Source organism: Varroa jacobsoni, unplaced genomic scaffold, assembly GCF_002532875.2.
Source record: "Varroa jacobsoni isolate VJ856 unplaced genomic scaffold, vjacob_1.0 contig00552, whole genome shotgun sequence".
In the NCBI taxonomy this organism is placed as follows: domain Eukaryota; kingdom Metazoa; phylum Arthropoda; class Arachnida; order Mesostigmata; family Varroidae; genus Varroa; species Varroa jacobsoni.
In genome coordinates, this window is record NW_019214485.1 from 51,370 (window position 1) to 123,458 (window position 72,089).

General features: G+C 38.4%; 3 protein-coding genes and 1 long non-coding RNA gene across 7 annotated transcripts; 3 read left to right on the plus strand and 1 right to left on the minus strand.

Moving 5' to 3' along the window:
- The first annotated feature begins 2,274 nt into the window (after positions 1–2,274).
- Positions 2,275–2,940, plus strand: LOC111271354 (uncharacterized). The gene is made up of 2 exons (XM_022852089.2): positions 2,275–2,384; positions 2,657–2,940. The coding sequence occupies exons 1-2, from the start codon at positions 2,328–2,330 to the stop codon at positions 2,867–2,869; spliced, it is 270 nt and encodes an 89-aa protein (XP_022707824.1). The 5' UTR covers positions 2,275–2,327; the 3' UTR covers positions 2,870–2,940.
- Positions 2,941–16,781: 13,841 nt separating this feature from the next.
- Positions 16,782–24,595, minus strand: LOC111271353 (uncharacterized). 2 transcript variants are annotated; one of them, XR_002686814.2, is made up of 4 exons: positions 24,342–24,595; positions 19,850–19,933; positions 18,157–18,333; positions 16,782–17,126 (listed from the first exon to the last, which is right to left on the minus strand). It is a non-coding gene; the product is annotated as an uncharacterized LOC111271353 (long non-coding RNA). The 2 variants fall into 2 exon arrangements; XR_015315297.1 differs by having other exon boundaries at positions 19,543–19,933.
- pyd3 (beta-ureidopropionase pyd3) lies at positions 20,549–30,091 on the plus strand. Of its 3 annotated transcripts, none has more exons than XM_022852087.2 (10): positions 20,549–20,690; positions 24,602–24,798; positions 25,070–25,162; positions 25,808–25,974; positions 26,899–27,004; positions 27,405–27,549; positions 28,258–28,509; positions 28,775–28,885; positions 29,081–29,167; positions 29,467–30,091. In XM_022852087.2, the coding sequence occupies exons 2-10, from the start codon at positions 24,692–24,694 to the stop codon at positions 29,575–29,577; spliced, it is 1,179 nt and encodes a 392-aa protein (XP_022707822.1). In that variant the 5' UTR covers positions 20,549–20,690; positions 24,602–24,691; the 3' UTR covers positions 29,578–30,091. The 3 variants fall into 3 exon arrangements, with proteins under 3 accessions (XP_022707822.1, XP_022707823.1, XP_022707821.1); XM_022852088.2 differs by having other exon boundaries at positions 24,689–24,798; XM_022852086.2 differs by having other exon boundaries at positions 20,550–20,690; positions 24,624–24,798.
- A 25,331-nt stretch (positions 30,092–55,422) lies between these two features.
- LOC111271345 (serpin B12) lies at positions 55,423–61,382 on the plus strand. Its single transcript, XM_086972889.1, has 7 exons — positions 55,423–55,561; positions 55,816–55,947; positions 59,422–59,644; positions 59,782–59,895; positions 60,139–60,212; positions 60,403–60,596; positions 61,033–61,382. Exons 1-7 carry the CDS (start codon positions 55,423–55,425, stop codon positions 61,234–61,236), a joined length of 1,080 nt encoding a protein of 359 aa, XP_086829015.1. The 3' UTR covers positions 61,237–61,382.
- The last annotated feature ends 10,707 nt before the right edge of the window (positions 61,383–72,089 follow it).

The following is a 72,089-nucleotide window of genomic DNA, read 5'->3' on the forward strand; positions in this document are numbered from 1 at the left end:
AAATAAAAAATAAAACGCCTTTCTACTTAGTTTTCTGACCTAGAACATTCTTGTAGGTTTTCTAACCTTCCTTAGAGTTCCTGGAGAACTCATAAAATCATTTTGTAAAGGAGCAGACCTAGTCTTTTCAACCAGGTGACATATTCTTCCAGTACGGAGACGAGTACCGCATTGCAATAAACCGGGTACTCTAATTTTCCTTTTTTGTAGGTTCTACCACGGTAACATGGGTTAGCCTAGAGGATAAGCCAATTAAGCTTTACCCAACTGCACCTATGTACATAAAATGCTCGCTTTAAATCCGGATTTTTCTTACGAGCTATTCTTAAGGCTGTATTTTACAAAAACTAATATTTCAAAGAAACTGGTTGCATATACTAAAAGTGTAATTTTTGGCGCTCATGTTTATTTAACATCAACTGCGATTATTCTAATTAAATTGTAAATTAAACAATTAAAATTAATTACTCACTTCTTATTTTCAAAATATTATTTCTTTGATTCGCAAATGATTATTATGGGAACCAGGTGTCAAATGATTGATAAGTGTCTACTCATTAGCATTGCTCAAATACGCGCCAATAGAGGAAGTCACAATTTTAGGTACGAACGAAAATCCCAAAGATACAATAATTAACTTGAGCGAAACTGTGTAAAGTCTCTTAAAAAAAACCAACGACTAAAGTTTATTTACACGATTTTGTTGACCATAGATACCCTCCTCGTCAAAAATTAAATTCTTCCTTTTAAATTTTATTCCTTTTAAATCAGAATTCCATTGAAGCGTTCCACTTTGCCATATAGAACGCTGCCTCAGATTTTTCGGAAGCCCCGCAAAAATTGGAAATAAAGTAGATCATCGATCTTAGGCAAAACAACAAGAAACATAATTCTTCGTGAAATTTCCTAGCGCCATGAAGAGGTTGGATAGCGACTGATCATTGCTATAATTCCAGTTACGACGCACCGTTTTTCCCTATTACTCCAAACCTGTTTACAGTTTCCTTAAAAATAAGCTTTTCTCTAAGTTTAGTAGGAAGGCGTTGGTGACACCGCTGGCAACGAATGAGTTTTTACTTCTTATTTGAATCCAGCACCTAGTAATAGTGGAGTCCGCGTTTCTTTATTTATTTTGAAGTAACCCATGTTCCAGCCAGTATACTTAATCTAGCACGTTTGCATAGGTTGCGAAAATATATGTTCTTATCTATTGATTTTAGTTTAATAGAAGCCAATTGCCGTATTAGTGGGAAGCAGGACTTTCCCTAGTGCTTCTCAAATTGTCATTAGATAATGATATGATACTTATCATATCAAGATAATGAGGTACGTATCAGGAACGTGTCTGAATATCCCGTTAAGTATTGTTCCGATCATGATGGATATACCAGTGTTATCCTCTTGCACGAATGGTCCGCAACGTCCAACGAAGTCAGCAGTGCAACGTCTATTTTTTAAAAAACGAAATTACACAATATAATTAATCCTGCTCAGTTTTCTTAGCGTTGTTATTCTCGTCTAGCTCTACAATCAATGAAAGGGAAGGTTACTGGCACATAGGTGTCTCTCACAGCGAGGCGACTTAAGTCGAAATATAGATTCATCAAAATAGAGATTTGCTCTTGCTGTTTCAAAAAAAAACACCTTAATAATATCAGTTACTTGTATGTTTCAAATGTAAGGAAAGACACATTTTCAATAATTTCAATTTCATGGACGATCGTGCGAATTTTACCTCAGACTTAGACCGAGACCGAAATTAGCTGTTACTAGCATCATCAGTCGTCAAGCGCTCAACAAGCGGCACAGGAATCGTTTAAGGGCTCAGACCTACATTATATGGAGTGTAGTAGTAGTATACATTATATAAGGTTCGGTACCAATTTGTGTTAAACTCCGTGATAACAACCGACTAACACATTTAAAACCATTTCACTATAGTTTGCGTAACATTGATGTACGAAGCTACTGAATAGATACAGAACGCTGTTGCTGTCCGATGGTGGTGAGGTCCAGAAACTGATCCTCACGTTTGTCAGCTAATACGAGCTACTGCCTGCGTCTTCACCGATTTTACATCAAACAAGCGTCGGCCACGCGTTCCTCATGGTCGAAGCAGACAAACGACTCCACTTTTCATCTCTTGATCCGAGGGCAGTGCCAGTGGTAAACTGGCAAATGGAGAGAGAGAGACTGACGTCGACGTGAAAGTGCTAGCCCACTGAGAGGACACTATTAACGGGTTCCGTACGAACAGGGCCAGCGGCTTCAAGAAAGCCAAACGTTTTCAAGGCTTGGCCCAGTATAAAAGGCCACGAAACGCGATCATGAGCACAGTTCTCGCCCGCAAGAACCTCAACCTGCACTTGACAATGAAGGCCGTCGTAAGTAACCTCAGTGGCTTTTTAACTGCAGCAGAATTTTTGTGTCTGAAGTCAGTTACAACGTGATCTCAGATTTTTGAAATAGATATGTTCTATGCCATATCCTTATTAATCATACAAGATTCTGCTTAAAATGCAGCGCCGTCTGAATTTCAGTTATGTACACTCTATCAGTCGTATCTATAATCTCGGATCGCTTACCTTTAGAGTCTACAAATTCACACGATCACGAGTAGATATCTTAACAATTTATTTTTGTCGCTCATTTTTAGCTTGTTCTCGTTGCCCTCGTGGCTTGCATCGCCTCCGCCTACGCTGGTGTTGTTTACACCGGCTACGCCGCCCCTCTTGCCTATGGCCACTATGCCGCTCCCGCCTACGGATATTCCTACAGTGCCTACGCCCCCGTTTATGGCTACGGCTACGGTGGCCCTTACGCAGCCCCCATTTACGGCGGACTCTACAATGGACTCATCCGCAAGTAGATTTGTCCCAGCTCATCCGTTCCAAGACTGTGTATTGATGCAATAAAATAAAAACGCACTGTGTACTTTAAGCACTCTCGTAATACTATTTTTACTATACCTTAGATAGATCAAAGCCGTTGGTTCACTCGGTTGCGTCGCGAATAATGGTTTAATGGGAAACGTGTTTTCCAGCTAACTTTAGAAACACATTGTGGCCTAGGTGCGAGGTCAACAATAAACACGGTTCGTTTTGTGACGGGAGCTAGCTGTTTGATGAGATGCTTAGCAATGATACCGGGCATAAAACTTGAAACATAAAACTTCCTTTGTGTATAAATATAATAGGGCAGGAGGTACATGCACGTGCTGTGGATTGTTATCCTAACCGCTGTAGAGTTTGCACGCGTCTAATAACTTGCCAAAAAATGTACCAAGGAAAAATTGTTATCTATTATTTGTTAAGGTCGCTAGTTAGATAGAATGATTTCCTAAACGTTTAACGTGATAGGATGAAAATATGTATTTTTTCATATTTTATTATCCCAATTATCAGCGTTCACTACAATGATGCACTGACAACGTCTTTGCCTAGAAACCTTCTGGGCATGCAGGTTAGCTTAGCTCGAATAATGTGGAAACGCTCTTTAATTAAAGTATTAATGAACAATGAGAAAGACAATGGATAAATCGTTTTATCTTCTTTTGTACAGCTCCTTCATGTTGCCGTCCAACAGGGTCATACTTTTGCTTTATAAACGAAACCGACGATTCTTATAGAAGGGTCAGCTGAGCGGCAACTATAGCCAAAGTTCGGTATTATCATAGAGGGTCATGTAGGCAAATATGGCAATAATAACAATCTGTGTTGTTACTTTTCTATTTCTAAGCAACTACAATGTCTCAAGCTAGTATGTTTAGCCACGAAGAGTTCATCTCACCAAATTTCGATGATACAGTGGGCTGTCGTTGTGGGTCATGTTTATGTTTACGTAACCACTATGCTCCACACAATTAAATCATATTAGTAGCGCAATAGCATTTGGCATTTCGAACAGTTGATATCGCATAGCTGAACTTGAATTTTAGTACTTACAGAATGATTATATCGTAGTACTTTTACATTTTTTCCAAACGGAAAGCAGATATTTGCTGCACTCAAATGGTCGGAGTTTTTTTTTTTACGAAATCATCAATGAGTCCTAAATCAACTCGTTCAGAGCCTTATTTTCAAACGGGTTTCGAGTCTATCTCACACTTTGCTGTCCGGATGCCTAGATCAAAACGCGGTAGATTTTTCATGATTTGCAATTAGCGTTTCACACTCCAGTCATATGGAGAAGAGGAAGCCATAGACGCTGGACCAGCATCGTTATGTAGTACGATGCCTGAGCCTACCCTTCTGCTTGCAATGTGTTTCCAGTGTGCTTTATTTACTAAAATTTTGTGTGTCATTGACAGGTCCTGAAGCACGGACCCTGGCCCGTCTAGTGAAAGGTTTGATCATCTAGGCCACTACTAATCTAGGTGTGATATTTGAAGCCTTACTAGACTTATATAAATATCGTAAAGGACAGGTGCCATTTTACGATGCATAATCGAATGGAACTATCGTTTAACCTATAACAGATGCGTTTCTGTTTTGGTGACTCGGTAATGTAATTTTGTACGCTCAAAGAAGAAACAATCTTGCGCTCCGAGCAGTTCTAAATGTCTAGGCCTCGAGAGTTCCTTAATTAAAGTGACCCACTAAGTAGATGAACCTTCTCGAATATATTCGTGATCATGTAACTCGCACAGTCAAAGTCTCACGCGACAGATCGATAATTTTTACAATGTTTACGCAAAATGACGTGCGTACATGAGAGAAAACCGCTATTCAGTCCTCAGGCGCCATTAGGCTAACGTTGGTGTTCTTTTGTACAATTTTAAAATTGTTCTTTACCTTATTGTGAATGCAATTACATGATATTCTGTCGCAGCTGCGATGCACTCAGGAACAGTCACGCGCCATGTTGTACGGGGTGTGAACATGGCTATAGAGTATTTACGAAAGAAATAGTTCGACCTGGTCAAAGTTGATGACGCGCAAACAGTAATCGTTATGTAGAAGCAATTGCCAAATACAATAGTGGGTAAAAGCTTCAAGTTTTACGTACGCGTGTGTTCGTGCCGGCATTCGCTAGCACGAAGTGGTTTTGGTTCAAATCCGAGCGTGGACACTTTTTGTTCCGTGCTGGAAACCAGCCGTTCGATGTCTAGTGGCAATATCGCACGTAAAACTCCCAACACTTAGTACAACTGAAGCTGCAGAATCTGGAGTCAGCCTTCAAGTAGCGAGAAAGAGGGTGCAAAGAGAATAGTCTCAGCCATAGCAGCTCGGAACCAGTTATACCACAAGTTGTATAAGCAGGGTACCGCTTATTTTTATTAACAGTGTACTTTTCGACTCAAAGAATCGAGAACGAATCGTAATCATGCCATATTCAAGGCTTACGTTAACAACAGTCTTAGAGGTTGCTAGAAGTGTTTCCAGCCTCTAATCAGGTACTATTTTAACTGACTGAACAAACGAATCGTACCTTAATGGCATCAAGAAATGCGCGGCTCTGATTCAAAAGGAAGCATATATATAGCATTAACATCGTGTACTAGTAGACAGCGCTCCGAGTATCCGAACTTCTGAAATGATGCAAACTGCTTTGCATAGTTTACTCTCGTCGCCCTTTTGACCCGCATTGCCTCCGCCTACGCTGACCACGGCTACGCTGTTACCTCCTCGCCTACCGACGTTATGCTGCACCCGGTTTTCAAGGCTGTGGGTTAGGCCATTGCCGCTTCTGTCTACGGTGGACCTTACGCTGAATTCCTCTGCAGGTAGATTTGCTGCTATCAATAAACAAATCCGGAAAAAAGACGTGTGGTCTCTGACTATTAATACATGCCATTTTTCTTGACTTACGATAGACAGAATTAACAAGATTTTTTTATTAATAATCTGTCTATACGTATAATTAAATTTTATGCTAGGTTTTCGAGAGTACAAGGGGAGGTGAGTGTCCCAATATTGTTCGCACACAAGTTTTCCCGATCCAGCTTGAGTTGTGATGAATATAGCGATTTAGAGAATAGTACAATGATTTTATAACGGCTAAAATCTAATATAAATAAAAGACTGACTGAATATTTACAAAGATATCATTCTACTAATGCAAATATGAAATTTGTAACAATGTAAGGGTAGCGCATATTGCACAAATGGATAAATCAGAGTACTGATGTGACTGATAAAGAAAACGCTTCTAGGAGCACGTCATGCGTCAATACTTCAGAAAATTGTCTAACTGCCTTCAGTGCTGCAAATATTACGAATAGGTTTTCTTCTCTCGAAAAGCCCATGACCCAAGTGTTTCTGATGCCAATAGAAAAAGCTTGAAAATATTCGTTTGAACACCTTACTAATTTCGCGAAATCAAAGCGTGATGCAACCATTGAGTGAACCTCTTTATTCACCCATGTGGTAACTGGGCTGAGACAATTCTAAGTTAAGTTGTTAGCGTAGGGATACTGACATTGCAATAAAAAACGATCTCTATTTTTACTGCGTGAATAATTAGTGTTATTTGAAATGAAAATATTTTAAATTGTAGGACTAGCAATAATCAAACTATGAAAATATCAAACAAAGAAAAAGCAGTTCGTGCTGGAAAGTTAGTGTTTGATTTAAGACTTTAACATTTGATTTTAAGTTGTCAGGTGCAAATGTTTTTTATTTTTTCATTTTGAAGTTTTTTACTAAGGCTTGCACTATGTTGGCTAGCGTGACATAGTTAATATTGCTTCGCTTCAAAATATCCAATGCTTCTGACATTGACCGAGTCGATCGTGCTACGAAAGCTAGACCCTAATTTATACAGTGATTTAAGGGACTAATTTAGTTCGGCTGCACCTTTCAATGGGAATCTGTGCTATATTTTTCTACGATTCACTTTGCCGCAAGCGTTCTCAGTGTCGATGATTGTCGCCTAAAGATATTATTTCCTTTCAATAGTATGTTCAATATCAAATATAAAATCGATAAGGTAGTCATATACGGTGTGCAAAGCCCTACCCGCTAATGTTCGGTTTGTAAGGGTTTTTCGGTCACCTCTAAACCGTGTCTTTGTTTTTGTAAATTTTCGCTTTTGTTATTATTATTATTATTATGACATTTTTTCAAAAGTGATACAACACAGTGAGATTTCATTGCTGGACCTACGGGCTGTATTTGCTACAGCTTTGTAGTTAAACTTCCACTAAACATACAATTAATAAATCTATCACTGCATAAAGGCCTCGTCCGTGTTCGTCAGCAGCGTCATTTCCTTTACGTTTTAAAGGTTTGCATTGCTTTTTGAAAAAAACAGCCCAGCTACGTTCCATAATAGGGATTTTTAGTATTAAATATACCCAGCGACGAATCTGCATTAGATTGCAGATATCGTTGACTCGTTCGAGTAGACTGCCGTCGGAAGATGGAAACAGAAGATGTGAAGACGAATAGTTACTGCGTGAAAATCGTAAACGCCAGTTCGACAGAAAATGCCAAAAAAACACGAAGCTCTAATCACTGAGAGCGTGCATTGCCCCGAACCAGTACTATAACAGGTAGTGAATTCATGTCCAGCAGTACAATGTACTACAATATATGTCTACGTATATATATTACAATTGTCCAACAACAGTATAATTCTCAACTGCAGCTAGAAGAATCAAGCACAAATCATCACTAGAAAGGCTGTCGACCATTCATTTTCCTAGTTCATTTTTCTGGGAAATTTTTATGAAGCTTATCAAACAGTAGTACGTAATCCCCAGCAATACCTTCTGGCGAGAAACTGACCTTAATGAGCATCTAGCGTTCGATTATAAGAACGCCTGCCAGTAATCGTCGTACAAAAATAGTGTAGTTTAGCTCTCGTTGCATCGCTTCCGCCTACGCCAGTATTCCGTGAGTTGGAGTGCCCCTCTCGCCGATTATGCCCCTCTCGGATCCAACCAGGCTGTCAACTACGCTGCTGCCGCCCCGGTCTATGGAAGGCTTTCCGGCAAGTAGATTCAATCTGCCGCTGCTACAAGACCAGTCAGGAAATACATCATTCTGTGCTCCCAGACCACAAATATACAGTGTTTTTTTGGCTCAAGCTAGATACGATTAATGGTGCCGCTTTTTTTTTCTTACTAGGTTTGCATGTCTGGTACGTCTTTAATATTGTATATTTTACTGTATAATTTGATTAGATAATGCTACTGAATGACAATAGTAGCGGACGAACGGGTTACTAAGTTTATGTGTTAATATGGACAATACATATGTTAATTTTATGCATATATCAAATGTAGATAAAATATACTCACGTGTATCTTTCTCGAAAGTAGTTCGACCTGTTACTTGAAATATTCATATTCTGCTTCAACTTTTGCTACTTCGTCATGGTATAGCTTGTTACAGACTAGGAGAATCACCGATAAAATATATGGATCTAATTATTTAAGGTTTGTTGATACTGCTTCCATCTGAAATGGTGAACCCTACCTAGTATACATCTTGTAAATTTAGCGCTAGGAATTATTCGGTAAACCATCAAGATTAGTTCTCTCAGCTTCGAAGTAGACCCCATTTTAAAGAAAACACTTTTTTCGAAGAACGATCTAAAACATCAAAACACGCTCGTGTAGGCGCACTCATGTCCAACCTCTAATTTGCCTGAAAATAGTTCGTTTACAGCAGATTTACATTAAAAGTAGTTAGTAGCTAGGTTTAATTTACAGAGTAAGCATTCTCGCGTATCCATCGTACAAGTCGCTATTTCGGTCAACATTGATGTTTTATTAATTTTTTTTTTACTCATTCAGCAAAACATATCCGGGTGACGACACAACGCTAAGGCTTCGTCTGACGTGAACACCGGATGCAAAATCCGAAAAATTTATTTAGATGATGACAAAAAACCAGTGTACTTGTTAGTTTTTATCTTTCCCAAAAAAGAAGTTCGTCAGTTCGATTAATGGAATCGATTATCCTGGATAGAATAGTGTACAGATCTAGCTCCAACGGGCACATTGCACCTAACCTAACAGCTAACCTAACAGCTAAGCTAAGCTAACCTAACCTAACCTAACCTAACAGCTAACCTAACCTAACCTAATATTTGTTTATGTACATAGAAAATGTACACTGAATCTTTTACCCCAACTTTTCAAGTGAACATGTGCAGATACTTAATTGGCAAAGTGCCGAAAATTTAAACTCTTTAGGCAGACAAATCTTGAAAAAAGCAGGTGCTTAGTTATAAAAGGAGGAAAAATGCTTGTGGATCGATATCGTCGGTATAAAAGTAACTGTTGGCTGCGATTTTCCTTCTCAAACTGAAGTCATACATAGGACAGCTAACGCATACCGTTAAGATCCACAGAAAAAGAAGATTATAATAACTATGGATGCTGATACATGAGGTACCAGGTGGAGACAGGCCAAAGGTTGGTTTGTACAAGAATGGTCTGCTGCAAAAAGGTCGATTGCATAAACACGACGTATTCGAAAAGCAAATTGTGTGAGTTCCAAAATTCAAAATGAAAAGAAATGAAAAAAGTTGCACAATCTTTTCCGCCCGTCTGATATTTACAATAATAATATGATGGAACGAAGTAATTTCTTGGACGATTTGTCACAAAAATTCTTGCTTTTATCGGATTGTTCGATCTCGGTCGATGAACTCGTTTAGGCTGCGAAGGAAATGATCATCTCAAACAACAAAGAAGTTCGCTGTGGTATTATAGCATTTGACTAAATACACCCTCATGTTAGCGTTTACTATATATATGTAATTTTTTCCTAGTTTTTCGTTTAATAGCGTATTCTAAGGGCAGACATTTAATAAGCCTGCGCTGGGCATGTGCAGCAGTCCAAGTCCACCTCCAACAATGCCTCCAATGTTTAGTGTTACTAAATTTTTCTATGGGTTTGCATGAAGTTCGATACTTATCCCTATAAAAAGGTGAAAAGTTACGTTGCGAACGTTTCTTGTTGAAATACTCGCCTTATTTAAAATTTATGTATACTGTTTTGGGGTCCTGTCGGTACAGTTTATTTATCTAAATTTAACTGTAATTATTGTCATATCATATTTAGATAAGTTATTAACTTCGCTTTTCGATTGTGTCCGACTACTTACACAATTTAACTGCACTTACATATAAACTATTTTTCACTATTTGAAATAACACTAAGAGTGATAAAACTAAAAAAAAAAAAAAACATGCAGAATAAAATAGGTAAAAACAAACCAGGATACTTTGGGACTGTTATCTATTCGATTGCAAAAGTATCTTCCTTGTTTACCCTATTTATGTATGACCAGCAAATGATTCACAAAAATTCAATATAAGTGTCATCAAATATTATCTATTTTTTTATGTGAACCAAATTTTTGTGATGCAAAATTGATCCGATAGCATAATAATAATAATAATTTTTGCGCTTGGACTCTACATGTTTCTCCCGTTCTCTATTAAAACACTATCGAAAAGCCTCTATGTACAACTCTTTTATAAAGGGGAACGAGGTCTTTCATTTTCTGCGTAAAAAAATCTTCTTTTCACTCTCGGAAAATCGGAATCATCCGGTGCTTCTCGAACGTTGCTGAAGATGGTTTTTATGTCAGTTTTTAACGCAGGGATAATCTTTAGGATGTTCGCAAATAGTTTTTATTGATCATGAGAGGTAAGTGAATTTAGGGTGCCATGCTTATGTGTCTCGTATACGTAATGCAAATAGCTACTTGATTAATTTATTAGTTAGATATCTGTGGTAACTTGCAGCCCAGTGGCATGTGCTCTTGTCTGTTTATATGAGAATAGGCGAAATCTTGTTACATGTATTTCCTTCGAGTATGGCTGTAGAGTTTAACTTATTTTCTCATTTCACCAGCCTCATTTTCAAGATGTTTTGATATTTTAGAAGCTTTTAGTAACAACAGTATGGCTGGAAAAGTAGACAACGACATTTTGTTTTACCACACATCTAACCTCTTTAATAAACGACTTGATCTATAGGAAGTGATCACTTATCCTTACATTTTTCTGCCACACATATCTTACTTGTCGACGCTGGAGTTTTACCACCGAAATGGAGGGTTGCTACTTGTAGTGTCGATTACGTTGAGTGCTTTAAGGGGTTGCTATAGGACCATACTTCATCGCAGGATGATGCCGTATAAACTACTTACGCCGGAGGAGAAACTCCAATAAAGGGTGTAGATTTGGAGAACAAAGAAAGCATACGCTAAACAGAAGCGTTAATGTTCAGTGCACCTTCAACAATTGGGCATATATTATCATGAAGTGCCGACTACTTCTGAGAACAAAGCAAAAATAAAGATCAACTATACGCGCTTTTGAGCAGTCCTTATAAGCTCATCAAAGTACTTTTAAAAATAGAAATACCGAAAGAAAGTGATGTACATATGAGAATTTCCCAAATAATTTAACGCTGGGTATTTCTTTTTGTCGCCCATGTAGGTCGCATCGCCTCAGCCTATGCACTCATGGGCTACGATAGCATTGTCCTGTGCGTCTATGAGTCATTGTCAGATGTTCCTATGCACTCTGACGCTTTCAGAGAAGAGTCAGCAATCAGATTTACCGATCACGTATTTCGAAGCTCACACAAGAGCAATTTTCAAATCGAAGTCAATAACGTGCAGTGGCGATCATACGTAATTTTGTTCCTAAATAAGATCGTATCTGGAGCTTACCAAGTACATTCAAGTTGTTGATGTTCGTGTCTATTTATATAAATGGAATGAATCTTTATAGATGAATAAATTATTTCACTAGAACCATTCTTCTGTAGATTATTGAAGGTACTGAATTTATTGAAGGTAAGAAATTCTAGAGAAATATCATCCGAACTATCCGAATCATTCAAAAATACTATGGATTACATTAAATAATTTCGGTTCGCATAATCGCAAAATTGTTTCCTATACAAAACACTAAAAACAACAAGCATCGTAAAGATACAATGGGTTAGTTTATTTTACTAAGTGATAAAAAATTTTACTATTATTTTGTTTTGCATTTTTCAGATGACTGTCAAAACAATCAGTACCGAACCCATTTGATTCAATCTCTAGTCTTTATATGGGTGGGTAGACACTATCCACCCTACCTAAATATTTAATTTATTTCTAGGGATGAAAGTGCAGGCCGACCCCAGGGTAAATAAGTTTACGTAAGAATTAGACTGAAACAAGTTCTGTAGACATCTCGGGATTGCTATTTGAAATCGAACGTAGGTTGATATTAGAAATATGCAGTAGTATCACCGTGGCTGTTTGTTGCTGAGAAAGTAGGTGGGAGGTAAAAATGAGAATGTAAAGTATCACAAGTAGACTAAGGCTGAACAGTTGGCGAATTTATACCCAGTCGAAGAACAAGCATCTTGAACTGAAGACGGATGGAGACTATTCCTTAAGTGTAACGTATTTCAATGGCTAAAATAAAATGGCTTTCAATAATAGAAAAACGAATAAATAGATAGAAGCCTTCTCATTCTCTCTGTATTCAGTTCTATATTATGTTGGCGTTTCTCTTTAATTGTAGAACCCTTGAGTGTACTGCACGGTAAAGAATTTAGAGGTCATTCGTACATATTTGTTTGTGTACATATAACGCTTGGCATGAACAAATGACGGGACAAGAATTCTAATTTGTTTTTCTTACAGTTTTACGATGGCTTTGCTAAAGTGCTAGCCATTGTGTTCCCCATCGCTATACATCGTTGAACTAAAAAAAAGTACGAGTGTTCCGCGAAAGGCGTCGCATGACATGAAGATGACGCAACAGTGGATAATAAGACCTGCTACATACTCCAATAATATTTTTTACTTACGTTTTTTTCGAAAATCGTTACCCTATCTGCCACTGTACGCACCTTATTTCTAACTTCCGTCTTTTATGCATTACAATTTATTTGCGCGGTGACGTGGTGCTACTCATATATTTAAGATGAATAGGAATTTATCTGCCGAAAAGGTCCTACGCAAAAAATGCCGACAGATTTTGTCTTCCAGTTTGTTATGGCAGGCTGTAGTCAATATTGTGGCTAGTATTCTTGGCCTTTTTTGCTAAAGCCATAGGCTTCTGTGGGCTTCCGCGTATCTGGATCATCTTCCTGACACTAAGCTCAATTCAAGATCTATAATCTGTTCGCGTCAGCTGGTTCATTGCAGGGTGAACGAGTAAAGGCTCGCATAACAGAACACGGATTTCAAATATAACAGCTTTTAATATATGCAAATTAGTTAACTTTATTGAATATTTTATCCAGCATCTGTCGAGTCGTTGGATCATAAACCGTTAATTCTCAACATGACAATCAGTCAAACAGGTTCACATTGTACACATAAAGCAAAGCGAAGCGACCTCCTGCTGTATAGTCATAAACATAACATGGTTTATGAGAGCGTCATACTCATATGGGGTTTGAGTCCAGTAGGCAATCGAGGTTTAGTTACACGATTCTAAAAAAATCGACACAAATTAATCAAGGGCCCAAAATGGTCTATAGCCTCAGAATGAATGTAGTTCGTTTCGGGAAAAACCACGGCGCTGAATTGGGTTTCAACATTTCGCTGGTCCAGTGAATCTCCCGTGAAAATGACCTCGCATTTTCCTAAGTTGCAATCCACGTAGATTTTAAAATCTAACCAACGACGGGGCGCTTCAATTGACGATCTAGCGTTGAAATGCAATGAAAACCTTTTGGTGAACTGAGCGAATGACGGTGTCAACCAAGTAGAGAGCTATGTGTGGCGAAACACCTCTTGCAGCTGGTGCCGTGGACACATACACACTCAGTGGGTCAAAGCACTAATCCGAAGCCTAAGAAAGTGATATAATAGACATAGGAGAGATGTCATACTCATCTGTGTTCTATTTGGAGACGGGCAATACCAAACGTACATGATGGAAACATTTAGTTAACATCTGTGTTTTATATAGCTCATAACAGCTGAAGGAGGCTCAAGGGAACGCAGATAACGTTCTGCAGCATATTGACGAACAAAGAATCCGTGAGGTTTATATAGGAGCCGCACTGAGTAGTGCTTGAGGAGAATCTCACTATTTTTGTAAAATAACTTCGAACAGATGAAGTCTCAATAAACGAGCACTGAAACAATGCTGATGCGGTTAGCAGCATGTAGGCCTTTGAAGGGTCGGAAGGTACATTTCATCAGGTTAGGATTATAAAATTCGATGAGTATTAGCGTACTGAAGCTCCGTGCAACGTACGTTAATGTATTATGCTATACCCCTTAAAGAAAAGCATTGGATAGCTGCAGTACGATCATCTGCAGCCACGACATCGGCTAGGTCATTGGCACATGTCCGGAAATCGGAAATATTCTGTTAAGGGAACCAAATAAGTCGAATGTCTCTTGTTATTTTATTTCGGGTAAAATCTAACCTTTGAGTTTTGTGACTCCGACTTTTGGCAAAAATAATCCTTAAGCGTACTGTCGTTTGAATAGAATTTAGAATCAAATAAAACATTAAACAATCTAAAAATAGAATTATTTCTTCTATGTAAAACCGAAGTACAAACCACACGGCATTGTCACCACGTTTTCGTATATCCTGCAATTAAAGTACATAATTTTTACACTTCAAAATATATATGGCTCATAATGCCGCACACTAAAGGCTTATGCAATTGTTTTTTTCAGTTAAGCCATTCAGTTAAATTTTTAAACATTTAAAATGGTAGTACTTGACATAGATTAAAGCTGAAATTATTTTTATTTTTCTTTTCCTTAATGATAATTAAATAGACTTTGCTGTCCTACACCCATAATACTGAAAGTTCTTAAAATAGTTATTGTACTCTACTAGTTTGTGATGCTAAAAATTTGAGTTACATGACGTAACACGTGTATTAGTAGATGTCCTTTAGGCAGAGCAGGTTGTAATGCCTGCTCAGTTCCAGGCCTCAGGGTATTAAGAGAAGCCATGCTTATCATCTGTAAAAGCCAGTGGCTGCACTGGATCACTAATTAGAATTATCAAGGTTATCAATGAAGTGCAGTAGGAAGTATAACGAATTTTTCTATGCATTCTACAAGTTTTTACTTCAATTTTAACAAGAAATGGTTATTCTCTGCCCGAGGAAAAATGTGGACTGAAATCTTCTATTCGTTTTATATAGTCTGATCTATAGTAAGCCGATTAAATATCTGTACTAGTTTCTATGGCTTTTGAACCAACTCGACAGAAGTTTAAAGGTGAAGAATGGTCAGTAGCTTTCAAATGAAGTAAGTATACTTGGCAGGATAACGTGTACAGGTAAGTTTTAAATTCGGGCTGCGAACCATTATTTCTAAACCAAATGCGCCTTTAAATAATGAAGCGTTGTGCTATTTGAAATACCAAATATTTGGTCCGAGTAAAGCATACTTTAAAAAGGACTCAGGTTGCGGGTGCCTGAAAATTCTTATCGCCTATTTAGGTAGACAAAGGTGTCGAAGCAAATAAAATATATAATAAATACAAATAAAACACAGGTCACTATTCCTTAAAACCTGAATACCAGCTTTGCGCCAGCAAGCTGAGTATGCAGAGATCGAGGTCTTACCTCAAATGCAACTCTCTTATAATGCCAGCATTATAAATTTCTGTCTCTGGCTTTATGTGTAAATAAGCAGCCAGATGAATATGTTGTTCTTATAAGATCTACTGTTGACTGAATAACACAAAAAATACTTTAAAAAAATTGTTTGCAAGAAAACACAGTAGTGTATTTCGTGATTATAAAACGTGAGTATTATAAAACCCGTTTCTCGGCCTAGCATACGGTAACTCGGAACGGGGCTGGACATGCTAAAGATATTTGAGTTGGTAAATTTGTTAAACATGTACGACTGCTTTATTGTTGTTATATATATATATGTATACGAGTAGTATTATTGACTGTTACCTAAGGAATACGTAGATGCTTGCAAGTCGTGCTTCTCTGCGTTCTATAACTACTTTTCGCCGCGTTGAAAATTCTGTATCTTTAGATGTATTGTTTACTTACTATCCATTATTATAATACATATTTTTTTGAGATTATTTACCGAGCTAAATAGCGACGATTTCGCTTTTTTTTTTGAGCCACAGATTCATTCTCGGCTAAACGCGAGTCAAAGTTTGCTTCATTATGTCTTGAAACCTTTGTAGACTCCTTGAAACGGATTGAAAAGGTGGCCAAATCGATCCGGCATATGATTTCGATAAGATCTTATCTAAATGAAACCCAGGATATAGACCTCCTCTTCAAAATATACAAACGCATCGTTTTCAGGCGATGGTGTATACTTGTTTGATTTTTACTAAACGTCCAAACCGCAAGTAATCGCGACACTGGCTTTGAATCTTCAAGCATTTATCGAACATGAGAAAATTGGTATTTGGCTATTTGAAATGATTCTATCTACGCTCACTTAACAAGAGATGTATGGCCGACCCATCAAGAACTCAGTTTTGTACTAAATCTATCACTAATCGAGTTTATCAACATTGGCACATCTGAATGACTAGAGAACGGGGCAAGGTAAAGAAAAATAGCTGGTAAATTTTGACTCTGCAATATCTGTGTATACAGACGAAACTCGTATCTCAGCCTGGGTTACTTGCAATTGATGATCGGCAACAAGTTGCGTTACGTAACCCACCGACCCGTATAATCTATATAGATATAGTCTAACTAGTAAATTTACTGATAGCATTTTCGGTGTAGAAATATTATAATGATTATATGTTTTGGTTTTTCCAATGTTCAAATGGGTTTGTAGCAATATTGAGCACTTTGCCAAAACGTTCCGTGATTTTGTTACCTGAGAGCCGTAACATGCGTTCAGATAACGTCTAATAATAATATAAGACGACAATAAATATATATTAATATTTTAGTTGTAGGAAAGATCTGCTATTGACTGACTGTACGTATACCTTCTTTGAGTTTTACAATTTTAAAATTTGTTTTGATTCTTGTCGTTGCAATATTTTAAAAAGCCACCCGTGATTACGCATTTTCTTAATATCGAGGGCGAGATGGTCTCGGATGGTCAAACTTCCGGTTGAAAACAAGCAGTCTCCGATTCGGCCCCTTCGCCCGCATATACACCTAGAATCGACCTTAAATTTACGTAGACGAGGACGTCATCCGTTGGAGCTGAATGTTAGGATCAGAGTCCTGCAATAATGTTTTCGTTGATAAGAAACTACCACACCAGGAAGCTTTTTAGTCCGTGTAAGTTTACACTATGGGTGATACATTTTTAGCCACGCGAGACAGCACATCGCTCAACGTTGCACAGAGGTTTTCTTTAATGTATAAAGTCTGTTTATGTTGATTGCGCTATCATCGCAAGCAATCATTAATCAGGACGCCCTGACGATTACCGCTCGTACGAATTTTGTTACTTCGGTGCACGGTAATCGAAATTACTCGACTTTAGGCAAGCCATTTATTCAGTGAAAAAACTTTTAGCAGGACCTTTGCGAATACGTCATTTGTATTTTCTAGCACGTAGTGTATATTGACAATGTAGCAGTTACCGTGCGTATACGCTCAGCAAGGGAGGCGTTGGGTGAGATAGACGGAAGGGATCGATCCGACATTAATGCCAACTGAAGGTCAAATGGCCTCGCTCATAACTCACAAATGAAAATAAAATCGAAGGGAGCTACGATCACATCAGACAGCTGGATACCTTCGGACGTAACAGGATTAAACCATGCATGAAACCTCATACGTCAAGATTGCAGTGGCACAGTGAATGAGCTGATGCTTAACATCAGCGACTCGGTAGGTCACTAACATCAATCGCTAATCTGAACCAGTATTAATATGGCTTTGCCACGCACCAGTCCGAGCATCGATAATCGCTTCAGAGAGGCAAACGAGCGAGTTGCTCAGGAAAGCCCAGATAATTGTTGCATTCAGAGTAATACACAGAACCGTCATCAAGTTAAGGGCATTCATGCCAGTAGCGGATACAATCTAATGGCGGTAAAACAAAAGACAACAAGTTTCGCTGGTCTAATCCCAACGAAATTTGGGGCGCCACTATAGCGACGTGGTGTGCCATTTCTACAAGCAACTCTAAAGCGGCTCTGCGTTATATAATAGCAAACATTAAGCAGTAGATAGATAGATAGATAGATAGAAAGAACCCCACCGATTCTCTTACCGGGCTTCCCATGAGCATTTTCAGACACACCTGAGAAAAATACGAAAGGATCCATGAGCGTACTGCTCATCCTGTAAAGCAGGGCTCGAAGATGATGCCAAAGACGCTGGCGTTCTGCGCGACTCTCGAAGCAATTAGGAGAGGACACGGCGACGTAAAACAGGGGTCGCGTTTCGTAGGATACAGAGTCACGGGAGCAAAGGGAGGCTGGAAAGAGAATGAACAAAGATACTTTTGTGGAAAGAATTACCTCGAAAATAAACGATTTGGTGCACTAACTACGAAACGCGGACGATCGGATTCACAGACTACAAAAAGAATCTTCCTATTTGTGTGGTGAATAAATCTTATAAGACAGGTCTAAGTAACTTAAAGACCGTGGTGTTTGCTACATTGCTTGCACATCTCTATAATAAACTATATTGATACTGGTCCGAGCATACAATGCAGCGACGTCCAAACATTGAATGCTAGTATTTGATCTATAAGTGACACGCTCGTATTCGAGGCTGGTTTTCACAACAATAAATTAAATTCGCGCGGGGTAAGTCTTATTGGCCAAATAACACCTTTTCGGTTTCAGTTCGAGAAAAGGCGTAATAGAGTTTAGAGGGAATATATTCAGTTCTACCGGGTTCAAACCTAATCATGTCCGTGAACTAGAAATAGCGTTCCGTGTATCGTATGTTAGAGGTCTAACTGCCGCCAATTTATTCTGTCACTATCGTTTGAAAGTCTAGTTGATTTTGACTAAGCAGCGGCCTATGGCATGATATGTACTATAGATATTGTTGTAAATTAGGGCCTTGTTATAAGAGAAGAGATTCGAAATATCAGCGGTCAGTTATTCATAGCTCTGCATCGAATGATGCAGCGAAATAGAAATATTGGAAAGTAACTTGTGCAAAAACCACTCACAAGTGGTTGGGGAGTCTGCAATAATTTCGGGTCTAAAAGACATCAGTGATCACTTTTAAAACAAATACGTAAAACCCGTAGAATTAAAGTTCGCTTAATAATACGCAAAGCAGACTTCATTTCAGAATGGTAGACTAGAGAACGGTTGGTTAAATTAGAAACTTTCATTGACAACGAAAGGGGCAGAACTGTAACCTAAGTTCTCAACATAGTATAAGATCTTTGGCGGGGAAGCTCTTTTTACGCAGTTCTGTCTCAGTTTTTTGTTTTAGCGAATATTAAGCTATTGACTAGCTAGATCAATTTTTTCAAGTGATCCTCATAGTGACAAATAAAAATCAACAAAGATGTTACAAGCACGCGAGCGAGGTTAACTGTCTAACTAGGAAATATCAAGCGTAGCTAATCATCTGTGTATATAACATAATTATTAGAGAACATAACACATGGTGGTTGTTTCTAACGTGATAATAATATAGAAGTTTCTCTTTTTCTTACCACGTTCGTGGTGTACATGTAAAGCAACGTGTAGCTTTTCGATAGCATTCGATGAATGGAGATGGGTCGAAAAGAATTATGGTAAATACTCAGAAAAATTATAGGCAAGCAATTTGTTTCATCTTTATCAAGCTTTTAAACGGCATCCTTCTCTAGGATATGCGAACTATTTGAAGCAAGTTTTAGATCTGCTCTTAGTTTCAACATTTGTAGGAACGCTATGAGAATTTACGCTGCACCGAACCCCTCCCGCGTTGTGCTGTGTCGTCTGAACGCAGAAGAAAAAAGTTCGGATCAATACACTAACCCTGACCCTTGATCCCCTGGGGCGCAGGCGGTTAGCAATTGGTAAGTGGCTCGCCATTTTGGCGGACGCGTTCAAGACGGTTATCTGAAAAAACGACACAGATGCAAATGATCGCTGGGTCAGTTTGTTATGTGTTGGCAGTTTGCCGCCTTTACATTGCTAAAGCCGTATAGATACGGCCAAGGTTCGCTGGCCTATGCTCCATGTAATTAGACTATAGCGACAAACGCAATGCAGATATGAGCGCTTATAACTTTTAAAAATATTATCTATACAAAAAAAATGATAGTAGTTTTATTCTAATGATCGCTTGTCTTGAAATTGAAAATCTCTGCAACATTAGTCAACAGCATCATTAAACATCGAGCAGTGGCAAAAACAATAGAATATGTTTTGTTTATCGTCAGTCATGGACACTTCTAGTGAAAGATCTACCTTCGCATGTTTTAATTTTCTTTGACTTCTGAAACTTGTGAAACCTATGCCTGTCAAGCATCTATTGTCAGGAGCAGTACTGAATGTCGCTCGGTGGAGCGTCGTCGTAGCTCTGGCACTTGCGTGCTTTTGGCCGACGGTAATACGGACGCTCCGCGTAGCGCCATCCCGTCTGTTCGACAATGGGAGAGTCGTAGCGGTCACACATCCACATCAAAGCATACGCACACGGAGGAGAGATAAAGCGGGCAAGTCGACAGTAAAACGATAGATTAAACAGCCCCACACCAGTCAAAGAACGTGCCACTTTGCAGATTTCTGGAAAAGGCATCATTCGACGCCGGTGCGTCTCTCGTGTAACGTGTTTCAGTGCAGCGTTACGTCCACCCAACACAGTACGAAGCAGGTTAGCAACATCAGTTAATTAGCTGGTGAATCGTAGTTATAACCTCTTGAATGCCGAAACAATGTATCGTGATGACTGCAGTGCTTAGAATTAATGCTCCTTTACGGACGTTTGCATAGACAGTTTCTTTAATAACATAAAAATTTACATTAAGTAACTGGAATCCTTCAAAGCTTTCATTTTACTTCACCTATTCCATTGAATGTACATGAGGCATAAAGTTATCCTTCGAATACTGTGATAGCACGTTCTGGAAAGCTTTTTTCGTTTGTCGGAGGATGTCTCTGAGTATAAGATCCTGCTTTGTATCAAGTGCATTTCGGAATGTATGTTAGAGTCTGAAAAAAAACCTAAGTAAATATTGTCTGACTAGATTCGATAGTAATATCCTATATAGCTGCATGGGATATGATATTGTTTCGGAGGACTTTGGTCTGGAAGGACAGCATCAGCAGCAGTTAAAAATGCTTGCGTCTTTCTTGCCAATAACGTAATTCTCACTTTTTTTTACTGTTATCATGAATACAACTGTGATATTATTTAATAAGTTAACACGAATTAGTTGGTCAACTGGATGTGAGTGATAGAAGGTAGCATATTGTCTTTTATTAACATGGCGATGTGCTAAATGATCCTTATTTTTTTATACAAAACCCTCATGAAGTTATGATAAGTTAGATAGCTCTTGAATCGTCCGGTTATAGCTGCATAGTTATGCAATTGCTTGCCGATATGTTGGGTGACCGACCATGTGGCCAAGTGTAACAGAGCGAGAAATCATCGGCTTGCAACATCCACTGTTTGTACCATGCAGCCTTACCACGCACTTTGATCCGCAGCGGGTTACCTCGGTACGCTACAAAAGTCTGTATTTCAATTGTAGAACGTAGGTGCTTCAAGTCAGGGTAAAAATGGTCGAATACATTTTTATCGGGCTGTTTAACTGGCGAAGGACGCGAGCGATGTCGGTTTCTTTTACATGTAACGTCCTATCGGATCTTGACGACCACGATGATTTGACATCTCAATATGACTAAAGTGTAAACAAGTTAAGGGATACGGGTACTGTTATATGTAACGAGTCAATCCTAATGCGATCATTATATATTATGACAATGTTAACCGGTGGTTCTTCGTATATGAGATTGTATATTCCTGGGAAGTGAAGGTGCTAAAGTAAGCAATTTCAGTTAGCACTTGGAAGAAGGTTGGAAACGCTAAGGTTCAATGAACGGCGTTACAAAATAGAGAGTGATCGCTAATGTTGTATCGAGCTATCATGACACCAACAAACCCAACGTTGTCACGGTCAACACCTGCAATGTGCGACGGGAATGGAGCCGCTAAATTCTTGCGGGGCGTTTGGGGTCTAGCGATGCTGGAATAACAAATGTGATCATCAACGGAGAAGGAATACCAATTTCCTGTCGACTAAAGAACCTAACGCGAGAAAAGCATCGCCAGCATCACATAGAGTTTAGTTGTCTTCGTCTTAATTTTGTTGTAAGCTTGCTGCCTCCCTTTCCTTTGTTTAGTAATTTTCAATTAGCCTAGTGTGGTAAGCGGTAAGGTCCGCGGCAGTTTTTACCATCATCCATAGCTCACGGTTATAGATTCTAGGAAACACTGCGGTGTCGCTTGTACAACCCACAAATTGATGCTACAGATTTTCATTTATTAGAATTACTACCACTTCTCGAGTTCAATCGAGAGCTTTGCCGATCGGGTTGAAAAGGTTGGCGAAACCTGATATAGAACGACAAGTAAATAAAAGTATGGAATTAATTATGCTGTTTTTATGAGACAATGGTGACGCTTTTCTATGACGCGATGTCACGCTTCGGCACATGTGAAGTGATCTAGAGTGGCACCGACACAATTCGTTCCCTGCTAGGAACCGGCCGTCAGAAGCTATGCTTAATGGTCGTAGCAGACGTAGGAGTCGAAACATCTATTCTAACTGAGTTCAAAGTGGTTTCGTTACCCTGCAACCTATTCGACTGCTATTCTAATAGATTTCTAAACTCGTGAGTAATTGGACGGCATGGCCAACTAGTGAATATATCAAAGACAACTGCTTCTGATCTTAGCAGACCAACTTATCATATAGTTGAATAGGCTACCTTAACGGCTGTATATGGCACTTTTAAAATACTGATATCATTTAATTAAAAAAAGAGTCGATTCCTTTACGCCTGTAGTCACCGGGTCAGTAAAGCGTTCTATTCACTCCGCTATAGGTAACCTAGAATAAACATGCACTTCAATGCACAACTAAATACGCGCGACCGTAAACAAACAACGAGCTATCGTGCTAAAACAAATGTCAGTATTAAGAGCATGAAACAATGATCGAAAATTGCCAAAATTTGCAAAAGACGGGACGGTTCATCGGTTTCACGATGTAGACCTCAATACTGCAGCATTCATCAGTGCGTTCTACGGTATATTTCTGGCCCATTGTTATACCATTTGTACTCGTCTACATGAAATCAAAAAAAAAAAAAGAAGAAAAACTCCAGAAAAATTCGTATTGACGAACGTTTATCTGTTTCTAATTGACAGAGCTCCGTACAGAAGCTTGCAAACAGTATTCAGCTAGGGTAGTCCATGTAGAACTGAACGAAGCATATAGCAAGCCATTGTCCAAAATACACCCACTATGAGAGTAAAACATGCTCGTGATGACAATTTCATGAGCGTACTTAAAAAAGATCTTAACATACGAATTACCAGACCTGTCCTAAGTCAAAAACGTATAACGATGCAGTTAACTAGGTACGTCTCTATTACGTAACAGCAAAATATTTTTATTAGAAAATTGTGTAGAAATTCCAGAATGCGCTAAGAGTCACAGGCGCCATACTTCAGCAGGAAATTGAGCGTTCACTGAAGTATTAACGAAGCAAGCTTATTACCGAGGGAAGTTGCCTAAGGGCAGGAGGGCTTAACTTGTACCCGACAGATCGCGAGCCCCCAGCTTCATACTGATCCGCGCATGCTCCAGTACACTGGGCCAAGGGCAGGCGCATGTTTAGGTACACGCCCGGACAGAAACATGATATTTGTTGTAAGAACAAAAAAACTTGTTCTTTTATCTATTGAGGGTTTCGCGTCATACCAATATTGAAGATAAGGTCGCGCAGTTCATACTTTTGGTATGCCGACCGACATTTTATCCTCGATACCGAAGCTACTGACAATATCATTGCAGCGTCATATTAATTTTTTAACCGGTTTAAACATACACGGTGTTTACTTTGTCTAACTAATAACGAGATCACGTATAGTTGTCGTTCCCTTAACTCAATGAGAACTATACTCGAACAATTTGCACCGCAGATCTTTTGCCAAATTTGTTACACTGAAAATCCTTCTGGAACAAACTATTTCTACGCGCTTACGAGCCTCCATGCCCATATCGATAGCTAGGAACATGCTTATTATATGATATCATTATATGACGGATTCGTTTTAATAATTTAGTTGCGCTAAACACTCGGATTTACAATGAGCCCGTCGACATTAGTGTTCTTTCGTTCGAAGGCGACGTGGAGCCGCGTTCAAGCTCCTCGGACACTGGGTGTAGTCATACAAGTAACAAGTACGAAACAGAAATGCCTGAACTCAGATTGGAAAAATATTACTTACAGCGCCAAACTGAAAGAAGAACCATGTTGTTCTGTAGGCTTTTGAGGAGTCCTGCCTGCAGGACTTCTACGCAGCAGCAGTTCTAAGCAGTTGTCTGAGTGCCTGCTAATCTTTAGAGAATACAGTACCTTGTTCATAGTTTAGTTACAGTAACAACGAAGGTAATTACGATTTCCGTTTTCTAGATTTGTTCTTGATTTCGTTGTTAGAGTGTATTCACAAGCGTACTGGTCACTCAAAGCCCTAACACGATATCACAGATTTTGGCCCCATAATTTACAGGGTATTAGCACCCATTGGGTTGGTTATCCTGTCAACATTTTACGCTGTCCTGTCCCCAATTAAAGGCGATGTCGGAACGTCCCCAAATGATGAGCTTGGAATCGATCCTTCGTGATCACCTTCCCGAAGATAAGCTTCACGAAGTCGAAAGGATTCTTTATGGAAAAAAACCTGGGTAAGATTTTATTCGTTTGTTTTAACCTATTTGCCGATTGAATTACATTGATTGGTCAATTAAATTTAAATCTGGCTAGTTGGATCTAGCTATTTTTTCAATTGGCTTGTTAATGCGCTACTAATCGTAGCCGGTTGTATTTCACATATTTTAGTCATATTGAAGGTGATAAGCAGATTTTTGTATAAACAACTATAGAACCTTAAACCCGCCGCGTGGCGTAACTTCTACGTAGCGTTTCATTGTAATAACTAGTCAATCTGGTTTTTAGAGAACTGACCATTCCAGAGTCTGCAAAGAGTCTGGCAGAACAAAATGATTTCGAGATCGCTGCTTATTCCATGCACGCCGCCAATGAGGATAGGTGCGAAATTTTTACCGTCATAGTTACAGTATTATTGAAATGTTCATCGTTTATGTTACTGCTATGGTTAACAGAACGTAGGGACGGATTGATTTAATGGTCATCGTTTAAGAAAATACCCACTGTATTCCTATGCTATACTCCGTTAAATCTCAAGAATATTTTTGTTGATACTAACAGCTTACGATATTCAACTAATAGTCCTCAACGTATTGGCTCGTCGAGACTTATATACGAGTATTGGTAAATATTGATAACACCTAGTGGGACTAGGCAAACAACTTTATCACTACTACATAAAGCATCCACTAGTGCAGGATACAATTGGAGTACGCTGTATTGTTTTACAAAGAAAAATTGAACGTTCCTTCTGTAAGGATAAATGGTTAAATAATAATAAATATAAAATAGCTATGTAGATAGACCCTAAATGATCAACTGCGTCTTTACTCTGACTTCTGACCGTCCCATCCCTATCCTCCCCTGTAGCAGAGTAAAGGTGGCGCCCTCTCTAGAGCGTTTAGAGAAGTATATAAGCGACAAACAGCAGATGTTTCTATTCGTATTTAGCGTATCAGGTTTATTGATAACGAAATTTCACTATCGTAAACATTTCATTAAACATAAATATTTTTATGTTTTTAGTCGCGCACCTCGTCGCGTACGTATAGCTGTCATACAAAACAAAATTCAGGTGCCGACGGACCAGCCATTGTCTGCGCAGCGGAACGCAATTTTGGATCGTATCGAGATCTTCACGGCTGCTGCCGCGCTTTGCGGAACCAATGTTATCTGCTATCAGGAGGCATTCCGTACGTATTTCATTCATGGTACCAACGCGACCTCATTATAATGTCGAGTCGGGCTATACATGATTGATTTGCTAACAAAGATACCGGAAAGCCGATAAAGCTAATTGTTTGCTATATTCTCGCCAAAAATGTGTTTTTTTGAGGTTCATTAACTTAAAGATTGATAGATACGTCGACAGCAAACTTTGTCGTGAGACGACGACCTTTTTAAGAATTGCGGAACATACCTATTTACGCAGTTCTCAGTATCTACTGAAGATCATTGAACGTACCGTCAGTACAGAGATCCGCAAAAGTACAACGCATAGCCTTTGAGAGCTATTAGGAAACGACGCTAAACTGTAAAGTGAAGGCGCACATTGGTCCCTCTGTTCCAGCATTCATTCTCTGTATATGAACCTCTAGAATGTGAGCTTTATAAATCTAATAAACCTTCAGAAGAGACCAGCCTGCTGTAAGAACTAAAATACCATCACTGAAGAAATGCCTATGTATAACGACCTGAGCCAACGTTGCACTGCCTTAGCCTAAGAGCGCTCGAATTATAGACGCGAGATATATTTGCCTGATTTCTGTATCCATCGCGAGAGCTTAGGCTTCACAGAAACGCCAATGTATAGAGCGCTCACGTTAACAGTAGAAATAAGGGAAGAGGCAAATGCATATGTGTCAGTGACTTTGTAAGCACAAAGGGACTTCAAGTTGCAAATGTTTCTTCGTCTATTTAAATAGTTAGTTACAATATCATTCTTATTCTCCTTCTTTTGTTCTGTCGTGTGTACAGTACAGTGTATTATATATAGATATATAATAGGATACTCAAGCTTCGACCCGAATCCAAACGACCCCGAAATGTCAATCTAAATAATTAACAACACTTCCAAAAAAAACTTATTAAATAATAAGACCTAATTGTCATTTCAGCGATGCCATTTGCATTTTGTACTCGTGAAAAATTACCATGGTGTGAATTTGCTGAAAGTGCTGAAGATGGCCCTACCGTCAAGCGATGCCAGACCCTAGCACAAAGGTATATGTCGCACTGCTCTATGTGGAAATACGATTCAGAAGAATCGATCTATGTGACCACCTTACACAAAGTTAACGTAGGCTCAAAAATAGACTATTGTTGAGTAGTAAAGAAAAAAAAACGAGACTATATCTGACGTAAGGACGATTTATTTAACCCCGAAGATGATCCTAAATGATTCAGTAAATATTATCAGCACAGCGTCTTGAAACCTTCGATGTACGTGAAATGCCGTATTGTTACTGAGCTTTATTATTATGTTGCGTCGCAGGCTCTGTTATAGCACAGAAAATGATAGTATAGTAGAACACGAGATCCAGTTGGTGGCGGTCGCTATTTGAACGGTCCTACTCGTTCGTTATTAGACTAACAAAGTATTGAACGATGGTGATCGCTTCAGACATAACATGGTTGTCATTGCGCCGATTCTTGAGCGCGACGAACAAGATGTGATCTGGAATACTGCGGTGGTCATATCGAATTCGGGCGCGGTACTCGGGAAGTCGCGTAAGAACCATATTCCTCGGATTGGGGATTTCAACGAGGTACGCAGTAGCTAGTAGTATCGTTTGACTTTTTGGACCCATCCATGTCGAGCGTTCCACTGATATAATATAATAAGCCCAGACAATGGCCAGATAATGGTCACAAGATGAGAGTAGCAATAAGAGACTATATGATATGGTAACACGAAGGCGCAACTATTGTTCGGCTAGCTGGACTTTAAACAAAGTCACATTATTATATTGACCTGGTGTTATTTAGCAAGCTAAATGACTATGATACATTAGCAAATGAAAGTTAAATAATTGTTTACATCTTTTGTTATCTACGACTATAGGCCGACGACTATAGGCCGATTAAGTCCCATTAGGAAATAGAGAATTTAGATACAAGAATACAGTTTATACGATACAAAGAAAATCAGACTCCAGCGAAAATAGAAGCACGTGTCGTCTATTTGGAACATAATTTGCACAACTATTACCACCTATATCATATTAGCTACACCGTACTGCATCAATGGCACCGCAGACCGTCGCCAAAGAGCAGAAGGGTCTATGATTGCCGTGACTTCCTCTGCTGAAGGTCTCGAGGTCTAATCGCGTTCAGAATTGCGTATATATATATATATATATATATTATATACATATATATATATATATAAGATAGTGCGTCCCGAAGTACTGCCCAGCATGAAGAACGTCTACTGGAGAGCTGATTTGCTTCTCACAGACTCCATTGTTTTTCAGTCCACGTATTACATGGAATCCCGCCTTGGACACCCAGTATTCCAGACAGCGTTTGGCAGAATTGCCATCAACATCTGCTATGGCCGACATCATCCTCTTAACTGGTTGGCTTTTGCTCTTCACGGCGCAGACATTGTGTTCAACCCCTCCGCGACCGTCGACGGCCTCAGCGAAGCTATCTGGCCAATTGAAGCCCGCTGTGCTGCCGTGGCTAATTCTTACTTCACCGCCGCTATTAACCGTGTTGGAACGGTAAACTGCAAAAACAATTATCATCATTCCAGATTCCTATAACTGGAACAACTTTTGCTTGCACGCTTCATTCTACACCTTATTCAACCTTGCTCCGATTTTGCTAGAACGAACAGCTCTGCTTTGGATTAGCATAATCATAACTTGCAATTATACATCAAATAACGTACCTTGTGCAGACAGCTTGTGTAGTACGACCCTTTGGCGGGACTCAAAAAAACCCAGAGCCACCATAGATACATATGTTATTTGCTCATGATTTTAGGAGATTTTTCCAACTGAATTTACCTCGGGTGACGGTAAGCCAGCCCACAAAGCATTTGGTTATTTCTACGGATCAAGCTACGTCGCCGGGCCAGACGGATCGCGCACTCCGGTATGTTTAAACAAAAAAAAAAACAAATTCAAGTCTGCCCTTTTATTATAATTAACAAACATTTAGCTAAGACCCTAGCTACATGAGTATGGTGATAGAATTTCTCTAACGCAGGCATTTATGCCTCAGTTAAATTAGCATTAGTAAACAACGATTAGTATTGACTCTTTTTTTATCATACTGTGGTCGTAATAGGGCCTGAGCCGTACTCGTGAAGGCGTGCTCGTTACCGAAGTTGACCTGAACCTCAATCGGCAAATACGCGATCTCTGGGGATTTCGGGTAAGCAAGTGTTTAACTCATTTGGCCTAATATATTTTCCTTCACTGGTGAGCATATGCATTTGGCGAACATTTGTAGCCCGCGTTAATTTGTATGTCGTACAGGAAGTTTTCAATAGTCCAAGAAATAAAGCATAGCCACTGTGGCAGAGTTGCTAAAATTTTCCATTTGTACATAATCAGCTTCTGGACAAACCAGTGTTATCACTGATAAACCGTTGGTCCTATTGTCATTCGAAGATTGATCTTCCGAAAATAAAATTTACCATTGAATGAATGAATTATATTCTCTTATTACAGATGACTCAACGTTTGGACATGTACGCCGATGTGCTGAGTTGGGCGTCACAACCTCATTTCAATCCTGAGACGCGTCAGATCATTATAGATCCCACTGTTGGCTCCAACTGATAGAAGCCGTTCAGCTTTCTGCTACCGATGAAACAGAATAGTTAGGAGCGTGTCTTGGTTGAGCGGTTCGTTCACAAACTGAATCAAGGCTAAACAAGGGTTTTCTATTCTTTCAGATAACGTTGCGTGTAATGATAGGTCACATCATATAACAGTGACCCTATGCGTAGGGTACAATGCATTCGTTGTATGATAGATACATGCATATCGTTTACAAGGATGAGGAAAGTACTTAGCTATTTTTTACTGTGCAACAATGGCCACTTGGTCTTGTGGGGGATGAATCGACTACGTTTATCGGATATTACTGGGTATTGCTCAATGTAGCGTTAGTCGAATGCATTATTCTCTAGGAAAAAAAAACAACAATAATAATAAAGCCGTCATAGAAAGTTGAATTACATTTACACATGAACATATCGATACGATGTATCCGGATCAGGTTTTTTTTCTTAAAATGTTGAAAATTTTAAATTTAAATCATCTGAAATAAATTCTTAGTTAATTCCTGAAAGATCTTCGAGTAATTTCGTTTCTGCTAGAGAGTCATGTGGTACCTTTGCTATTTTTTTCACTGTGTAACATTGTGCTGTATGGTCTTGGTGATATTCTGGCTGTATAGTTCCACATGTGTACACCTGCACAGCAACAATGTTATGTGTCCAAAATAGAATTTCTGGATAGTCAGACTGAAACTAATGGACTAAAAATGGTACACCGATTATTCATAGATAGTAATTATGCGGAAAGGAACTTCATCCATTCTATTATAATGCATTACTATAGCTTTGGAGCGACAGGAAAAATATAGGGCTGTTTCGCCAACTTTTCACAAATATTATTATCATGTTTGGACCAAGCGGCTTTAATGACTAGGTATTGGGAGTTTCAGAGTGACGATTAGGGACTGTTTCTGCTTATTCCGATATTTTGATGCATTTTGATAGCTTGTTACTACTGTGTGTTTATTTCATTGATTTGTAATAGTTAGCAATCGATACATTAAGTTCTATAAAACGTTTCATGAAAAGTTTCAAATTTTACATCGCAGTTTGCCGTCAGGCATTGTTCGAGACAACTAGCCCCCGAATACGAACACTCGTCGCAATGACGCATGCTCGCCCTTAACGTTATATGCTAAATGGACGTATAAGCTCGTGGCTAAAAAAGGTAACAAAGTAATACTACAGCAAGAGCTCTTCCTATTCATGAAGAACATGTGAGGGAGGTAATGTAAAATTCAAGTGTAGAAAGTTCTGACGCCATCTCAAGTAATGCAATTTGACCGCAAAATTTTTCAGACCTATGTGAGCCCTTTTCTGGAACCCGATCAGAGAAAAAACTACAAATTACATATGAAGTAAAGACTGTAGCTATAACTGAGCCAAGATCAAAAAAGTTCAACCTACGAAAAAGCGGCATTAGGACTTTACCGAATTTTCAACGGACCGTGCAAAAAATTCTAAAGCCATGAAGTGTCTTACTTCACACTGGCGAGATCATGCACACATGTCATTTTAATCGAACTCGGAGAGTCAATATTAAACTGAATTTTAGGAATGATTAACTTCACGCTGTCCAACTTAAATGCACAACTAGCTATTTAAAATCAGAGCTCTGGTGTGACAAAACCACAAAGGCCTAATTCACTGGTCCTGAAATTGGCCGATTCATTAGGTATTCATCGGAGATCAACACGAATGCGCATAAAAACCTAACTAATCGTTGGAAAGACCTCATCCGACGACCCATAAGCGAAATGCTCCTCGCCATTCAAATGCGGTGATGGCTTTCGGATGAATACTTGCAACAGAGACGCACCTCTACTGAGTCGAACGTTAGTCGTAAATCCTCGAGAAAGAGCGCCGTCACTACTATATTCAGAGATAGATGTGGCAAAGCTCGATCTAGACACGCTGGCAAACAAGCAAGTAAAGCTCAGCTAATCCGTAATGCAATGAAAAAGAATACTGAGATACGGGGCGCGGTGCTATGACGTCTGTCGATTTGAAATTTCCTACGAGATTATACCTGTTCAATAGACTTTCAGTCTAATCAGGAACAACCCTCTCTCTCCTGAAATGCGGAACAGCGGTAACAGTAATTAGAAAAAAACGTACACTACAGTGCAATGCTATTACGGGTATCCGGTTATTTGTTGACCTTAGATTACTTTGCATCTGGATAAGTTACGTTTAATCAAATGAGGCATAACGGAAGCTTAATAAGAAACTAAATGAAAATGCAGAAGAGGAAGACAGATCATCGTATATAGATTCACTGCATCCTTGCCATGCTAGCGACATGACGCAAGCGACAAATTACAAATCGAGGGCCTCAGGTATTTTAGCACGCTTTTTTTTTCAACCGTAGCTAATAAATGAGGTGCGGGCTTGCATCTCACTAACGCTTTCCTATTGATCTGATCGAGTCGTCTTCTTTCTTCAACCCTATAGGGTTCGTACCCCGCAAAATGGGCTACTAGAAAATTTAGAAGACTGGCGAAAGTTCTGTAGAGGTCTCTGCGCGTATGAGCGTATCTAGCATATGCTAATACGTGCAACGTATCTAGTGTGAAACGCGAGGCAAAGAAGAACTGCGGTTAGGATGATACCTTGTTGGCCATCGAATGTATTTACTTAAATTGGGCTTAGAAAATATGCCAAGCGTTGTCTTCCACTTGAAGAGACAGTCTGATGCTTACTGTTGAACCTTTGTCCCGTTTAATCATCTGTGTGTGTACAAAAGCCAGCGGAAAGTGAAACGCGTGCTGCGGACGGTCTTCAGCCTTGGCTAGTTCGTGTTCTGCCGTAGTTAGTTTCTCTCGTTACGAACATGGTTGAACCTTATGAGAGCTCGGATTCTAGAGCTTCACACAGACACAACATTAAAAAGCTTTCGCAACGTTACATCCTGTGAACTTGTGAAGTTGTCCGTAATTATCCGACGTAACATGGAGTTATTTTTGGAATATCGAATCAAACCAGTAAAAACAGCAATACAGAAGGTGAAACTAAAAGTCCAATTCCTGATCTACGAGCTTCTATTTGTGTTAAAATTCTATAAACACGTTTCACGAACTGTGGCACAAGTGCTTCTCACTTCTATTGGAATAACCTTTACGAAGACAAACAAGATCTGACAAGTTTATTTGCTCGCTCTTTTTATTTTATTTATTACTCGATAGTTAGACAAAAAACAGCAAAGTATGGCTCTCGACCAGCACAGGATGGATTGTAACCACTGCCGCAAATGAGCGATCTATTCAGGACTAGGTTAGAATTGACATTTAGGCACACTCGGTCACATTATCTTAGTTGAAAGTATGTGCTCCTGTGAAATTTGGTATATTAATGTCACATAAAAGTTAAATATTTTGGTCTTTATTTTAGCTTAATCCATATTAAGCGAAGATTTAGACGAATAATACGAAAAGTCTAACTTGGATAACTTTATTACGTTGCGTTATATGGTTAGAGATATTGTAATTACACAAATCCGAGAACTGTCCACGTGTATAACTCGTACTGTGTGTTTCGGTTAGTATAGGACGCACTTAGTAGCACTCCCCACTCCGAAATGAATGCGTCACCAATTTTTGCTATTAAGGACCTTCTATGTATATGCTATGGCCCGCACCCGTCGACAGAATTTTAAGGTAATGCCTTAAGCGGCTTCCAGCGTAGGTGAGGTCACTAAAATTATCATATAATAAAACAATTATTTAAAGAACGTTCGGAAATCGCGGTGTAACTAAGTTGCATTTGGGACCAGGACAATTTTCCAGGATGAAAAAATTACTCGACAAAGAATCGGAACCGGAGTTCGAACCGTGCTGTTCAGTCCTACATTTAGAAGTATGGTAATGCTGAATGGTTGTTTTGCACGTCGGTTCGACTAATTTTGAAGAAGGTTTATGCCTTTCCGAGTACATATGTTTGTATGTGATTTAGCTATGCATGTTTTCATCCGTTGTATTGGTCCTTAGTCCCTACAAACTCAATATACACACAGCTGTGGCCTTTTCGTGACTGGGGAAAATATTTCGATCTGTCTGAAAAATCCTTCTATCTATTCTTATAAATCCGCGCTAAGCAAATACTAACTAGTTTAGGATATTGACGAGGTTAAATCTCGTACGTTTAGGGAATGTTAAGGTTAGAATAAATTGAATATTTTGAAAATGTTAAATAAAGTATTAGTTGATTTCCATAGATTTGATGTCAGATAATTGAGCACTTTGTAGGTTCACCCTTTGGTAAGTATGTGTCACCTTGAAGCAAGAATAATACTGTCTTACAATGTGTATTAAAATTATAAATGAATTTCCCGCTTCTTCTCCCTGCTTAAATGTTTACATATTTGTAAACAAAATAATGTAATTCATGTTCAAATCGAAGTACTGCCGGGACAAGCTCATCGACTACAGACTACACACCGCTTTTTCTTATTTCGATACTCTAAGTCTACTATTATAAGTGCATTTATCTTACTGATATGTAATTGTAGGAATCGAAATATGTTATTTCTACAGAGTGCTGCACATATTTTTACAGCGTTATAGTTACCGTAAGGTATTGCCTCAGACCATTTATTTACGGCACGACAATAAGACGTTTGCCTTATATAATTAAGGACATATGGGGTTGAACAGTGAAAAAGTGATGTCATACGTAAAGGGTACGGCAGTGGTACTCAGTCAATTTTATTGCCATATAGTTTAACGTAATGCCAACTTCACAAGAAGGTCCATTTATGGCTACAAAATAAGATCACTTGTATAAAACAGCTCAATATTTACACATATTAGGGACAGTTTGGCTGGCTTCGGACGCTTCAGGCGCGCACCTGTTCCTTACATTAAGGCGACTGATTTTGTTAATGGGCAGGGTCAAAAGGTCCGCTGTGACGAGTTCGCGACGTCACTTAAATGTTTAAAAAATTTGAAGTGAATAAACACGTTACTAAAACAGTCCCAAATTAACGAATGTGTATCAAGTATGTCTTTCGACAGTGATTTTGATAGATCTTCTAGAAGCGGCTAAAACAGTCAAAAGCTGGCCAGGCAACTGTATCTTAACTGGTCTATGCGGTAGCGGAGATCTGGTCGAAAGAGCTAAGGTCACTGATAGCTCAAGGCGTTTAAACGCATTGTCTGAGGATAAATTTATTAGCCCACATATTACAATGAACTGTTGTCGTCTCGCCCTACCATTAGTCAGCGAACGTTGGGCGTATTTAGCGATAAAATCGATCGTTTTCAGTACAATATTGTGGTCATCTGACAGAAGGCTTACATGCCAAAAGCCGCAGGAAACTGCATAGGGTATATGGCCGCTTGGCCATTTAATTAGGTTTCTCTTTTTAAATATTTATTAGTATTAATATGGTCTTAGGCCTGGAAAATCAAACAGTGGCCCTAGGCTTCTACCCGTCAAGAATTTGTTGAACACAAATTGTGGGTTTGTAGTTTTATCATTGGTAATGTTACGTACAATTACAATGTACTTCTAAAGATCTAGTGATACTTATGGGAACGCAGTTAATCTCAATGGAGTACCCTAATAACAATTGTTTATAATGTAGTAATTGAGATGTAGTCTGTGCTGTGTACAGTGTTTATTTAGTATATACAAAATGTATATTTTAAAGCGAATAGGGCTCATATAAACTTTTCAGGGTTGAAAGTAGTTCTTTGCATAGTAGTCCGTGTTTCGTATGGGAAAGAGGTTAAAATTGTTTGCATATATATGGTCCTCCGTTTTTTCATAATGTAGAACGTCATAACCTGGGGTTCTTTGACTTCCTTCGGAATCCGCGTATTTATCCGATATAAATACGGCATCCAGTAATGAAAATGCTCGAGCGGCCTAAAAAAACATATGGCGAGTCAGCGAACGATCTGCTAATGTCATGATTAATTCTAAGTCAGGATTTCCGATTACTCTAATCAGACTCAAGTTTGACATATCTATAGCAGTTAAAGGTTGATAAGCAATATGGTGTTTAGTGTCAGGTATCCCGAACACAGGTAACTAACTAGAGGTACGCAAAATCCTATATATATCTATATATAGATCGTTTTTGTCAGCTACTTTAAACGCAGCTCCCATAATGTTTATACTTTTTGAGGGTGGGCTTCGCAGGACAAGAGCACTCTTTTTCTGAAGTAAACTCTAAGGAGACAAATAAAGGCATAGTGTTTTGCCCTATTCTGTACTCACTAGTTTGGCTCTAGAATTTCCGAGTTCATAAATCAAATGTACAACGCTTTATTGAAACATAGCTTAAAAAGCGCTCGTATTTTTATATCTAAAAATTCAAACCTTATTTTACTATACATTGCTTGTCATCCATTAAAGTATAACCGTTACTATGTGCTAAATAAGAGGACGAAACTCTTTAAATACTGAGTGGTTGAAACAGTATCACAAGGAACAACTGCAAATATCAACAAACGATCGGCCCTAGTGTTTTCGTGTTAATCGAATAGAGGTTCGTAACAACGCATCGACTGGAGTAAAATAACTCTCTAAGTACCGACCCTCAACTCCGTATTTAACTGACAATACGGGGCCAATTTGCCCCGATAGTGGCATTCAGACTGTGATTAATACTGGTATTTTCGTTTCGATATTTCAAATGTGTCAAACAGATATTTCCCCTTCTAAAGAAAAACCACATTTTCCTACTTATTTCGCATTATGTTAACAACCGGCACCGCAATCTTCCGACTAGGGAATAAGTGCTAGGGACTAGGGAATATACAGCAAAGAAACTGAGAAAATAAAGCAGGCTTTACAAATACGTCTTTCCAGCCTTCCCAAAATGTCTTGCAAGGAATCTTAGGTTAAATCACATAGGCGGTTCCAAAAGGCTGTCGGCCCAACACCGAAATAAGTTATCGTTGTCATATCGCGTCTTAATTTCCTCCACGTAAGTCAATACGCGTTGTCAAGAAAGGCTCTCATTCTGTTAATTCGCCCAAACAGTGGCAGGCATCTTGGTTTGCAAAATACGCATTGATAACAAATCTTTGTCCTCCAAACAAAACTTCGAGCTTAACATGCAGGAAATGTCGTTGGACACCAGATCTGGTCATTCAGGCGGATAGAGGGTCAACCCACGAGCCAGTTTGTGCGCAGAAGCAGCATCCAACGCGCAGTTAACTTTTTTATGTCTAACCTTTTAATCATTATATGAAGACATGATGCCCACAGTTTCTACTGTTTCTCTAAGCCTAGCTTGAGAGTCGTCCAGCACTATCAAGTAAACTTGTTCTGTGTGATCGGTAGTAATTGCACACGATCATCGCCAACCAAGCTAATGCAATTACCTTTAAATTTATTATCGGAAGTTCATTGTGGCCCATGACGGCGGAGTATCCCCGTAAACAGCGCCTATCTCGGATCTAATACATTCTGTATGTAAGTAGCTGTGTTCTTTCTCAAATGCGAAACATTTAATGGCAGTTCAATGGTCAATGTTTTCCATTCTTTACAGAAACACTAACATCCATAGACACAAACGAGTGTCAAACAACGGCCCAGCGCCCAATATGGCAAAGCTTTCACAAGTATTTTTCAACGCATGTGTAATTATATTATTAGGATCTTCTCGACGGGTAACGCGCCTTATTGTTAAGACTTTAGCTCGTGGCTTCTGTGAAGTCGAATTTCTAATTCGCTCTCCGATTGGGTTTTCAGATACTCGTTTACTAATCAGCCAGTAGCCGTCGTTGTACAATAATAGTACCTGCTTCTGAAGAACAATCAGTTTTACAATCCTCATGTGGCCCTATAATTAAAAAAATACGTCACGCTAATGACGGAACTCCGTTAGACCCGTACCGCCTTTATTAATCACTGCTGGCGTGTAACGAACACCTTTTATGGTCTTCCTAATTTAAACTACAATAAAAACATAGCGTTGGCGTAGCCATTTGAAGCTTCCAGGCAGTGACTAATTAGTAGGTCCTCCAATGCTCATGACAACCTTGTAGGAATACTGAATGGCAGATCGTATTTTCCAAATTATAGCTGCCAGGAATGAGAAAATACGCGACATTCGCTGTCTCGACTGGGGCACATTTCTGTAACCTGTCCTTTGTCGCTGCGAGGCAAAACCCCATGCGCGTATAGTTTCCTGTTCCTACGTGTCGATTGCTACAAAAATGAATTCTATGTCTTAGGGCTTAAAATCTCAGTGAGCGCATCTAGGGTCTAAAGGCAAGCTAGCTTTAGTTAAATCTGTATTTGTGCGTATTTGAGAGCAGTTAGCTGTTGTAGCAGCGGTCGTCGTTGATTGTTATCGCCTAACCTGCCCGATGAGACAGGGCAAATGTGAAGTCATACGTGTCGACTTGTTGTTTAACGAATCACTGCGCTGGCCATAAACGATGCTCGTACGACGTGTCCCTAACTTAGTTCTTAACGAAGGGGGGCACTTTGAACGATGCGAAGCGTCACTTCAATTTTTCTTCTATGCCCCTTTCGCCGTTGCTTGTTGGCACATTGTGTCTTCTAATTTTGCTAGATTTTGTCTTTGATTTATATGCGTTCTATCTAGTGAGCAGATTCCTTTGCCAGGACCCTAGCAGGGTAACGGCGCTACCCTCGGGGGCACTCGACGTTATTAAACGTTATAATAGCAAGTTGCGGTTTTCACCACTGGCATTTCTGTCTAATGGGTTGTTTTTTGTTGCCCGTTCTCGTCAAGTTCAAGGAAAAACGTTACCAGATTCTCTCAATGTCCGTGTGACTAATTGGAACTGAATATGATAGATCGAGATACGAAGCAGGTTTCTAGCTGCTTTCGAAGACAGCTTTTTATGGCATTTTTCTAGCACCACATTGAAAAACAGCCATAACAAGTCTGAACAAATAAGATACGATAGGATAGTGAGCATGTACAGATTTCGGCTTCACAATATGCTTTATATTCAAAAGCACATTTAAGTTGCCCATAAGAAAAGAAAGTTGTGCTTGCCAGCCACTCCAGTAACACCTAAAAAAAAGTGGATCTATAACTGATAAGGCCATATGTCGTGTACATTTTAAAAATAACAATCGCAAACTATCGAAATAGAGCCAGCAAGGGGTAACTGCCGCTGTGGTCATAGATTTTGATCCCGTGTTACTTACGGCACTGGCAGCTGTTGAATGCGTTTTTCAAGTTATATATCGAGAAATCTGATAACTTAAATAAAAATGTCTTTTTTTAATTATGTACCTATGAAACGGTTTGCAGATTAATAGAAGCAAGAGAACATGCCAACATTGATCTTGTTTTAATTTTTTCAATGTTTGTTTTTATTTTTCCCCTTAGTTATATGGGTACGAGATCGTAGAATCGAAATCAATACAAATACTAATATTACAAAATCAATGTCAACAGGATCGAAAGATTACGAAAACAAATCGAGCCCGATACTACTCAAAAAGGGTACTGTTACAAAATGAAACAAATGAAATTAGTAAAAAACGTAGAAATAGCTGAGTTCAGTGTGACACAACAGGACATAAAGGAACAACAATTAGGAGCACCAAATACGTCTAATTTTTTGATGTCAGGGCCAAGTTTAAGTCACAAAGCTTAAAGCTAAATAAAAAGGCACAAGCAACGGTTGCCCGGTACAAATCACATCTAGCCAGTAATATTCTTATAGATAGAGACGTTCGACGTAGCCGATAGACAGACGTGAGATTTTTCAATTTCAGTACAGCGTCAGCAAAGACAAAACAGGGTGTCAAGCAAAATCGAAACTCGTAAGGGGCTTTAAAACGTATGCTGAAATCGAGCGCCTTCAAGCCGGTTTATCGATCTGCGTAACCTAAAGCTTATTACTACTTACAGGACAAGAGCGCAATACAAGGCACTATAGTCCGTACGCAAGCCTGTTTCTCTGAGCTGTAAATATTGGTTGGCAACTCACATGGCAGGAAATTGTCATCTTGTTGAACCACACATAAGTTTTTTCCATTTTTTGTTGGCAACAATATTTTTTGCTGAACTTACTTGTGTCAACATCTGATTCGTAATTAAGCACATCAGTAGCAAACGTCTGACACGCTTCTATTTCGGAGATTATTTTTCACCCTATTAGGCTAGATAGCTCCGAATTACGATAACATTTTTATCCCAGTTTCTCCCAGCCATCCTCCGTAAGATCTACGTGTTATCTGTTTGAGCGAAACATACAAATGTTTTTACACCAAATATACATATATGTGCATCTTGTCTTTTTTAGTTTGACATATTACTTTATCTAATCTATGACTAAAATTGTTAGACGATATGGCTAATTAATGTACGCATGAAAGTCACGGTACTGATTTAAAGAGCATATGCCCTTCACATTTTATCTGACCCTTTTTGTTGGGCGTATCTGAATGCATCTGTTTTACTTCTATAATCACATTTAATCTCTACCGTAATTGCCAAAGTATTTTACCAGGCATTTGAATTTTCGCGGCATTTATCGGAATGAGAGCTACGGTCTTAATGTCTGTCCGCCTTGGTCAACTTCAGTTCAAAGAGCCAATGTTATACGGATCGATATATTGTCAAATCTATAGAAATCGCAAAAATGATTATCAGTCCCGCAAATCAATATCCAATGAACTTTTTGCGCGTATTGCATTTATTTATAGTTCATCAAGTTCACACCTTATGCTAAAGTGCCTAGTATGCTAGTAGGCTGTTGTAAGCGGATAAAATAAACGCCGAAATTAAATAAATACTTAATAAAATCTAATTTAGAAACTTCTGGGTGAAACTCGGTCGAGTTTACTCCGAGAAAGGCGAGTTCAGAAAAACGGGGTCTTAAGTTTTTACTAACCTTATATATATACATCTATGTAAATATACAATACTATAATAATAGTCCGCTCCTCGTTTTGTATGTCTCATAACGCCTTGTGCACGTTTCCCTAAACGCTAGTCGCGCTTATTAATTTTCCATAATAGGCGGAATATCAAGTTTTGATTTCATGCTCTTTAACATACACTTTTGTTTTAATATAATAGCCCACTAAATCAAATGTAAAACAAAAAGGTTTAAAGAAGTTTTTTTTAAAGGAAAGTTTGATTTACTAGAGAAAAATCAGAGGAAGACTAAGCTCGAATTCCAAGACCAAGTTTAAAAAAGGAAGTTCGACAAGTGCAAAAAAAAAAAATGTTGCTCTATTTGAGGGCGTCAATTAAAGTTCTCCGTTCCATAACGGGAATCGTTTAGCTCTTCAATGCAAAATCGTGTTCAGCTTATCAGTGGTCCCTACAACTGCGAATGTAGAGAACGGTACGATTAACGCAGAGACGAACAAACGTATCCACAGTGTGCCAACGGACTGCGCATTGAGCGACGTCTCGTACGTGTCGTAGTAGCCAATCAAAGGGATCGTGACAACTTCTGAGACCAAATACTTGATTCCAGTGGGGCTAGCATGAAGCAGCCCGACACCAAATAACCCATTCACTTCGTTTTCCTTAGTGAAATGTTTTAAAGACCGGGTAACATTGGGAGGTGTGAACCATATGAGCAGAGTTATGATTGATGCAGCTAATTCATTCCTGAATGCTCGACTTTTTGTCACTTTAACCACTAATTAGGCTTGAGTGAAGGTTTCGTCGTTATTCGTAGGTCAGGCTGAAGTATTCAACACTTCGCTAAGCATGCGCTGCACATCAATTTCTAGGAATAAGCCTTCTGGTTATTTTTCTTCTTGTTATGAAAATGAAACAAGGAAAATTTAATTTTCTTATCTATCCTCGGATTTGCTTTTTCTGCGTCCTTTGCTCGTACGAACGGCAGCACCCAAAAAGTGACCTGATTAGCTGAGAGCCTAGATAAACTGGACAAGGGGGTTTGTACTTAGAAAGATTTTTGAAACCTAGATTACAGCAGTTAAGCGCAGGCATTACAGAGAGGATAAACAAGACAAAGTAGATCATAGTTGGCAATTGATTAGAGTAACATATATTAACAGATGTGAAAATAATCTTTTTTATATCGACTATCAAAATCATGTGAGTCTTTGTAATGTAACTTTAAGTTGGGAAGTTTTTTCCATGCATCTTAACAGTCAATGTGCTATCATGATCTCTGCCTGATTGGCAGTGAAGACGTCTAACACAACTGTACAATTTAACGTGTTTTAATGCGTGACAAACAGTACAGTGCGGTCAAGATTACCTTGAGGACGCCGGAAATGGTCTTTGTCCTATATTGTCTAAGAAACTACGTATTGAAACCCAAGTTGGAATATTAGCTCTATTACATCTTGGAAGATCCACCTCCCGCTATCAAGGCATCGTCAACGGAAAAATGCTTTTGAACGTTCAGTCTACAATTTGCTGTCGGCAGACGCGGCACTCGCGCAATTCAGAAGTAAGTGTTCTAAGTAGAGTTTTTGGCAGTTTCCTGCGCTTCGTTGCTTTTTGTCAGTGCTTTAATAATGAATATTCTGTTTGCAGTTTGACCTACGCTAAAATAGACATTCAGCCTTCTAATTTGTTTAGTGTTTTCATAAACTTGGTTTGATGAGCTAATATATCATTGAATATAGCTATTATAGAAACCGTTTTAGCATTAGACTAGTAATCCGTAATCTGCCTCGGGATATTGACGGGCTGGTCTTTGACAAACTCTAAGCCGTGAGCTGATATTCATAAATATAGTACATAGAGTGCATTACAGCTGACGATGGTAACAGTTATCAGTGATATTAACTAGTTTAGCAGTATTGCAGAAATATACAGGGTGCTCAATATTATCCTACTGACATTTTTTTTCTATGAAGTTATTCAACCGAAAAGAAGTATATATACATATATATATTCATACTGCTATTGCATGATTGATAGTCAGTTTGATAGAAACTAAGGCATGCTCATAGATCACAAAACACAGTTATCTATAAACCAAACTAAAAACGAGATCTATTAAACTATTGCATTATTACGTATGCTAGTATACTCGTACAGAGCGTGATGATCTGCAAACCAAAATTATCGTCTTCTCTACGTGAGCCATTTGCAAGTACATTGAACAGATCGGTGGTTTCGTCCATACTATTCATACTTTTCACGTTTCTCAGAATATCTTTTATGTGAGGATTTTCAAAAACAGGGAAGTAATCCAGTCAGCAGTAGCTTTGTGACAAGCATCGTTTCTAAGCTTTTTTTTCTAGAACTCTTTTGTTGGGGAAAGAATCAAATGACATTGCCCATGGACTCTTGTAACCTCTGTGGGCTACCTTTAGGGGTAAGTGTTTCCTTAAATATTGAAATCATAGGCTTTATAACTTATAGTTGATGCCGTTTGGAATGGCTTGTTCATTAGCTTTTAAAAAAAAAAACACACAAAAAAAAGGTAAGGCAGCTACCTTACGGTATATTCAAATTGAAGGGACTTCAATAAATAAGCTTATACGGAACTGTATACGGAGCGTGAGGATCGTTACAAGCAACAGGTAAAGCTTCCGTGCTGGACGGAAGACGGAGATTTTCTATTATGCCCAATCGTCAGTCTGCAAAATTGAAAATGCGTCCACAGCCGCAGAACAAGCGGAAGCAGGTTCCAGCAGAACTTAATGAAAAATCCACGATAGAAAAAATGCGAATTTTAGACGCGGCCATTTCCACCGATAGTTTTGTCTCAATCACATCGTTAGGCAACAGATTACGAATAATCGTTAAAGTACCATATAGAATAACTCTACATTTTAATCGTAAATCAACGGCCATAATATCATTTATAGAATTTAGTTATTTACTATAAGGTATAATTCCAGCTGTTTGTAAAGTAATCATCAAATTAATTTCGCTACTTTGAACTCTGGCTATACAAACACCGTACGGAGATCTTCTTCCCGCTCGCTGAAACTGAATTTAGCGCCATATTTCAACTTACGATATCAATCTTATCGATTCACTGATAATGTCCTAAAGACGCTTAAGCCCACTCAGGCATTATATTTACAGCCGGGGGGGCCTGCGCAGTGACTTGTTCGTTTTATCTTTTATAACATCTTTTTTTTTTTGCGACTCGGCCTAAAGATCGGGGTTCGTATAAACAATTGCTCGACTGTGCGTGAAATAAGTTTCTCGCTTTCGTGTCATTTGCACAACGGTAGCCTTGCTACGCCTCATTGAGTACTTCCGCATGTCGGCTCTAAACCAGGACGGCGCAACCGGCAGGTCAGTTGTTCTAGCTGTCCTATCGGAACTCTCGAGGAGTCTCGATGTTGGCAGTACTAACAACTATTTTACTATGCGGATAATTCCGACTCGGGTACGGTCGAGTGTCGCCCCATTAAACCCTGCGCAGAAGCCAGTGTCACCACCACAACTCCTGTCAGTCGATAAACATTATTATTTTATTCATGCAGTGAAACTTTTGTTATTTCCATTGCGCCTTTTTTTTGGCCTTACTTTTTCCTGACACGGCCATTCCAGCTGAAATCGAACATACTCATACCTATCTGCGCATTGATCCGTCACGTGCGCATCAAGGACGAGAGATAGGAAGAAAGGAAAGACATCCAGAGGTAATAAAAATAAACGGCAATAATCGAAAACGTACACAGAGGAGATGGAATCAGTCTAGGAGACGAACTATTTTATTGGCCTTCTGTGACAACAGACTAAAAATGAACAATGGCTAGTAACACTCTAATTATTCAGAAACAAACATTTTTTGGAAAATTCGGTCTCTATCCCTTGAAATTAAAGCAACCGGTTTTTAGTATAGCTGTCAGCGGTAAAAAGTTCCTTGATGAAAATCTCAGATAAATTTGCATCGGACAATAACTATAAATGGTTACGATACGGTACAAAATCAACGATAATGAGCCATCACATTGCTCGAGATTGTAACGCCGTTCCTTCTAACGTATTTTTATATTATCTCTAGAAGTTCGTGTATAATCCTTCTAGATAATTCTGGCATTCAATATAGATTTACTAATGTACGCTTAGGTTGTTCGTAGTTCAAAATAGAGATATCAATAAACGTTTGAACGAGGAATGTATTATATAGACTGGACAGTATCATATAGATTAAAAAGTTCGAGACTGACCTCTTCGGGCAATGAATGAGAAAACTATATAATAACTATCGAATATGTTATGAATGCGCACAAAACGAAAAATGTTTTTGTGGTAGTATATACAAGCTTGAAGCAAATGTTGCTGGCAATGAGATCCGAGCTTAATTGAACATTCAGTTTCATGTGAATACCTATGGAAATTCAAATCTGTATAAAAATACATACCTTTTCTTGGAGGCGTTCTTGGATCTATGGACGGCCTTGAATCTTACCCTGTTCGCTATTGAATTCAGCAAAACATGTACAGGCTAGAGCTATTCATATTGTTTCCTTCTAGATGAAGCTACGCTGAACATACGCGTGCCTATCTAACACGAAGCTTAGTCGCTTTTTTTCTTTTTTTTTTTTGTTAGAACCTCTTTTAACAAAGCTCGTTTATTTCACAGAGTCATAGAAAATAAGATGATGTTTAAAGGTGATACAGTGTTTGCATACCCTGCGTCGAAACGACTGTGTCAGTGATGTCGGCGCCTCCTTTTAAAACACGAAAATACTTTTGCGTTTTTATAGATCTATTTTAATCTATTAAGAAAACAGTAAGGCTATGCGCACTTACTTGATTGTTATATTATATAATATTACAAACGTTCTAAACAAGTGGCCAAACATTTCTGGTCGGGCTTTTAACTTTTTTTTTTTTTAAACTTTATACATGAACATGATTTTATGCACGGTCGAAATTTTCACTTCAGAAATGATATAGATATCGATTTTTGACTCAAGGTCTTTTCCTTGGGATGGTTGAGGTCGACAGTAGGACAATTAGCAACGACGCTTAGGCATGCATATAATCAAAACTATTTAAGACTAAAGGCCATCGGACTACGTTCTATGAAAAAGGTCTTATGTCATCGGTATGTTGATATCGACAGATTAACACGTTGCGAATCAGTGCATTTTGCTCACCTGTAACGATGGTGCGTGAGCCTGTGTGGCCTGTTAGGAGATCGTATGGGCAAGACCAAAATCGGAGCGTGGGGTAAATAAAACGATATAATAATGGAATTATCTGCCAGTGTGAAGAACAAATGCAGATAGTGACCAACAACGTCACTGAATGTTCTTGGAGCATCGATTAGCCAAATTGTCTCTACTCGTTTAAGTACGAATGCGATTAGGTCTGCTATCTCGAAAAATCCATGAGATGGCTCACTCTTAGTAATGGCCGAACGATGATTAATAATGATCTAGCCCATGAACTCCACTCACAAGTTTAGTTACGGCAACTTCTGAAATTATAAGCACAGGCTCTTAGCGGAATAAATACGTTCAAAAGCTTCACTTTAGAAATAATGTTGTTCTACATTTATTATTTTTTTCATTAAATTGAAAAGCTCAATGTGTTTTTTCTCCGTTCAACCCAACAGTGTAAATCTCTAATGCTAAAATTGTTAGCGATTTATTTATAATAACTATTCCAATATTCCGGCCATACATTTAAGCCTACACACTAATCAAGTTACCGTATTTGAACTGTTGAACGGGACGAAAATTCGAATAGCAAACACTGTCTGAAGATCTCAGCTAACTTACAATGAAAATTGGCGCCCATTTGTAGCCAGTCTATCGCTACTAAATGGCTATCAAAAAGGGGAATACAGGGTAAGGATGACAGGCTGGTGGAAATGTTAGTAGAGACAGGAACACAGTCGGGAAATAGTAGCTGAACAGCCTCTTACTATATCCTTACTAGAAACTACCGAATCTATTCAAAAATTCAATACTATAGAACGCTGATTCAACTCACAAATGCTTTCGGACTTCACAGGAAAGCTCTTACGTAGCATAGGGCGGCATACAATGCAGCGTCTGAAGGCGTTTGATTAGAAATTAACTATTTGACCCCTCCATTGTCATTTCTAACAACAGTTTTCGTTTCCAGAAGCCGCATTTGTAATTGCGCGTTAAAAACGCAAGCAAATTAATTTAGATTTTAAGAAGCTTTTCCTTATTCAGGTGAAGTCTAAAGTTCTAAATGATGCATAAACAAACGGAATCCTATTAGATGTAATTAAAGATAAGCGAATTTTTTTTATTTGAACAAAGCCCAGGTAACGTTTCCTAGACTCCAGCAAGCCCAAGCGTAAGCTACTTGTACGTACATCGGTGCTAATTATGGTGGGAAAATATTTTGATTTCGGTACGATGTTCTAATGCTATGTTAAGGGACAATCGTGCGTAACATTTTGTGTTGATAATTTATAATTATCAATACATAATATTGGTAGTTTTCTGCCCGTTACCGCCGTTGGGCAGTCCGTCAGCACAGAACGAAGTCTATATTTAGATTCGAATCAAGACTAAGAAGTAGAGACAATGTCTATATTTATAGAGGTTTACCTATGATCACGTGAAGTCTAAATCTTTCGTCTAAAGCTGGACCCGCTTATTATAGTTATAGTATTTCGTTTACGTAACACGCCTGACTTTGTTTTGAATGAGTGGTTTCACCGTGATACTTCTTGTTCATACCCATGGCAATCATACTAATTTTAAGAGAAAAAAATGTTAAAAACCAATTTGCCCACCAATATAGTAAGCTCAAATACAGCATAATATTAGTTGCTCTTCTTGTTACCTTTATTATTATCTCGTGAGCTAGGATCAGGTAAACCTTGGTATTTTCTATCCGCTTTGTAGAGCGTTTCTCTATGGTTCCAAACTCTCAAACACAGGGTCTCGCAGCAGCTTATCTGCTGAGTAAGAGGTAAATATTGACTAGCTGATATATGTAGATGCTTCTGTTGTCGAAATCAATTTGCTTGATAAACCCATACACTATAATATTAGTACGAGTAAGTACTAGTATTGAAAGCTTTGGGAGGCTTACTCGCGAGATAAATTCGAAAAAGTGTACAGGCCGTCTAGCCTATCACCTTGACTGTTGACAGGTGGCTTAAATGTCATCGCATAGTCAAGCATTTGTAGTTCTGTTTGCCACCTGTCGACTATAAAACATTTCATTGGATTTTCCATATGTATCAGCTATGTATTGCTGGAAAAATACATTAAACCCTGCGTTTTTTCCGACGCCTCATTCCATCAGTTCGCGAAGTCGCATTCATCCATATTGTTTTCAAATCCAGATGAATACTGTTTCGAAAGAAATAGTGCAACTTTTACTTAGTCCCTCTTCGAGCGGCCTCAATGACCTTTGCCATGCGTGATCTGACACTGTTGTCGCTCATCGCCAGCGAGTGGATGACCAAGACGCGCTGCCCCCTCCAATTCTAGCAAGCTATTACCGAATTTCGTCAGCTGGCTTTCAGCAATCGTTCGAGACATAAGATCTACATGGCACAAATGTTCCGGCAGTGTTTGAGCTCGGCGGAAAACAAATGTCGGAAACCAGGAACCTTTAGGCTTAAATTTCAGCCATATAAAATCGAACAAATAGCTGAGGGATAAATAAGGAAAACGCTTTGAAAAAGACTATTCTAACATTTTCCTTAACTGGTTATCTTGGTACCACAGGCTGAGGCGATCCGTAAGCTTTCAGCAGTTATAAGCAGTTCACCTATATTGAAAGAGCACATCCTAGAGGTGTGAATATTTTGACGAGAACGATTTTATTACGATTACCTCCCTTAGTTTTAAAGTAGAACTATTATATTACAAGTTAAAAATATATATCCAGACTGATGCGATGCAGGTTCCTTAATCATTTCCGAACCTACTACAAAACAAAGCATACAGTAAAAAATATTCCTGTGTTTTTTTGTTTCGCCTGGTCACAGTTCGACTTGTTAATGTTAATTACACGAGACACGAACATGAAAGCCTTTACCTCTGTGAGGTTAAGATTAGCAGGAAAAGATCATGGAAAAACGAAGTGGAAAATGAGTGAATTATTCTTCCTATTGTTTGCACCAGGCCCCAGCTTCATCCCCCAAGCTAACTGTGCTCCCGCTACGGCTCTTTTCTCTCATTGAGTATCCATTGATGTATTATTGCCTTGTTGTGCGAAATTGTTTTGGTCAAGGATAGCAATAGTTTAGATAGACAGGCAGGATTTGTACCTTCGTGGTAAACTTTACCTGCACATTAAATCATAGTACAATGGCGTACGAAACCCAGCAGTTGGGTTAATCGTTATAGAGCGATTACTTGATAGCACCTTCAAGAAACGTAGTCGCTATTTAGAAATTCGTGCTTCCGAACCAGACATTCGCATTATACTGGGATCTTTTTAGATCTGTTATATCTAAGAGGTCATCAAAAGTACCTGGTGCATCTTAGTTTTTAGCGGTGTCATTGCCATTTAACGTTGAAGTTTATATCAACTAAAGGAACTATCCAGCTTATTTTATGGCGATGAGACGCATTGGCGAGGAAATGTACACCATTTGTTTTCAAAAGATTTGACTTAAGAGCCGTGTTACTTTTCTAGACAATAGCTTTTCAAACATACTTACACCTTAACACCTTAAATTGAATTGCCTTAGCACGACGAGTTTGTTATGGGGTCCATATATCACTTATTTATTTAGAGCATTTTAGTATTGTCAGCGAATTTATTTGCACTTGATTAAGTGAGTGAATTGAACTGGACCTGATTTTATGTTTATGTCGAGTCCTGCCCGTTTGTGGATAAAACTTTCAACGACTAAGTGAGCTCTTAAGCTTCATCAAGACAGGACAAATGCTCCAAGTTTTACGTCAAACACTGCCATTAGGTATTACTTTAGACTGGGCTGGCTTGTCGCGTCTGTCCATAGGCTTGACAACGTTATCTCTGCACCATTACGACTCGGCCTGATTGGCCTCCACTCTTTGGGCAGCTGCAGGTTTGTTTCCGTGAACCTTATGTTTCAGGTAACTCCAGTTCAGTGGCCGTTTTTCATTGAAAAGTCTTCGATTGGCGGACGCGCGATATCGCAGCCGCGTGACGCTGTCGCGATTCATATGGTTCAAAATTTTCTTCTGCTGGAATCGCACAACGTTAACCGATATTTAAACCATCCAATGCTGTAAACGGAAGTGCCTCCAGCATAGACTGGTAACGGTCGCTGGGACATTTTAACATATCTCTGCGAACGTAATTCGTACCGCAACCGTAAACCGCTTTGCCGTTGGGACAAACACGAGTCTTCGATCGTTAAGTTGACAACGAAACTCCTTGAAAACAAAAATCCTAGGCTCATTTATGAAAGCAAGAAAGAGATATGGTATTATTGGGACGTCGAAATAACACGTTTTACTTTTGAATAAAAACGCGTCGGAATTAAATTCAAACATTGACAATAAATTTCAGTCCATAGCTCTTTCGCATATATTTCAATAAGCGGGATGATTTGACACTAAGATCCCAAACCAATCACCTTTCACCTTCTCAAATTATTGGTGGTAGTAGCTTTGAGCAGGAGACAGGGTCTTCGGCCTGGCTTAACTTTGTCGTTGGTTAGCTAGAGCACCTACTTTTACGAACCCTGTGTAGCTGTAAGCGCGTATGTATTCATCAACTGATCATCTGATTTATTTTCTAAATGCCATTTACCTGATTAGGGCAAAAAGTCACTCTATATTATTATAGGCAGGCTAAAGCTACGTTAAAGGTAGTGTCGGAGACAACAATTGTACGGTGCTTCCTATTCATTAAACTTATGGTGGTCTAGGTTCGAATCCGGGCGCAGCCATATTTCGTTTCGCACTCAGAGCCAGCCGTCTCAAGTAATGCTTGACGTAGAACACGTAAAAACATTCACCTTTTATTTGTTACAACTAGCCTATATGAAATTGTCTGGGCTGTGTTTCAACGCTACTTCCCTACTGCAGACAAAGTAAACATTCTCGTAAGTCCTATGTGCAGGGTAATAGATGTTCACCATATTAATGCCATAATGTTAACGTATGCTGATCAGCTTCTGAGCTGTACACCTGTACAAAAAATGCCGGTCAAAATTTCACACCTGTAGCTGTACGAAGTGATTAATAACTAGGTAGGGACTCTAGAAGTCGACACCAAACGTATGAGAAGCGTTAACCAAGTTCAATTGTACTACTGAAATATTTTCCTTTAAATTGTTGTAGATCTTTTTATGATTTTTACTTTACTAGAAAACGATACGTGTATTTATAAACAACATTTACGTATAAAGCAATATTTTTCAAAACGAGGATACTCGGGCTATGTTGTCTACGGTAGAGCTTTAGCTTTGTCCTAGGCTTTTGCTTCCAATGACGTTAGCCCAAAGTTATCTATGAAGTGTAGAGTTCGGCCAAAGTTAATATGTAAAAATAAGCTTTAAATTACCGTTCCTTCCAGTTATCATGACAATGATAAGATGTAATTGAACTTAACTATTGAACTTAACTTGAAGTTAACTATTTTACTTACCGTTCAGATTCGGTAAGACTTATGACAGCGCACTGAATGCGGACCGCGTCCGCAGAAGATTACGTTTGCTTTTGTACATATGCAAATAACCGCCTGAACTAATATTTGTGTTTTAAATAAATAAATTCCTTTCTCTTTATATAAAAACTTCCGGTCTCGTTGGTTTGCCTTTGAATGATCTTCGTCTACGTGAACCTTCAAAAATTTTACATCTAAAATGCTTCCATTAACGACGTAGAAGAAGTATCTCGATGTTAGGATATTCCTCGTTTTGTCTTCCACGTAGACGCAGTTACTCAGATAGCATTGCCGAGGTGCTAATTATTAAGCCAAAGCTTCGTATATATGACAACATAGTTATACGTATCCAGGCTCATAGTGACCTTCTGAAACACGAGGCTGCAAAGGAACCGTGCTAGGTATAACTTGGCTTTTTTTTTTTTAATAATTACGTGAAATGTACTAGTTTGCAGAAAAACATACTTTAAATGCTTGACTCATGCGCAAGCTAAAAGGGACACCAAATAGAGTACACTTATTCACAAGCTGGTAACTCCACGTACTATATGCAGTTTTTACTAGCAGACGTCGCATTGACATGCAGCACGTAAACGAGCACGACTGTCATTAAAATCGCTCTCAGAACCAATACCATCGATCGTCTATCGAATAGCGATCTTTGAATTAGAAACACTGTTAATTTCGTTGTTGGCTAATTTGAGCTGCATACCTAATATTTCAGCTTCTGCCTATCGAGTACCACTTGAAGGCATTCTTCAGCTTCATGTTTCTATAGATGGCTTTTTCTCACAAGTCCTATAAAGGAATAATGCTCTTTCGAGCTGTACTCTCCGTAGTGGTTGTCCATTTCATGCCACTGAACTTATGTGCGCCGACTGATTTTACCAACCAAAGTAGCTTCGTGCTATGTGGGGTAAGTGCTGGATGTCAACTGGATGACTTGGTAAGCGCATCACCGACCACACTGTGAAGACAAAACGGAACAGTACGTGATTTTATATGAAGACGACATAAAACAGTCGATCACTGTCAAGTCGCAGCAATTCAATAGCTGTCAACCTATTTTTCGAAACGAGTGCCGGTTGCAAGTATGACGTATATTGTTTTATTACAAATCTGTATCAGATACTATAAGTTATTTCAAATTTAAGTTGATTGATCAAAAATGCTTATTATTTCAGCAAGTATTTCAATAACAAAACGTCGCATTTAGGACAATCGAGTTTGATTTTATTAGGACTGTTTCGGATTTCTATATTCTATCAGGTGTTATAGTCTAATCCCAGCATGAAAACAGTGTTACTCAGTAAAGCTTTTAGTATCGAAGCAACTGGGGTATTATGGCTTAAAAGGCATTACACAATGCCGCTTGGCTATTCCAAAAGCTTCGTAAGGTTCTTCTATATTTGAAGCTCCTAAAAATCCCATGTGTGCCCCTTCCATGTAACACAGTTGTTTTATATGTTTTTGAGATTGCCACTATCGAGGGCTTCAGAATGAAATGTGACAAACACTGATACCATACTCCAAGATGAAGCTATTTAATAATGGTGTGACATTCGACGGCACGTCTTTTTGCGCTCGAAATAGACTCAAACACTTGAGGATCTGAGACAGTTGGATTGGGCTTTTAGCAGGCCAGCCGTAACCAGCCATGAAGATCCATAAGGTTCGAGTGCGTTGCAAGTATCGAGTTATTTAGGGCTCCCGTATTTAATTAAGCTTCTACTGGTTCAAAAAATTCTGCAAAGGAAATTCTAAATTTAAAAATGATTCCCATGAAAGATCATCAGCGTCGATTCAATTGAATGAATAAAGTTGAGAGCTGCGGTGGAAAGCAGGACGGTCAGCATTCGAGTTTCATGTATGTGAACGTATCGTACTTGTTGATCGCTATTAAATAAGTGAAGGAAAGAAACCAGCAAATAGACACTGCATGATCTGAGCGAGGGTTAGAAATAGACACGGAACTACGTTTGCTCCTCCCGGCTTTTTTGTTATAACAATGAGTCATTTTTACATCGAATTGTGACTTGTAATAAAAAAAAAAAGGGGGGTTTCTATGATAACCGCAAAAGGTCCTATGACTAAATGGTTCCAAAAAAGAAACGTGGCAGAGCGTCAGCCTAACAACGTACAGCTGCAAGAACGTATGGTAGCGTTTGTCTGGTGGTCTAATGCAGAACTTATCTACTAGAGATTCATGGTTGTACTGTTAATAATTACAAGATATGCTAAAAAAAATTCGCTCTAAAAAGCTAAGCATCGCTATTTTATACCATGCCACAATAGAGTAGCCACGGCCAAGAATTCCTTGTCTAGCATTGATACTATCCATACAAGCACATATTTAAGCAACCATATTTTTCAAAGTCTCGACAATTTTCTAATTAAACAAGAAAAAATACTCAAATGTTAAAATGGTCTCGTATCCTAGATTGCGACAACGACCATATAAATAAATTATCATCCCAACAATAATTTACTAACACTTTAATTGAAATAAGGAGCACGCCTCGAAAAACTCCAAAGAGCTCGAATTTATTATGTTACATTTTATACTGAACGAAATAATATTTAAATATGAATAAAATATTTATAAACGTTGATTTTAGTGACTGACTTCGTTTTATTTATACAGTGTTTTTTCTATTGGATTATTTGGGGGGCGTTTGGGGCGGCAAAGTTGCATATTTTCCTATTAATTTTTGCGTCATCTGACCAATTTCAGAACAACTTTTTTTTCCATGATTTATTTCTAACGAATCTAATAGCCTTGTCTGCGTATATTAGAATTTATCGCTATTATCTTAGGAACGAGCCAGCTCTTTAGGTTGTAACAGAGACAGAATTATTTTGCTTATAGACCATAACCGTTTACCCTTCGTTAGTACGGTAGAAATATACTGTACCAGCTGACACAGACTATTTCTGATTTTTCAAGCAAGTGATGAATAGCTTCATTTGCCTTATTTTACACTCCCATATTCTATATTTATTGATGCTTTTATTATTACATTTACAAAAATTATATTTTGTTATTTAAGAGATGAATGCAACAAGTATGTAAAAAAAAAAAAAGAAGCTTAGTTTGGATATACTGGTAAGTTGCCGAGGATTGTTTACGAAAGTGCCGAAGTAAACAACGGATAAACATCAGAAATATCATTCTGGTGACAGATGTGTCACGTATCCGCTATAGTTCTGCTATAGCCTGCTGGAGCATGTCAACATTCGGGACCAGTGAAATTTACTGTACTATAGCACACTGGGGCATTTTTTTTTCGGCTTCGTATGTGAATGCCTCTTTTGTCACATTACAAACGGAGTTTTTACATTGCTTGTATTGGTCTGGCGTTGCACACCTTTTCTTGTGATAGAATTATGAGAATACCTGAGTTATATTTTTTTAGCCGTTTAGAAGATCTTGCCTTTGTAGTTTCTACAGGAGCAGCAGGTACAAAGATGACCTTTCCGCTTTTCTTAAGGAAAGCCATGGTAACATACGGTTTTTGTCTTCTTGAGCAATAAATGGAGTACCTGCATTCTGTTTTGCGGTAAAGCCCGCCTTTATCTATGCTCGATTTTTTGTCGGCCAATTTTTTAAGTACGTATCACTAATCTTCTTTACTTTTGCCTAATGTTTAAGGACAATGTTCTCAACTTTAGCCACACAATCCAAGGCGCTCTCATAGAAGCTATTGGTAACTTCGGCCATTCCCTCCTTCAAAAGTTAAACAACGATACGGCAAGTATCAACTACTCTTAATGACACAATATTGCATTCTATATTGGTAATGAAACTATGCTAGACTAGTATTGAGTCTCTGGTTGAAAAAGGGACCGATTCTTTCCTAAACTCACAATGTATGTAAGCAAAGAGTTATAATGAATGATTATTACATAGGCTTTGTTTACATTCGAATCGGTAATTGTTGACTGGTATTGTCACAATGGCCATATTATGTTGATTCTTTAAAATTCAGTTGCTAACATACTTCACATCTTTTTTTGTCCTTTTATCTTTCGACTTTTCGCAATGATAACACACCTCAGAGTATGAAAAAGAGGCAAATGAACACATTTTTTAGCGACCATTGCTATTTCAGTGGCACTTTTGCTGTTAATATTAGCAAGTGATATCATCTTTGGCCATGTTTATTGGACCATATGTACTAAAATCGTTCAATCGTGTCCCCGCGTCGAACATTTAAAAGTCAACCTAACATTATCGATTAACTGCACAGCTATTTTTTTTTTTTTATATCGTCCCTTACACAAAAATTACATTAACATATACTCTATTACTGCATCATCGTTGTCTCGTATCACTTTCAGAATAACATTGTCATATCCCCTCTTTCGGTGTACTCAATAATGGCAATGCTTACGATAGGATCACAAGGCAGCACTAGATATCAGCTTGAGAAGATTACGCGTCTTCATAGACTGAACTGGACGACGATCGTGGCGGCAGGGGACTACTTGGTCAATATTCTGGATAATTACCAATCGGGTATGTGACGACTCGGTGATCGAACTAGTGTTCTGGATAATGGACGTGAGCAGTATATGGGTAAATTAGGTGGCATAAGCGCTAGTCAGATACGTAGAGTCGATTGTATGCCTAGCGATTACTAGGGGAGCATTATATTGATTCGATATGATGAAAAGACATGCACACCACGCAATAAAAGTAGGGTGAACCTCGCCGGGATATTACCTTAACAGCGGAATTATCTAGCCTGGTTTGGTTTAATAACTTGACAGATTTTCGACTGAACCTTGCCAATCGCGTGTATGTCACTGAGGATTTGATTGTTCCACAACTCTTTTTGGATTCTACAACATTCGGTTTCGGTAGTAAGGTAGTTTTTATGGACTTCAAGAAGTCTGACAACGGTAAGTACATTTGGGTGGCAAATACCATACATATTTGTATATTTCTTTCTATATGTCATGCAATTTTGTTCGAACAAAATCTTTTCTCACGTTAGAGGGAGCAGATAGACCCATGCTGGGACAACTGATTCGAATTTAGTCGCAGCGTCTCATACATCGGGCTGACAGATCCAGGCATTGTTGTAGAAACGAGTACCCCATAGATACTCGCCCAGGCTAACTTTCTATAGCCCAGCGTGGGCCCTAATATAACCCTATGGTTTTTGGTTAAAATCTAGATCCTTTCAAAAGCAAACTTCTGTTCAGTTTATTTTTATCTCTTGTTGTGTGTACTATGCGTGTATGAACGCGTGAAATTCATAAAGAATATACACCAGGCTAAAATCGAAGTGCTTAGTTGAGACATTCATCAGAGTAAGACGTTCATTTACAAATTTTCTTTTTATCGGTTTTTTTTTTCTCCTGTTCCTTTAGAATAAGTTTTACTATCTAAATATGTGTATGTATGAAACAAAAAAAAAACAAACAAAATCACTAAGGTTATCTTTGTGAAACGCCAAGCTTTGCGCCAAGCGTTTTCTATAATATTACACAACTCTTTGAACGCGTCGTATGTACTTATGTATATTGAAAAAGCTATGCAACCCCAGGGGAAAATCGATGGTTTAATAAAAAGAGCGTTATAAATAGAATTAATGATTGTCATGAGAATAAATGCTCCTCAGTATCTCTATAAGCGCTGTACCTGCCGACGACGATGCTCGACTCTATTAGCTTCAATACGAAGGGCGCATAGTCTCTGTGCTTTGAGTTTTACATCCGGCAACGCCGTAGGGCAGTCCCAGGGCTAGCTTCCAGCACGAAAAGAAGCATCTCTATCCCAAGTTCGAAGCTAGACCACAACGTGTCCCTAAGATCAACAGCAGGTACGTTAACCACTACATTTTGATGGGGACATAGTCTTATTTGGGTCGTCCGCTTCGACCGGTCTGACTGGAGCCACAGTATGGCCCTTCCAGTAGCACTCGCGTACCACCGTAGCTAATCGATTCTAGCCATATAACGACATTATCGAGATATGGCGGAAGTTCGGTCATTGATATATTTGCGACGGATTGAATAAGATTTCAAAATGAAAATTGCTTATTCTTAGAATATACGAGCATTTCAGCTCACATACGCACAACAGTAAGACCTAACCATCCCTATGAAACGTGTAGCTCTGTCGCGACGTGTAAATTTGAACAAGCACCTCAGACGCAGCCACGGATCTCTTCAAATATCTAACGTCATGAACGCTGAAGCCTATGGGCGGCATCCAGTTGATATTCTGCAGTCTGCCGTGCAGTCCTCTCGTCTTCCCAGGAGGCATGGGGTGATTCGACCATATTTGTCGTTTCGGCCCATACACGTTTTAGGCTGCTAGGTGAAATACAGTCCGTACTTCACCCTTTAGTTTCAAGAAGGCCTACGGAAAACGTATCCGTCTGGTCATTAACGCAATCTTACAGATGGCGAACTCACTATGGCAAAGTGCAGATCGCAACATATCGAATACGCGTTAGTTAAGAAGATCTCAGAACGGAGAATTTTGAACAACTAAAACGTATCAAAGCTCCTTTCTGAAGAGACCACTGGGATAAGACACCACGATTTACAATCGCCTCGCGTGTTTCTCGACCAACTTACCATTTTTGACAGGGAGTCTGTTCGAATTTCCTCTGGCATAGACTTTTAAGAACAAGCTCAACAACTAGAAGTAAGAATTTGTACAGATTGATGGGGACCTCTTTGATCGGAATGCGATGGAGGATGATTAACAAAGGAAAAAGAACCGGTTGAACCGACACTTCATGACCTAGATTGCCTGTATATAGATTCCAGGATAGGCGTTGCAGGTAACAGGGTTTTCATGGACCTAATAAGAGACGTAACAGCTCCAGACGTGAGTAAAATTGTGACAAGTGCAATGCCGCTTGCGGCTTTCTGGTAGCATTTTTAGGATGTCTGAAAAATGGCGAAGTATATATAGGGCGAAGCGGTCTGTTGTTTCAGTATTTATTTTGATCTCGTCATACAGAATTGTTGATTCGTACACATATGTTTGAAAACTATTACCAAAAGTGGATGAATGAAGTTCGATAAGTTAAACGCAAACTTTTGCCGACGCAATAGCTAAGTAACCTTCTGACTACGATACTTTGCAAATTTAGGCACACACCACCAATTTTTCTCCGACGGTTCAATGCCGATACAAAGCGGTGAAGTAATGTAACGTTCACTACCCTATCAATTTTTCCATTCTAACTAAAGCCAAATTTCAGTAGGACTATCTTCTGTGAAAGATAAAGTAGTGAGGTATGGCTTCATTCTGCTGCACCTTTTCTGCAAGGGCAAATCTGTCCAAAAAGATACGTACGATATACACCGGGGCCGAAGCAACTGTGCTGAAATAAAACATCGTCTGTTATTTCCTGAAGAAAAAAACAACACAAAAAGATTCCGAAGTCCAAAGCTGGGTTTTTGGTTATTTGACCCATTACAGAAAATAGTATATTTAGACTGCCTTTTAATCAAAACTCTATTTTGTGTACCGCGTGCGAACGGAACTATAACATGTTTATACGTAACAATATTGCGTCATCCACAATTGCTATAAAAACTTATTCGCAAATTCAGAAAACAAACTTCCAGAAATTTTTTATAAGCGCTTAGATGCTAAATTTAAGCAAATCTTCAAGCGTATAACAATTACATTAAATATCATGACGACGTTAGTGAGGAATGCCCCTCTTGACGCATGCAAAACATGATACTCGAATATATGTTATTATATAGATAAAGCTCACGATAACCAAGCGACGTAAACTACTTTTATGTAGTCTTAACATCTTTTATGCATACGTTTATTTTCATTGTTTATAATTACGTACAATTTGACTATGGCTGATGGATACATACGGACTTGTTAGAAAAATACCAGCGGCCCATTTTTCGCGCACCCCACATGAACCTCCTTCCTCTGCCTGCCAGTTTCTTAACTGCGATTTGCCTTTCAAATATTTGTAAAGTTAGTACCATTAATTTTCGCTGTAAGTCATGTTTCAAGATGCACCAATCATTTTAATAGAACTTAACTGAAATTGGTCTAGTTTCGAAACATTTAAGGAGATTTCCTATTTCAAAGTACTATTCAATGTACTTCGACCAGATATTTCCGTGTTCTACGCACGCTCATATGATTTCTAAAAGTGCACATTTGAACTACAGTGGCTCTGGTATCCTATAGTCTCAACGTGATCCGGATCTATCATAGCTAGAACTAAGTGTCCCTGATTGTTTGTCCAGTACCGTCGTCAGACGAAACAAAGGCTTAATATAGGTATCATATATTTTTGATGATTTGATTTACTTTGGTTATTACATGATGGTTTACTATTTCTTGCTGTTGCAACGCCTCTATTATTCGATCAGTGGTGGCCGAGATGAACCATTTTGTAAATTTAGCAACACGAGGAAAGATTAAGAAGATTGTCGATGGACACTTCACCAAGGATACGACGATAGCTATAGTCAGTGCTGTGTTCTTCGAAGGTGCTTGGCGGTTTCCCGTAATGAAATTTAACGAGCAAATCAGATTTAACGCTCATTGTGAGTCGCCGAAAAATCATGCCAACTGGTTTAAAATCAGTGGTCGGTAAGTTTTTATGAAACTTCGTACTTTCATACATAGATGTATAGCAAATCTAACCTGTTTGAATGGAACCCTTATAGTATTTTCTATTACTGCCGTATTATACGCTGATCGCAGAGCCTTTTCTGTATTTCCGACAGGATGGCCTATGGAAACTCTTCGGCTGCTGACGCGTATTTGTTAAGAGTACCATACAATACTGGCATAAAGTCAGTTACCAAAGCTGAGTTGTTGATAGCTCTTCCAAAATCAGAGTACGTTCCACACATTTACCCTAATGTTGTTTACTGACATTTATTTGGCCACACTTCAGCGTTAGTCCTATCTAGTAGCTTAGCTACTCTTTATCGTAGTACGTAAGGAATGCCTTAGCGCTCTATCTTAGTGGATAGTTTTTTCCCTTGACACATTTTTTGGTAAAGTTGAAATTCACTACATCTTGCGTAGTTAAGCGTGGCACTCATTCCGACTTGTTTATGCCTCATTCGTCGCTGCAGCTCCTGCAACATTGATAGATGGTTGGAAAAACGACGGTGGATTGATGTTATGCGAGCATTTCACCAGACAGAAAGTAAGTGCTTAGATTCGCGAATTATTGGTAACTCGCACCTCGTTTCTAGCCCAGAGTAGCCCGGCTAAGGTGTGCGTGCCCTTAGCCGGTGCCGAGGGCCGCTTGATCAGCAAGCTAAGGAATTAATATGTAGATAAATTGTATTGCGCCTCTACATGCTTATTATGGCTTTTTTTTTTCTATCCTAAAGTGACTAGTGTAGAGCTTCTGATGCCAAAAATTAACGTAGAGTGGGTTGGTGACCTTCGAGATTCAATCAAGAAGCTTGGAATCCTCGTAGCGTTCGAAAAGACACAAGCAAACTTCAGTAAGATGGTCCAACCAGCATCGAACGTAACAACAACACCACTAACATATCTCAATAGAATCTTCCATCGAACTTCGGTGAGTTTATGAGATGCTGAAAATTAAGCCTTGTCTTTTAATCTAGTACACGAACCGTCCGCGCTAATTTTCTGCCACCTTCGGATCTTTCGGTAACACAAGATGACACTATCGAAGTTCGCGAACATTTAATGTCGTATCGCGTTCACGGGTTTCATCTCAATCACAAAGTAAAGAGAGATATCACATGCACGAAATGTATATAGGTGTTCTAGTTTACTTTCGAGCTACTTAGAATCAGAAAAATATTGCTTCTAATGACTGTTAAGGCCAAATGCAGGAAATTAACTACCAATAACCTATGTAAAAAAAATAGATCTTATGGAGCTGATTAGTTCTTTATTTACTGGCAAATAATTTTCTGCAATAAATCTGCTTTGTTATCGTACAGAGAATTCAACAATCTCTTAACTTGACACTTCTTTACTATCTATAGTTGAGCGTGTCGGATTTGGGCACGAGCGGAATAACTGCCAACAGTAGACCCCGACGCGACGTAACGCAGGCCAGTGCTATTCAATTCGAGGTCAAAAGTTCTTTCTACCTAGCTGTTATCGTCTCCGAGCTGGAAGAATCAAAGGACCAACATGCATTTAAGTACATGCAGGTTTTCGCTGGGCTGATCAAGACTTTGACATAAACGCTATACAGTATGCGCAATACGAAGAAACAGATTTATTTTAAAGTGGATATATTTCACTTTAAGTTTTAGTAAAGACAATTCCCCTAAGTATTGCTGAGAGAAAATAGGAGACAAATTCAAAGCAAACTACGTTGCACACCAAATGAGCTTTCTTCTTATGACTCGAATCTTATGCGTAAGAAACCGAAATAGGTTGTAGCAACAGTAGCCTAATTATGATAGAATGATGGTTATAGCCCCTCTCTCTATCTCCCTCCCTCCCTTCCACTCTCTCTTTATATGTATGTGTCTCATTTACAGAATATAAGCTGGAAGTGCACGCCTGGCAATCCAAAAAGAATTGACAGACGACTAGACCGTTGTAGAATACAGTGCAATATTATTTCATTATAGGCAATCATTTTATTCAATCATCATAAATAAAACCGATGACTTATTTGAACGGAAGTCGTGTCGAAACGTAATTCCAGCTAAAGTTTTACGGACTAGTCATACAGAGCAGCTAAGCAGTATAGCTGAAAAAAGTGGTATTCGAATATATACCTGATGTTAGTTGATAGCGTTATATATATGTATATATATATATATACATATATATGTATATATATATATATATATATAGGTATGCCATTAGTGATATATAAGCAGCCTTACGTATCCCAAATGGAAATCTCGCGCTCACTGCTAATTTATATTAGCAACAGATCTGCTAGCCACAGGGATCAAACATAAACTTTGTGTCAGATATTATGCTGGCATCAGAAGTCTGCCACAAACAAAAGTCAACAATCGCAGTCTATTACTATTGTTCAAGAAATATTAAGAAATGAAGCTGGGGCAACGTCTACAAATATCCATCTTTGTCGTGGCGAGAGAGCATTTTGTCAAAAAATAAGATGGACGTTCAACTGGCCATTGTACAACTATGGTCTGTAAATGTTATTTCATTAAAACCAAATATTCTCCATTGACAAACTCCAACACGGTTTATATGTCGGTGCTAACTGCACCTAGTTTTTTCCTTAGGAAATACTATTTGCAGTATCAATTTTCTTAGACTTGTAAGGTACGTCTGACTAAAATGCTATTGGCATAGCCTAAAAAGTATTGCAATGACTCTGATCATTTCTGAAAAGTCTGCTAAACGAAAAGACTTTATGCTGCTAGTTATTTTGTCATCGCAATTTTTCTAGAATCCTAATAGAGCCGCGATACCTGTTCCTCATTATAGGTATGCACAATAAAGCCAAACATGAAAATAAACCATGTCGATGAGGTCTTAGGTTTCGTTCATTCTTGCCACTGGGGGAATCAGCCAGTGAAGAACAACCAGAAGATGGACTTACACCAACGATATGACTTAGCCTTGAACATGAACATGCACCTGGGTACTACATTTGTACTACAACAATCAACTTGTAATCGAATTATTCCCCTGGGGGTAAACAAAATAAAAAAAACTCTTTGGCCGTAGTATGGGGTGCAGAGTATGTATGCAAAAAGTGAAACACTACAATTCAATACGCGCGTTTTAGGTCGAAATAATCCTATACGATAGAGACGTTTAAAATTATGTAAAAACAACTTTCAAAAAATATCTCAATGCATCGCTGGGTTCCCCGAGATCTGGTCAAGGTTATATCACAAAAGAAATGCTATTTCAAGAACTACGCTATATAGAATATGAAAAGGTAATATAATGTATGCTTTCAGTGTGACGATTTTAATACTTTTACTGAATGGCCGTTGCGTGTATCTTTCAGTGGTTTTGTATAATATATTTCGGTAGCAGCGAAGAACCAATAAATTTGCACTGTAGAATAATCTAACGAAATATTAAACCTTTTTATTTCATGTCCCATGAAAGACAATTGTAAGATATAAACAAAAACCCGGAGTCAGCGTCTTAACCTAGGAATTCCAGAAGACCCCACAGAGTCTTCATCCAAACTTTTGACCTTTTTTTTTTACTCGTAAGTTTCCTTTGAGAGTACCTACTTCTAACTACTTGTACACCCGGTAGTAATTTAATTCGTCTGAATGATAAATAATGGCTGAAGAATAAGGAGACCTGATTTTTCAGCTAGATCAAATTTATATGTAACAATTTAACCTCTGAATTTAAAAAAAGTTTAATCTTAAAGCAATTTAATATTTAGGCGATACAAACAGAGTGGTTGTAGCATAAACAAATACTTTTAAATCATTGTATCTAGTTTTTTTGACATCACTTATATAAGAACTTCATGTATTGTTATATATGCATCTTGAGTATGCTTGCTAGAAACAGCATATCTGGGCGTGTTTGTGCTACTTTCGAGCTGACAATAAGCAAACCTGAAAGGTAATGATATGTTTTTGTGTGCAGAAATTTGCAGCGTTTTCATATAAGTGATTGCATGCTATTGACACAATAGCATTTGCTTTGTTTTAAGCTCTCGGCATAAGGGGGCTGCTAGAAGATGCTTGCAACGTTACCAGTTCCAAGCTATAACATAAAACTATGTTGAAAAATCTGTAACCAAGTGCTTCTAAACAATTAACAAGCGAAAATAACAGTTCTGTCAACTTCACTGTGATCTCACATACTACAGATTAACGCAGAGGCATAATTCGAAAGGTCACTAAATCGAATGTTCTCTGTGCCCTCACGCAATGCAAGGATCCTATACGAGGTGCCGGGCGCCGTATCAAATACTGTTTTTTGTCATAGTGTATTTACAAAGTCACCCAGTGACTATAAGGCAACATCAAAAAAATCTGTAGCATAAAAAAGCGTGTAATTACAACATACAAAACCAATTACGCTTGTGCCAAACTAACTACGAAGAAAACGAAACGTGGCCAGCTATATGCAGGGTGCTAATGAAAACACAATTTTCCAGCTTTTCCAAAACCGTGGCTAAACTTTATGTTGCAGTAGCGGTGTACCGTCAGCATCAGGAGAAGCTACAACCGCAAAGCATATCCATCATCATTTCCTTTCAATCTGAGTCAAAAATGCGTAAGGCTATTGGCTAAAAGTACGCTTCTTGTTTTATAGGGCGCTTTTCGCGTTTGAAAATTTGGCGCTACACATCGTCGCTGGATCGAGCCAAACATTGTAATACATCACTCATTTACCAGCTGTAGCAGACGCCAAGCGTAATAGTAAATGTTTTCAAATCACCTAAGAAAGGAAATTTTGGGAACTAGCTGAAGAGAAGAATAGCTGAGGATCTGCTCAGACGGATATGGTAGAAAACAGAAAAGCTGTTCAAAGGACTGTAAAGAACGAAAAAAAAAAATTTGAGACTTCAATACAATCAGTTTTGAAGAAAAAGGCGAAATCAAGTTAATCATAATTCATTTTAGCAAGAGAGAGACGCATACTATTCCACAGTGGCATTGTCGTTCAAAATCATCAGAGCTAATTACTATTGTTAAACCGCTATTGGTTGTACGCTTCCTAATGTAATGGACCTTTCACGCAAGGTCAGTAGCATGAAGATTATCTATCAAGAATTAGAAATATGATTTGAACCCATTCAATGTCATATAATGACAATATCCTAAGCTCAGATTTTTTCCAAAAAGGTATAATACGCCGCAAGTAGTATGCCGTAGCTGAATAAAAAAAAAAGACGACGCTCTGCTAATTGCAATGAACACACCATAGACTAGAAAAAGGAAACAAAAAAAACTATTGGAAATTCAGCGAATGTTCCGTAACTGACCCCCTCTCAGACTGTCCTGTTAAAAAAAAAGAAGACGTTTTATGGATTACCTTCAAAAATTGTGTATTCGTAGATGTTACTCAGTTTAATTAAGATGCTTAAAACTGATATAAATGTACACGCTAACTGCATTTATCGTGGTCTTCTATGTGCTTGATAAGGTGCTCCAAACGGAAATTTTCGTTCTGACCCGTTGTACGAGACCTATGCGATTGAATTTTATTCAATGCAATTATATGATCGTATTCCGCACGAGAGTTGATTCCAAACATCGGTAACCTCCTGTGGGTGCTGTCCAAGTGAACGGTCGTTTATATTGCGACCCAAGGCAATTGAACATTTAAGAAGGATTCGCTGAGGCAAAAGGACAATCTCTTTCTCGATAAACGATATAACGATTAGGCCGCGTGTGGTGTTCGTGATAATGACCTTAATAGTTTTAATACCAACCATATTAGAAAATAGATATATATTTCAGGCATGCACGTTTCTAGAATAAAAAAGGTATTCTTGAAGTATAGGTAACCATCTAAATACCAAACATTCATATGTGATACGAAAGTCTTTATGCTCACAAAGCGTTCAGTATCGTACACTATTTCACCCATGTACTTTGTTTTGGCTTAGTTGAAACATTTCCGGAAATTCTCAATTTTTTTAACATTGGATTTTTTAAAGTAGATGGTGTATTGAAAGATGAAAAAAATCGTGGATTTTTTAGTCAGATTCTCTGTAAAAATAGAAGGCAAACTGACTTATTATTGGTACTTTTTGCGTATCGCGTGTCTCGCCCATATTTTTTGGCTTTTCTAAAATTTCTAGAATAAATTCAGGCATTTTTATCGCAATTGAAAGCCATTTAACAACCATAGCGTCGGTCTTGATAAACATAACTGTTCAGGTATTACATGCATCAGGACTACCAACCTAACAAGATTTCTTTCAATCTGTCAAAGATTTCATTAAAGTCGTTATTACAGTAGTTCTCTAAGTGTCATATACTCGATACTGCCCTTTGAGATTTAAAGAATATTCGAAATGCAAATAATTACGTATTAACGAAATATTTTTTTCCGCTCGATTTTAGGTAACGGCATAAGCTTAGTTGTTTCTCCAGCAGCTGCGAAAACTTGCCAACGGGTAGGTACTTCGTACAGGGCGTCCTGATCTTCACCTACAATCACTCGCTCGAAATTTTCAGCACTCTTTTTTTCGAAATGTTTTCAAAATTATTATTTAGGACTTCATTATAAATCTGACACCAGTTAAAAGAGGTGTTTATAATAAACGATATCGGGTATTTTGCCTAATAAATTCCATAAAGTACTCAATATATATTACAATAGTTGGGATCGGCGCTTATGATAGGTTTTATAGATCTTGTAAATATGTGTGGTATCTAAGGAGACGTTCATTAACGGTCGGGGAACTGAGACCAAACTTGCAATATCCAATTGCGCGAAAATGAAACATTTAGATCTAATTCGACTGTAATTTGATTTGAAAAAATATATCGAATATGCGATTTCAAGATGAATTTCTTTTAACATTTCTCCATTTTTCCAACCTTAGAAATATTCCCGCCACTCTAAATATGAATGGGTTTCATATAGTTAAAGCATATAAAAAACATGGTTGTCTCCTAATCTATTTTCTTTAATGTAAACTGTATTCATTGTTATACAATAGTTTTTGTTTGGACAATGCAATTCTAGATATTTTACTAATCATGATGATTCTAACATTTATTGATGTGAAAATGAGACGAAATATTTTTTCGATACGCCATGTTGAAGAACATTAGGCTATGCGGGCGAGTCTCTTTGATATTTGTCTTTCCCTCCCTCACGAAACGTTAGTATGAGTGTGGGATCAAGACCTGCGTTCGTTGTACATAAATGGCCTGAGGCAGGCAGGATCTGTCATCAACTGACGCTGGAGTCAATTATTTCTATTTGAAGAAAATAGTATTTAATAAAGTTCTATGTGGCTTGTTACTACTTCAGAGGAATCATTAAAAATTTATTATAATATAATTGTAAAAGGGTCTGCAAACTTTTCGATAACTGATGACCACCCGTACAGCTTAGCCGTTTCAGTGCCTAGGAACTAAACAAGGCCAGCTAAACGGTTCCCGTAGTCGTCATCCTTTCATTTCAAACTGCAGACATTAGCCGTAATTTAAGCTACATCATTATTAATAGGATTATTAGAAACAATGGAACATTGGATCTTTTATGGAGCAACCTTGAATTTAAAGTAAAGAACACCAACAGAATATAGATTGATTGCTAACTTTTAAATTAAATTGAAATTAATATCTTTGGCGACGATTTGTCATAATTATGAACATATATGTTTCAAAAAAAACATAGTTTTTACTTGAATTCGCTATCAGATAACGGTTAAGCGGTCGGAACGCGATGCTTGGTTTACGCAATTGTAAGAAAAATGCTTTTGAAACATTAAAATTTACGAGCAAAAGTTAATATGTACAGCACGTATCGACGAATATTTCGACCTGAGTATGCGCCCGTTGTACCTTGATGAAGGTTGACTCCATCGGCAGAAAGAAGCTAAACCCTTGAAGATTTACAACGGCATTTAAGTTTCATATACTTAGAATTCAGCAGGCGAAAGATTCCGAGATCTAATATAATACTTTAATACATTTGATATATAACAATGGAATTATCTAAATCACAGAAATGAAAAACATATTTGGAGGTTTGTTGCTCATAGCAGGATATTACTTAAAACTTAACTTCTAATGAAAGGAACACCTTTCCTGCGTATCCTGAATGGAGAACTTACGAGCCCCTTTTTTGTTAAGGGAAAGCTATCCATTGACATCCCTGTCGTCAATTTTCTTTTATATGTTTAGTATTAACACGCTAACTGCCCTTAAAGGATAATTCACTTCTTCACAATAGGCTGATTCGGAAAACAGTGGATGGTATTGCTACGGTCTTGTCTATTGTGTAATAGGCATATTTGTTTTCCTGAAATTGGTAAACGTGTAGCTTGTGAAGGGATTGCCATGTTTATAGCAGCTATTGCTGCTGTAAGTGTTTCGGAAAAGGGCATCACTGGAAGGCGGGAGCTCGATGGTTCTTTGGTTAAACAAGGCAAGGCCGATGTCGGCATGAAAATATATATTAAGCATAAAATATTTTCAAAATTTACCGGGTTCTATAATTTCAGTTCAATTCAATTCAAAACATAACAAAAAACTTTGACACCTTCGTAGACAATCTTCGATCAATTTTTCTTACAAAAGACATTTAACAATAAATTGTAAAAAAGCAGACAGCCATAGAGTACTTTAAAATACTGGTGAAATACTGAATATCCGGGAGGGCCCTTCATAAAATTTGTCATCCTATAATGACTTTTTGACCATTTTTGTTTTTTTTTTTGTTTTAAAAACTACTATAAATTATTAATGATTACTCTTCAGGCGCTGCTCAGTCTGTTAAAATTGCGTTTTTGTCTGCTCAATTCCACTAGTGTTCAATGCAGAGACATATTATCTTCAGCAGTGTAGTCGATCTCTTCGTGAAATTAACCGAATGATAAGGTTTGACTGATATGTCTGTGGAAAATCTTCTATGTATGGGTGGCGAGAGTTTTGATTATCAGACTTGTAGTGATGCATAACCATAATTTGTGCATCCTTTAGCCATTAACACAGCATGGGGCTCTAGTAAGTAAATACCAGAGCAATGTACAGCGAAGTCGTGGGTAAAACAAAAAAACGTTGTATAATACCGCTATATTTTCGTACTTTTGACCTCAAATAAGAGGAGGCTCAAATAAAAATGAAAAAATAAGGAACATCCAGTTTAGCATAGCGGAGCGGCAGCTAGTAGAGGTGACAAGAAACAGAGCCAGGGGTAGAGATACTTGAAAAGACTCTTGGCAATGTTCTCGGTGACGACGACGAGGATGATGATAAGTTTTTTTTAAGATGAGTTTGATTAGTACTTCTCAGTTTTTTCAAGCATAAGCGCTCTTTAAAAATGCGATAGAACTTCTTCGTATTGAGACAGCTATCTGAAACATTTTTTTGTCGGCAGCTTTCAATTTCCTGTAATAATAGTTTTCCATAATTGAACTTATAATAAAAAAAGGAAAGATAGAAATGTGAATTAAGGCATGTATATATGATTTGAGCGATGTTTTTCAATGAAAGAGAACTGCTCGAAAGCCGCCGAGCTAAATTCGAACATGATACAATGGGTACAATTATGATTCCCCCCCGCGTACTATGTTAGAATAAATGTTTCTTCTTTATTACTTTTTTAACACAAAACACTCAGTTTTTAGCTTATATTAGGATAGCTAGGCGGGCAGTGCCTACCAGAGTATTCACAGCCCTGTATAACGATGAGATTTTTTAAGAGCACCAATTATAGCGATAATGATATTTAAAAAAACCCTTGCTCTTAAGGCATCTACACTATTCTGTGTAAAATTGAGTGAAATGGAATACGACCAAGCAATGCGGAGCGTTTCGAAAATTGATTCCAGGACAAGAATCTTCTAAGTAAGTTCAGTTATTTCTTGGACATGTATTGTGCGCCCGCGAAAATTCGTCTTACCTTTTTGTAAGTTTCGAAAACACGCCGGTTATTAAACAGCAGTCAGGAAATATTCACCCTTATTTTTAAAATCATACTTATCAGGCTTGTCGTTTGTTTACTTGGCTTATAAATACAAGGTCGTTCTCCTTTTTGCGCTTAAATCTCTCTAACGCTTTATAACTTTGGTATATAATGTATCCTTACCTTCTGTAGTAGATAGAGAACTCAAGTAGGCCTTCAAAACAACCTAAAAATAACGAACGAATGTGCCATACGTTGGCCGATATAGGATATATTTTTCCTCTTTCTTGTGAATGTGTTTGCTCAGGATCATCCATCAGACGTCCGCTGCAACGCGTGACTATGTCGGGAAGTGGCCAGCGCAGGTGGCCACCTGCATAACAGATGTTACATATGGGGCATATTACAGATGATAATGCCACAAACTATTTCAGTGTTTTACACTTTAAAATATTGCTGCCTGTAATCTATGAACTATGAAAAAAGAAAATAAAGTTTTGCTTAAACGAGTCTTGGCATTGATCTTGTTCTATTTTGGTTTTGTTATGTATCTTTAAACAGCACTTTTAGATGACTATTCCCTACAAGCAAACATACCTTATGCTAGATCCTAAATTAAACATAAGATTATTACTTTCATTAAACAGCATCTTATTCTTAGCTTTCCTAAATACTATATCTACAAATTCTAAATAAAAAATCTACAAATACAAAAAAAAGCATACATGACAGACCTTATTTCAGGTGAATCGCGTACGTATTGCCTACTAAATATCTACTATATAAGTATACTCTACATAGATATGTTGTTTCTAAATGGATGTCATTGCCGAAACGAAATTAAGTAAGACTAGCTATCTAGTGTTATCGTAAATAAATTGCACTAATTATTATACTCAGCATGTTGCCATTTCGCTATGCCTACAGCGATAGTTACTGTTTTGTATTATATAATTAAGCACGTAAGAGCACAGTTAAATAGAACGTGATAAACAGCAGTTTACTTCCAGTGGCTTCGGTTTGTCATTTTTGAGCAGACGTTATATAATTTTAGTTGTAAATGGTTGACTCAGTTATTTTTAAAGTTGACCCATGTGCCTGTTTCTGTAAATATACGCAGGACTATCTCGTTGTCTGGATAGGCAGATCGCTTGGGGCGGTCTGCCTTTATGAAAATGCACTCCCATTGAGAAACGTTGGTCTCCCGCGTCAACGCATGAAAGCGCAAACACAGAAGGGCAGAAACAGCAACAGCAAAATATAGCGGGTAACGTACAAAAAGTACACACACAGACACAGAAATAAACCGAAGCTACGGCTTAACAAAGGTGGCCAAGGCCGTTCTGGGTTTTTCTTGAGCTTCGCTCGTCCTACCGCTGCCGATAGTGAATAGACAGTTTATGCTTTTAACGGTCTTTCATGTACAGGGGGAGTTGCGTCACCTGAAGTTCACTCTTTTTTCTACCTATGTTTATATGCGTGGGTAATTTGACAGGAATAAAGCTTGAAACAGAACTCCTCGCCCTACATTCATTACAAAAATATACATTTTCGGCTTAAGGAAAATTAGCTAAATTGAAGAAGGTTCATTTGCTGCATCTGTAGAAGTAACACAACAAATAATGTACTATCTATATCTCTACCCATTTCTCTCAAAACATATATATTTTTTTTCATTACGTTTTAGTTTTGCTTAGGACTTGTCCAGTTAAATTTCAAGAGCCTTTTTGCCGTCAAATATACGGTTACTCGTTTTATTTGCCAGTGATCGGAAGAAATGACGATTCGTGGACGCAAAATGTAGAGAATATGGCGGGTGCTTCCAGCTGAGTTATTGCAGAGATAATTTTCCACGTGCAGTCATAGAATAGGTCAATTTTGTCTCATCTATTGGGCCTGTTTCAATCAATGCAAGTAAACCATATATAGACCCTTGTTGACTAATTCTTCTTCTCAAGCATTTCAAGATGCATAACATCCTTAAGTCATGCCCAGCGGAAATCGTACTACTTTTTGCATAAGAATCTCTCGGAATTACTTCTCTCTCGGTTGCATATCAATGTAGAGATGCCACTTTTTGTCATTGAATAAAATTCTCTATAGAAACTATCACCGTTGTTGCGTCTTGGCCTACGTCAGGCAAGTCGTGATGCACCAGGCTTCAAATTTCTAATAAAATTCCATAGTTTTAAGATGCCTGATAATAAACTGGTGGTTGCATCTTGTATTTTCGACAGATGACCGGATTCCTCGTTTTCAAAGTCATCACCGATTTTGGATGACCGATCGGGCTAGAGTAAATCTATTAAGTTTCACATTCCCTTAGCAACTCCCTTCAAATAGTTCGATCAGTTGTCTATTTTTACTGTACACAGTACACATACTTCGGGCTGTTTCTACTTATTATCACTTAGGAAAAAGGCGGAACAGAGCAAATGTCGAAAGTGCTCATTTTTTTTTTACTTGGAATCTCTATTTTTTGAGCCTGAACTTAGTGTGAAACTAAGTTCGCTGCGCAACGAAATTA

Excerpts from the sequence above, each read along its gene's own strand:
- LOC111271354 (XM_022852089.2), top strand. The coding sequence starts at position 2,328 with ATGAGCACAGTTCTCGCCCGCAAGAACCTCAACCTGCACTTGACAATG. Across the intron at positions 2,385-2,656 it reads ACTTGACAATGAAGGCCGTC|CTTGTTCTCGTTGCCCTCGT; the intron begins GTAAGTAACCTC and ends GCTCATTTTTAG.
- pyd3 (XM_022852087.2), top strand. The coding sequence starts at position 24,692 with ATGTCGGAACGTCCCCAAATGATGAGCTTGGAATCGATCCTTCGTGAT. Across the intron at positions 25,163-25,807 it reads CACGCCGCCAATGAGGATAG|TCGCGCACCTCGTCGCGTAC; the intron begins GTGCGAAATTTT and ends TTATGTTTTTAG. Across the intron at positions 29,168-29,466 it reads GCGATCTCTGGGGATTTCGG|ATGACTCAACGTTTGGACAT; the intron begins GTAAGCAAGTGT and ends CTCTTATTACAG.
- LOC111271345 (XM_086972889.1), top strand. The coding sequence starts at position 55,423 with ATGGCAATGCTTACGATAGGATCACAAGGCAGCACTAGATATCAGCTT. Across the intron at positions 55,948-59,421 it reads CTTCAAGAAGTCTGACAACG|TGGTGGCCGAGATGAACCAT; the intron begins GTAAGTACATTT and ends TTATTCGATCAG. Across the intron at positions 59,645-59,781 it reads TGGTTTAAAATCAGTGGTCG|GATGGCCTATGGAAACTCTT; the intron begins GTAAGTTTTTAT and ends TATTTCCGACAG.